The 72,089-nt window shown below is 43.7% G+C and overlaps 2 protein-coding genes across 5 annotated transcripts in view; one reads left to right on the forward strand and one right to left on the reverse strand.

The window, feature by feature from the left end:
- Nucleotides 1-27,381: 27,381 nt before the first annotated feature.
- On the forward strand, nucleotides 27,382-58,804 carry LOC147367745 (uncharacterized). The gene is made up of 4 exons (XM_086414129.1): nucleotides 27,382-27,459; nucleotides 55,745-56,539; nucleotides 57,177-57,295; nucleotides 58,014-58,804. Exons 1-4 carry the CDS (start codon nucleotides 27,382-27,384, stop codon nucleotides 58,069-58,071), a joined length of 1,050 nt encoding a protein of 349 aa, XP_086270255.1. The 3' UTR covers nucleotides 58,072-58,804.
- Nucleotides 58,805-68,639: 9,835 nt separating this feature from the next.
- KLF4 (KLF transcription factor 4) overlaps nucleotides 68,640-72,089 on the reverse strand; it is a 4,813-nt gene continuing 1,363 nt past the window's right edge. For 2 of the 4 annotated variants that reach the window (XM_086414536.1, XM_086414535.1), the window contains exons 3-5: nucleotides 70,948-71,941; nucleotides 70,684-70,848; nucleotides 68,640-69,725 (exon numbers count right to left, since the gene is read on the reverse strand). In XM_086414536.1, the coding sequence (XP_086270662.1) occupies nucleotides 69,550-69,725; nucleotides 70,684-70,848; nucleotides 70,948-71,941 (1,335 nt within the window). In that variant the 3' untranslated portion in view covers nucleotides 68,640-69,549. Of the gene's footprint in view, nucleotides 69,726-70,683; nucleotides 71,942-72,089 lie in introns of all 4 variants that reach the window. The other 2 variants (XM_086414533.1, XM_086414534.1) reach the window with 1 other exon arrangement.

The following is a 72,089-nucleotide window of genomic DNA, read 5'->3' on the forward strand; positions in this document are numbered from 1 at the left end:
GTTTTTGTTTGTGCGTGTATGTGAAATTTCCATTTTTAAGTGCTGGCAGTGGAACAAATTTGAAACATGGGTGGGCCAAAGCAAACAGATGTGCTGACTGGATTTAGCCCTTGGGCCACCCACCACTAACTTCTAATCTGGGCCAACTGGCCACCCTTTAGAACTACCTGGGGGAAGGTTTCAGAAATCTCAATGCTCAGGCCTTATCCTGAACCAATTAAATCGGCATTTCTGAGAGTGAGACTCAGCATGTATATAAATGAAAACTGGCCAGGTGATTCCAGTGTTCAGCCAAGTTTAATAACCAGTGCTTACAAGCCTTGCTACTTAAAATCTAATCCTTGCCTTAAAAGCTATAGGACTGATAAAAGAAACTGAAGTAGATATAAATAAATGGAAAGATATCTCCTGTTTATGGACGAAAATAATTAATGTTGTTAAAATGTCCATACTACCCAAATCTATAGATTAGACTCAGTCCTTATCAAAATTCCAATGACATTTGTTTTCACAAAAGTAGAATAAACAACCCCAAAATTAGTGTGGAAGTACAAAAGACCCTGAATAGCCAAAGCGTTCTGGAGAAAGGAGAATAAAGCTGGAAGCATCATACTTTCTGATTACAAACTATACCATAAAGCTATAGGAATCAAAATACTAGGACTTCTCTGGTCCCAGTGGTTAAGAGTCCTTCTGCGAAAGCAGGGGACACAGGTTTGATCCCTGATCCGAGAACCCAGATCCCACATGTCACAGGGCAACTAAATGCATGCACCACAGCTGCTGAGCCTGAGCTCAAGAGCCCATGAGCCACAGCCACTGAAGCCTGCACGCCCTAGAGCCTGTGCTCTACAAGAGAAGCCTTTGCAATGAGAAGCTCATGTACTGCAACTACAGAGTATCCCTTGCTCGCTGCAACTAGAGAAAGCCTGTGCACAGCAAGGAAGAGCCCGTGCACTGCATCAGAGACCCAGTGCAGCCACAAGTAAATAAATAAATACTATGGCTTATGAAACACTATGGAACTGCCTTAGAAATACACACATAGACCAGTGGTACAGAATCAAGAGCCCAGAAATAAACCCACACATATATGCAAAGAAATAGAGGAAAACAACAGAATGGGAAAGACTAGAGATCTCTTCAAGAAAATCAGAGATACCAAAGGAATATTTCATGCAAAGATGGGCTCAATAAAGGACAGAAATGGACGGACCTAACAGAAGCAGAAGATATTAAGAAGAGATGGCAAGAATACACAGAACTGTACAAAAAAGATCTTCACGACCCAGATAATCACGATGGTGTGATCACTCACCTAGAGCCAGACATCCTGGAATGTGAAGTCAAGTGGGCCTTAGAAAGCATCACTACGAACAAAGCTAGTGGAGGTGATGGAATTCCAGTTGAGCTATTCCAAATCCTGGAAGATGATGCTGTGAAAGTGCTGCCCTCAATATGCCAGCAAATTTGGAAAACTCAGCAGTGGCCACAGGACTGGAAAAGGTCAGTTTTCATTCCAATCCCAAAGAAAGGCAATGCCAAAGAGTGCTCAGACTACCACACAATTGCACTCATCTCACACACTAGTAAAGTCATGCTTAAAATTCTCCAAGCCAGGCTTGAGCAATATGTGAACCGTGAACTTCCTGATGTTCAAGCTGGTTTTAGAAAAGGAAGAAGAACCAGAGATCAAATTGCCAACATCCACTGGATCATGGAAAAAGCAAGAGAGTTCCAGAAAAACATCTATTTCTGTTTATTGACTATGCCAAAGCCTTTGACTGTGTGGATCACAATAAACTGTGGAAAATTCTGAAATAGATGGGAATACCAGACCACCTGACCTGCCTCTTGAGAAATCTGTATGCAGGTCAGGAAGCAACAGTTAGAACTGGACATGGAACAACAGACTGGTTCCAAATAGGAAAAGGAGCTCGTCAAGGCTGTATATTGTCACCCTGTTTTTTTAACTTCTATGCAGAGTACATCATGAGAAATGCTGGGCTGGAAGAAGCACAAGCTGGAATCAAGATTGCTGGGAGAAATATCAATAACCTCAGATATGCAGATGACACCACCCTTATGGCAGAAAGTGAAGAGGAACTCAAAAGCCTCTTGATGAAAGTGGAAGTGGAGAGTGAAAAAGTTGGCTTAAAGCTCAACATTCAGAAAACGAAGATCATGGCATCTGGTCCCATCACTTCATGGGAAATAGATGGGGAAACAGTGGAAACAGTGTCAGACTTTATTTTGGGGGGCTCCAAAATCACTGCAGATGGTGACTGCAGCCATGAAATTAAAAGACACTTACTCCTTGGAAGGAAAGTTATGACCAACCTAGATAGCATATTCCCAAGCAGAGACATTACTTTGCCAACAAAGGTCCATCTAGTCAAGGCTATGGTTTTTCCTGTGGTCATGTATGGATGTGAGAGTTGGACTGTGAAGAAGGCTGAGCGCCGAAGAATTGATGCTTTTGAACTGTGGTGTTGGAGAAGACTCTTGAGAGTCCCTTGGACTGCAAGGAGATCCAACCAGTCCATTCTGAAGGAGATCAGCCCTGGGATTTCTTTGGAAGGAATGATGCTGAAGCTGAAACTCCAGTACTTTGGCCACCTCATGCGAAGAGTTGACTCATTGAAAAGACTCTGATGCTGGGAGGGATTGGAGGCAGGAGGAGAAGGGGAAGACAGAGGATGAGATGGCTGGATAGCATCACTGACTTGATGGACGTGAGTCTGAGTGAACTCTGGGAGTTGGTGATGGACAGGGACGCCTGGTGTGCTGCGATTCATGGAGTCGCAAGGAGTCGGACATGACTGAGCTACTGATCTGATCTGATCTGATATACAGTCAACTAATGCTCAACAAGGGAGCCAAGAATACTCAACGAGGATAGTCTCTTCAATAGATAGTATTGGAAATGCTGTATATCCACATGGAGAATGAAACCAGACCCCTATCTTACATCATTTACAAGTCTTAACTCAAAATGGGTTAAAGACTTAAAGATAAGACCTGAAACCATAAAACTCCCAAAAGAAAACACATGGCAAAAGTTCCTTGATGTGGGTCTCAGCAATAATTTTCTGGGTGTGACAACAAAAGCAGGAGCAACAAAAGCACAAATACACACCTGGGACTACATCAAACAGCAAACAACTGTCAACAAAATGAAAAGGTAACCTGAGGGATGAGAGAATGTACTTACAAACAGAACACTGTATAAAGGGTTCATATCCAAAATTTATACAGAACTCATTTAATTGAATAGCAGAAAAATCAAATAATCTGATTTTAAAATGGGAAAAGGACCTGAATAGATTTTTTTTTTCTAAAGAAGATATACAAATGGCTAACAGTTACATTCTCAACATCACTAATCATCAGGGAAATGCAAATCAAAGCCACAGTGAGATATCACCTCACACCTGTTACAGTGGCTCTGATCAAAAAGACAAGAGATAACAGATGTGGGGGAAAGAAAACCTTTGTGCACTGTTGGTGGGAATGTAAATTGATATAGCCACAATGGAACAGTATGGAGGTTCTTCAGAGAATTAAAACAACTAACGTATGATTCAGAGATCCCACTTCTGGGTATTGATCCAAAATAAATGAAATTATTTTCATTTATTTTGGAGGTGCAGAGAGATATCTACACCTCCATGTTCATGACATCATTATTTATAATAGCCAAGAACTGGAAATAACCTAAATGTTCATTAATGGATGGATGGATGGATATAGAAACTATGAAAATGCACACACTCACACATATATAAACAACATAGAACACTGCTGCTGCTGCTAAGTCGCTTCAGTCGTGTCCGACTCTGTGCGACCCCATAGACGGCAGCCCACCAGGCTCCCCCGTCCCTGGGATTCTCCAGGCAAGAACAGTGGAGTGGGTTGCCATTTCCTTCTCCAATGCATGAAAGTGAAAAGTGAAAGTGAAGTTGCTCAGTTGTGTCTGACTCGTCGCGATCCCATGGACTGCAGCCTTCCAGGCTCCTCCGTCCATGGGATTTTCCAGGCAAGAGTACTGGAGTGGGGTGCCATCGCCTTCTCCGAAATAGAACATTACTCAGCCACAAAAAGGAAAAGCTTACATTTTGCAACAATGTGCACTTCAAGGGCATTATGCTAAGTGAAATAAGTCAGACAGGGAAAGAAAAATATTGTATGATCCCATTTATATATGGAATCTTAATAAAAAACCCAAACTCATAGAGACAAAGAACAGATTGGTGATTTCAGAGACAGCGGGTGGGGTGGTGGGGCTGGGCAGGCAGCAGGGGAGGTGGGGAGGAGGGTGGGAATTGGTAAAGGTGATCAAATAAGATGAATAAATCATGAGGGTCTAATGTGGCTATAGTTAACAATACTGTATTGTATACTTGAACATTTCTCTGTTTTTAACATTTTAATTTGTTTGTTTTTAATTGAAGGATAATTGCTTTACAGTATTGTGTTGGTTTCTGCTCATCAACATGAATCAGCCATAGGTATACATACATATGTTCCCTCCCTCTTGAACCTTCCTCCCACCTCCCACCCCATCCCAGAAAATGTCTAATAGAGAGCAGACCTTAAAAGTCAAAATATAACTATGTGAGGTGATGGATAATCTTATTATGGTAATCATTTCACAATATATACATATATCAAATCATCACATCAAGAGGGAGAGGGGCTAAGATAGCATAATGCTAAGTGAAATAAGTCAGGCAGAGAAAGACAAATATAAGATTTCACTTCTGTGTGGATCTAAAGAACAAAATAAATGAACAAACACAGCAAAACAGAAACAGACTCATAGATACAGAGAATAAATAGGCGGTCACCAAAGGGGAGGGGAGTGGGTGTGAGTGGAATCGGTGAGGGAGATGAAGAAGTACAAACTTCTAGCCGTGAAATAAATGAGTCACGGGAATGAAATGTACAGCATGGGGAATATAGTCAATAATACTGTAATAACTTTGTGTGAGGATAGATGGTAACTAGATTTATCATGGTGACATTTTGTAATGTATAGAAATATCAAATCATTAGGTTGTGCACCTGGAACTAACATTCAATTATACATCAATAAAAAATTTTTGAATAAATAAAAATTAAAAGTAATTACATCAAAATTTTAAATGAGCTTGACTAAACTCGTTCTTGTGGTGCACACGTGGCTGGTAATACAAAAAGCTACATCATGTCTTCCGCTGGGAAGCTCCTGACTCCAACCTGCCTGCACTGCACGGTAGCTCCTGGTAACTTTCTCTGCCACCTGGAAGGCTGTTCCTTTATGCTAGCTTCTGACAAGTTTCTTTGCCACCAGTAGGCTGCATAATCCTGTAACAACCACGTGCTCTCCAAAAAGGTTTGAATCTCTGCCTTGAAGGGGGAGTGAGGGGTGTCGGGGAAGAGGGGCCTTCCCAGGTGGCACTATTGGTAAAGAACCTACCTGCCAAAGCCAGAGATGAAAGAGACTCGGGTTTGATCCCTGTGTTGGGAAGATCCCCTGAAGGAGGAAATGGCAACCCACTCCAGTATTCCTGCCTGGGAAATCCCATGGACAGAGGAGCCTGGCAGGTTATTGTCCATAGAGTTGAAAAAGAGTCAGACATTACTGAGGCGACCACGCATGCACTTGAAGAAGGCAGGGCTGGTGGGAAGAAGAGTTCTTCTGAGTTCTGGATTCTTTCCTTGTCCACTATCTTTTGCAGCTTTAATGGTAGCAACTTCTCTCTGTGTTTGCTGCTTCTGTAGTCTTTAGAGTTGCATTTTATCCTTCTCAATAATTATATTTTGCTAGTTAAGATCCTTTATAATTATATAGATATCTAGAGCAGTCAAATCCATAGAGACAGAAAGGAGAATGGTGATGGCCAGGGGCTGGAAGGGGAGAAGAAAGGGGAGAGATTGATTAATGGGTAGGTTTCTATTTGGGAAGATGAAAACATTCTGGAGCTGGATGCTGCTGATGGTGACACAGCCGTGTGAATGCACTTGGTGCCACTGGACTGGACACTTAGAGTCCACATCAAATTCTATAAGTTACCACAATTTTGAAAAAAGTTCTTTATGTTAAATTTGCAAATTATAGATGTAGTTTGTCTCCTGGTTGGAACTTGGCTGATATACCAAGCTACCGCAGAAGCCTATTCAATGGCCTCTCCTCCTTCTGGCCTCTCACATGAATACATCGTTCACTCTGCAACACAGTCCATGTCCCGGGCTTCCCTGGTGGTCCAGTGGTTAAGAATCCACCTTGCAATGCAGGGGACACCAGTTCAATCCCTGGTCTGAGAAATTCCCACATGCCGCAGAGCAGCCTGTACGCTGGAGCCTGTGGTCTGCAACAAGAGAAGCCACTGCAATGAGAAGCCCGCACCAGAGGATAGCCCCTGTGCAGCAACAAAGACCTGGTGAAGCTATCAATAAATACATAAGAGTCCATGTCCTTTTGTGGATCTCTGGCCTACCAGTCTCCCACTCCAAACCCTCCACTTCCCTTCCCTCCGCTGAGTGAGTGAGGCTGTAATCGCTGAGCCAGGCAGTCAAGATCTCAGCAATCTAATGCCATCTTGCCTTGCAAACCTCAGTTCTTGTTACTCCCTATCACTTCCTCTTATTTACGCAGCCAGATGATACCACCTGCTCTCCTCTCTGCTCACCCTGGCCTTTGCTTTGACTTCTCTACACTTGCTGAGAGGAAACGGCTTTAGCAGTTACGGTCAAGGTCACAAAAAGGGACCCCAGATAAGATGTGCCCCCTATAATCTTGACCTACACTGCTGATAGTCTTGCTAAAAGAATTAAACCCAACCCCTTGTCTGGATCTGGAAATACAAAGGATTTCATGAAAAACATGAAGTACTACACCAAGAGGATGCAATAAGCAAAACTCTGTGAAATTCTATGGATCAGAAAGCTCGGGTTCATCAACTGATGTGTGTGTGTGTTAGTCGCTCAGTCATGTCTGACTCTTTTCGACCCTGTGGACTGTAGCCTGCCAGGCTTCTCTGTCCATGGAGTTTTCCAGGCAACAATACTGGAGTGGGTTGCCATTTCCTTTTTAAGTTGTAATAAAATGAAGGAGATGGAGGAGAAACATAACGATGGAAAAACATTTAAGAGACACATCTCATTTATTAAATGGTTCAGCTAAACTAAATTTTGGGATGCACATGTGGGTGGTAAAACACTATTCTAAAAAGTACCTGGGAGTGATATAAACAATGCACAAATTTTTTTATGGGGAGAGGAAGGGGATTGCAACCAAGTTCTTTTTTCTTGACCCAGACAGGGCTTCTTTTTATATACATATATAATTAATTAGACAGTAATTTGATTTATGTGGTTCCCTGAATCTGTGCTTTACGTTGTAATGTGTGCTGAGTTGTTTGGTCATGGCTGACTCTTTGCAACCCCATGAACTGTAGCCCACCAGGCTCTTCCCTCCATTGGATTCTCCGGGCAAGAATACTGGAGTGGGTTGCCATTTCCTCCTCCAGGGGATCTTTCCGACCTAGAGATCAAACCCATGTCTCCTGAGTCTCCTGCATTGGCAGGCAGATTCTTTACCACTGAACCACCTGGGAAGCCTATGCTTTGTAATAAATAAATAAATATATATATTTAAAAAATCCAGAAAGCGGAGAGGGAACTTGTTTCAGAGAGGACCTGATGTGGGTGAGAGAACACTGGACTGGATTGGGAGTCATGATTTGGAATGCCATTGCCACTGCCACCAGAAAAAGCTCTCAGTTTCTCTGAGCCTCTGCTCTGCAACCCATGATAATGGACCAGAAGGATAGGTCCAGAAGTCCTAATCCCGCCATATTCTGTGGATTCTGTAGCTTTTGGCAGATTGAGCCCATGAATTGCCTCAGTTTCAAACTGATATTTCCCTGGATTATTGCTGAATTTCAAAAAATATTTTAGAAACAGATGCTTATAATCTGGGGGAAAAAACACATTCAAACATGGCAGATGCTGCTAGAGGCCTTCTAATATCCATCTAGTCTCCCAGTCTCCTGACTAATGAAACCCTAACTATTAGGAGCAGCAACATACCCAGCAAAAACACACTGGATTTCCCAGATACTTATGCACAAAGGCTGGCCAGTGAGGCCAATGAGTGGGACTTCCAGGGAATCGATTGTTTACTTTTCTGATAAAAATTACAGGCTCAACTGGCTTATGCTTTTTGCATTTTGATCCTCCCCCACTGCTGGCCTGAAACTAAGACGAAGGCCTGGAAATGCCACAGGGTCCTTGAGCCTGAGAAGGAGGGCTGGGTGCTAGGTATGGCACAGCAGGCTGAATTCCCGATGGCATCACGGGCTTACTGCTCCATCTCAGGCTGCTGTTTCTAGATTTCCTAATACGCTAAGGACATGAGACATCCTGGTTGTTAAACTTCTGTGATTATATTTCTGTTTTGCTAAGTTGCTTCAATCTGGTCTCTTTGCAACCCTATGAACTATAGCCCTCTAGGCTCCTCTGTCCATGGGATTCTCCAGGCAAGAATACTGGAGTGGGTTGCCATGCCCTCCTCCAGGGAATCTTCCCAATCCAGAGATTGAACTTGAACCTCTTCAGTCTCCTGCATTGACAGGTGGATTCTTTACCTCTAGTGTCATCTGGGAAGCCCATATCTGTGACCTGTAGCTAAATACCCTTTGAGAGAATTGAATACGTCTGCCTGGAGAAATAAAATGCTTTCAAAATGAAGGCAGACGTTTCCCTGAAAGCTAGAAATTAACACGTGACTGTCACCTTTATACTTCAAGGGCAAATAAATAAGTAAAATTGTATCCATGTATGATGATGGATTTATCTGGACTAGTGTCAATCGTGTCCATGTCACAATGTAAGCAAATATCAAATCATTATGTTGCACACCTGAAATTTATACTATGCTATATTATATTGAAATTTTTTGGAGATTCATTAAAAACCTAAAAATAGAATTACCAAATGACCCAACAATCCCAATACTGGGCATTGAAAAAAAACATAATTCAAAAAGATACATGTACCCCAATGTTCATTGCAGCACTATTTACAATAGTCAGGACATGGAAGCAACCTAAATGTCCATTGACAAATGAATGGATAAAGAAGATGTGATACATATATAATGGAATATTGTTGTTGTTGTTGTTTAGTCGCTAAGTTGTGTCTGACTCTTTTGCAATCCCATGGACTGTAGCCCGCCAGGCTCCTCTGTCCTCGGGATTTCCCAGGCAAGAATACTGGAGTGTTACTTAGCCATAAAAAGGAATGAAATTGAACCATTTGTAGTGATGTGGTTGAATCTAGAGCCTGTCATACAGAGTGAAGTAAGTGAGAAAGAGAAAACAAATATAGCATATTAACATGGAATACAGAAGCATGGTGCTGATGAGCCTATTTGCAGGGTGGAAATAGAGATGCAGACAGAGACAGCGGATCTGTGGACACCAGAGGAGGGAGAGGGTGGGACAAATTGACAGAGTGACCCTGACACGACACACTACCATGTGTAAAATAGGCAGCAGGGAAGCTGCTGTGTGGCACCAGGAGCTCGGGTGCTCTGTGATGGCCTGGGCGGGGGCGGGCTGGGGGGATATATGTATACGTATATCTGATTCACCTTGTTGTATAGCAGAAATTAATACAACATTGTAAAATAATTATATTCAAATTAAAAAAAATTTTAAGGAAAAAAATTCTTTAAAAAGGAAAAAGAAAAAAATTGGGATCTATGCTGCAAGAGAATTTGAGAATCAATTTTTAGACCATCTTTGCTCTGGCCCAGAAGTATAAATGGCACCAGTGTAGGGTTAGGGTTAGACTCTCCTGGTTTTTCTGACTGATAGTCTGGAACAAAAGTTTCAGGAGAACAGAGATGCAGGTGGGTGAGTCTGAGGATTTCAACAGTGTTCCTCAGGAACACACAACAGTGAATGTAGAAGGGCTTTGTAAGCAACAGAGCACTGGGCCCTTGGATGGCTGGTTATTGTGGTTTTAAACTTTGCCAACAAAGGTTCGTCTTGTCAAGGCTATGCTTTTTCCAGTAGTCATGTATGGATGTGAGAGTTGGACTATAAAGAAAGCTGAGTGCTGAAGAACTGATGCTTTTGAACTGTGGTGTTGCAGAAGACTCTTGAGAGTCCCTTGGACTGCAAGGAGATCCAACCAGTCCATTCTGAAGGAGATCAGCCCTGGGATTTCTTTGGAGGGAATGATGCTGAAGCTGAAAGTCCAGTACTTTGGCCACCTCATGCGAAGAGTTGACTCATTGGAAAAGACTCTGATGCTGGGAGGGATTGGGGGCAGGAGGAGAAGGGGACGACAGAGGATGAAATGGCTGGATGGCATCACCAACTCGATGGACGTGAGTTTGAGTGAACTCCGGGAGTTGGTGATGGACAGGGAGGCCTGGCGTGCTGCAATTCATGGGGTTGCAAAGAGTCAGACACGACTGAGCGACTGAACTGAACTGAACATGGTAAAAGTTGAATAGAGAGCCATGTGGAAAGAGCACTTAGTCCTGAGCCAGAAGGACCACTGTGGGAGCCCTGGCCAGGGGACCTTGGACAAGTCTCTTAGATTCTAAGTCTTATTGTTTTTCGTCAGCAAGAAAGAGGAGGTTAATGTCAGGCTGGGCTTCCCAAGGGGCTCAGTGGGAAAGGAACCCACCTGCAATCTAGGAGAGTCAGGAGACACAGGTTCAATCCCTGGGTTGGGAAGATCCCCTGGAGGAAGGCATGGCAACCCACTCCAGTATTCTTGCCTGGAGAATCTCATGCAGGGAAGAGCCTGGGGGGCTACAGTCCATGCGCTGGTGAAGAGTTGGACACCTGAAGGGACTGAGCATACATGTACCAATGCTGGCCTCGAAGGATTGTGGGAGGCCTGGACTCAGCGGTGTCTGTGAAGGGCCAGGACAGCCTCGTGGCACTGACAGGACGCTCTACAAACGTAAGACCCTGTCTCTTCCTCTCACCCACAGTAAGGCCTCAGTCAGCAACTCTCTAAATGGTGGTCTCAAGACCAAAGAGAACTTTAATCGTCCTCTGGTCCAGCCCCCATCTCAGCCAGAATCATCCGCAATATCCCTTTGAATGGACCGCCAGCCTGTCTTTGCCCTCTCTCCAGAGGGGACATTCTTTATGCCCCGAAGCACCTCTTGAGGCTCTAGACATCTGTCTGTTGCTGCAGTATTTTTCTGAGCTGAGTTGAAATCTGGTCCTGATAACTTCCTCCCCAGTCTGTGGTGTTTTCTGAACGGCTTGAGCGCAGTTCCCCTGACCTCTGAGCCCTGTGCAGAGCTCTACTCCTCCCTGGCTCCCTGAAGGGGAGTCACTCTCTGCCAAGGCTAAGGCACCCAGGGATCCATCCCCATTGGTCAAAACTGGGTCCAGAGAAGCCATTCCCCACGGGACCCTAGGGGTCAGATGCAGGCAGTAAACCCACAGACCACTGAATCTGGTCTGCAGACATGGGTTGTTGGTTTTATGTTCTATTTTTGCCTTCACAGTGCTTTTTTTTTTTAATGGAATTGGTGAGAACATTTTAAAACCTGAAGATTTTATATTGAAAAAATCCAGGTTCAGGAATTCCCTAGCAGTCCAGTGGTTAGAATTCTACACTCTCATTGCTGAGGACCTGGGTTCAATTTCTGGTTGAGGAACTGAAATCTCACAAGCCAGCCTGTGGGCTCTGGAGCATGGATTTAGTAGTCCTGGCACATGTGGACTTAGTCACCCGGTGGCATGTGGATCCTCTCGGACCAGGGATTGAACCCCCAGTCCCCGCATTGGTAGGCGGATTCTTAACCACTGGATCACCAGGGATGTCCCTTCCTGACTGTCTTACACTCAGCTCGCTTACCTCATTTATATTTAATGCCTGATTCCTATAGGTTTACTACTAATTTTGTCTAGCAGGGCCCCCATTGTATGTAAACGGTTCATTTGCAGGCAAGATCAAGGTAACCACACTCCCAAAAGGCAACTTGAAAATTGTCTAGAAAATTCCTTCATCATATTTGGATAATTCCTTTAAACATTCATGTTAAAGAAACACTTTCACATGTGCTCTACATGAAGAAGAAAAACATGGGTCTCCTGCATTGCAGGTGGATTCTTTACCATTTGAGCTACCAGGGAAGCCCGGGTTCTATGTAGCTTAATTAAGCATTTCATCGCAACATTGCTTACAATAATGAATAGCTAGGCATAACTTAAATGCGTTGCCACTGGAGAGTGACTAAGTCCACCACAGTATCTCCAGGTCACAGAGTAATATGTAGCCATAAAATACAATAAGAAGAAGATACTAAATTAAATAAGAAATAATAAGTGAATAGTAAGAAATCAGTGTATGTTCAAACTTTGGAAAATCTGTAGTATATATTAACTGAAAATAATAAGTCACTGTGTGTGCTCATTCGTGTCCGATTCTTTGTGACCCGTTGGACTGTGGCCCGCCAGGCTCCTCTATTCATGAGATTCTCCAGGCAAGAATACTGGAGTGTGTTGCCATTTCCTCCTCTAGGGGATCTTCCCGACCCAGGAATCGAACCTGTCTCTGCATTGCAGGCAGATTCTCTACTGCTGAGCCATCGGGGAGGGTAATAAAAATATGATGCCATTTATGTTTTTAAAAACAGCATATTTACAAATATATATATGTATTTACATAATAGATAGAAAGGCTGTAGAAGGCAATGCCTCAAGTGTATGTTGAAATTGGGCTAGAATTGGGGACAATAGTCAAGAAAGAGTTTGGCTTTCTTAGTATTTTGATTTTTTGTGCGTAAGTGAGAGTTGATTTATATATTCTTTGGGTTGTTGCAATACAATTAAAAAGGCAATTTGTGCTCTGTACAGAAGCTCATTCCTAAGCTCAAGTCTGTGACCATGGGGAAATCAACCACCGTGAATCACATTCTGTCTGTGAACTTGGTGTGTTATGCATTCCTAGGGAAGTCATACCTCTGAGCAGTTTTGGTCAAGTTCCAATTTCAAATATGCTGTGTCCTCATAAACACACTCCTTCTCGCCAGTTTGGAAAATGCAGTCACTGTATACCTTCTACAAATTGCTGTTTCTAAGCAACTACATATCAAAGATACATCAAATTTACCGAAAATATACCCTGGAAGTTTCTGTGTGCCCAAACAGGACTCTTTATATATGGATCACTTCTGACCAATATAAATTCTCGTGGGCTCAGAGCATGGGGGAAATTCGTCCAAGTTTTCCATCTCAGCTCCAAATGGCATAATGACAGCCCAGTTGGAAACAGTACTCAGAGGGCAGTGCCCTGTGGAGCTGTGCTGCCTGCTGGTCCTCACGTTCCTTCAGAAGCTGAGCCCTGAAAGCTTGGCTGCTGCCAGCCCTCCTCCACCTCTAGACTGACGTCTGGATCCATGTGAGACAAGTCCAGGGAAAGGCTGGTCGGGTATTCCGACATCTGGCAGGAGGCTCGGATCCAAGCTGTCCGAGAGAAGACTGGGATTTGGTGTCTGGCGTTGACCTGCAGAGGACAGATGTGCTGCTCATAAAATCATGGATTCTTTGGGCTAGACATGGCCTTCAGGGTAGCCTGACACCTAAAGAAGGCCTGGGTCCCTAGCAGGTCAAGACAAGCCCCATGGGCAGGCTCCCCCCAGAGAAGAGGCTCAGGCAAAGGAGTGGGATCAAATTTTGATTGGGTGAAGAGGGGTGGCACGAATGCCAATAAAATCCACAAGGTGATACGATTTCACACCCACTAGAATGGCAATTACAAAACAAGACAAAAGCAAACAAAACATTGAGAAGTAGTGATCGCTGGCAAGGACGTGGAGAAATCGGAACCCTTATGCATTGTTAGTGGGAATGTAGAACGGTGCAGCTGCTGTGAAAGCAGTATGAATGTTCCTCAGAATTTAAACATAGAGTTTAAACATCAGTTCAGTTCAGTTCAGTCGCTCAGTCATGTCCGACTCTTTCCGACCCCATGGACTGCAGCACACCAGGCCTCCCTGTCCATCACCAACTCCTGGAGTCTACCCAAACCCGTGTCCATTGAGTCGGTGATGCCATCCAACCATCTCATCCTCTGTCATCCCCTTCTTCTCCTGCCTTCAATCTTTCCCAGCATCAGGGTCTTTTCAAATGAATCAGCTCTTTGCATCAGGTGGCCAAAGTATTGGAGTTTCAGCTTCAACATCAGTCCTTCCAGTGAACACTCAGGACTGATCTCCTTTAGGATGGACTGGCTGGATCTCCTTGCCGTCCTAGGGATTCTCAAGAGTCTTGTCCAACACCACAGTTCAAAAGCATCAGTTCTTTGGCACTCAGCTTTCTTTATAGTCCAACTCTCACAGCCATACACGACTACTGGAAAAACCATAACCTTGACTAGACAGACCTTTGTTGACAAAGTAATGTCTCTGCTTTTTAATATGCTGTCTAGGTTTTAAATATGCTCTGTCTAGGTCGTAACTTTCCTGCCAATGAGTAAGTGTCTTTTAATTTCATGGCTGCAGTCACCATCTGCTGTGATTTTGGAGCCCAAAAAAATAAAGTCTGCCACTGTTTCCACTATTTCCACAATTATTTGCCATGAAGTGATGGGATTGGATGCTATGATCTTAGTTTTCTGAATGTTGAGCTTTCAGCCAGCTTTTTCACTCTCCTCTTTCACTTTCATCAAGAGGCTCTTTAGTTCTTCTTCACTTTCTGCCATAAGAGTGGTATCATCTGCATATCTGAGGTTATTGGTATTTCTCCCAGCAATCTTGATTCCAGCTTGTGCTTCTTCCAGCCCAGCGTTTCTCATGCTGTACTCTGCATATAAGTTAAATAAGCAGGGTGACAATATACAGCCTTGACATACTCCTTTTCCTATCTGGAACCAGTCTGTTGTTCCATGTCCAGTTCTAACTGTTGCTTCCTGACCTGCATATAGGTTTCTCAAGAGGCAGGTCAGGTGGTCTGGTACTCCATCTCTTTCAGACCCAGAAATTCCACTTCTGGGTATACACCTAAAAGAATTGAAAGCATATATATTTAAAATGAATAACTAGCCAAGTCCTACTGTATAGCACAGGGAACTGTACTCAATGTTATGTGATAGCCTGGATGGGAGAGGAGTTTTGGGAAGAATGGATACATGTGTATGTATGATTGAGTCCCTTTGCTGTCCATCTGAAACTGTCAAAACATTGTTACTTGACTATACTCCAACACAAAATAAAAAGTTAACAAAAGAATTGAAAACAGAGACTTGAACAGATATATATCTATATACCAATGTTCGTAGCAGTAATGAAAAGGTGAAAGCAACAAAAATGTTCATGGTCAGATGAATGGATTAACAAAATATAGTATATCCTTACAATACGATATTATTAAACCTTAAAAAGTGATGAAATTCTGATGCATGCTACAACATGGGAGAAACTTGAAGACATTTTGCTAAATAAAATATGCAAGACATATTATACGATTTCACTTATATGAGATACTTAGGATAGTCAAATTTATAGAGCTAGAAAGTACAATAGTAAGTACCAGGGAATGTAGGGAGGAAGTCAGGAGGAGTTATTGCTTAATAAGTACTGAGTGTGGGAAGTTGAGAAGATGAAAAAGTTTGGTGACGGATAGATGTGATAGTTGCACAACAAAGTGGATGTCCTTAATGTCACTGAACTGTATGCTTAGAAGTCCTAAAATGGTAAATTCCACATTAAAAATATTTTATTACACACACACACACACACACACACACACACAGAAAAAAAAGACATGAAAAAAGGAAGAGGGGTAATACCCAGGGCAGAGAAGTCCACTGTGTGGCCAAGTGGTGTGGCAGAGGAAACCAGAGTCATCCCAGAAGGCCCTGGGCTTTCATCTGCTGCTGTTCAGCCTTCAGCCTCCTTTTGATGGACAGGGTCATGTGAACAAAGTTTTACAGCAGGCATTAAAGCTGGTTCCATGCTGCTCTGGACCAAATGTCATCATAAATTCAGAGGCAGTAAAAGCATCATAAGCTTTAGTCAAGTTGAGTGCAGCTATTGTTCTTGCTTTGGAGACTGTCGGGAGGGTAGGAATTCACATTCAACTTGACAGGTATATGCTGTGCTCATTTTCCTTAAAAGGTTGTGCTTTTCTCCTTTGCTTTTTTTCCACCTCGCCTTAAGGGTTAGCCATATGTTAAACCCACATGCCTGTGTTAATACAAAGGTGGAACTGCATATGGTGGCATGACCACAGCACAGGGGTGAGCAAGGCCCGCTGAGTGGGAGGGACATGAGAACCAAGGCCCTTGGGTGGCTTTGAGGGATGGGGTGAGTTGCAGAGGCTGTTGTATGGCTCTGTGCGATGGGGGCATGTGAGCTGAGACAGCCATGTGTCTAAGAGGGATATAACCACTGCTGAAGTGGTGGGGAGGTGGTACTGCATGTTTGTAAGAGCACCAATCCAGAAATTCTCACACCAACCCTGGGAGGTGGGTGTGACAATAACTAACTCCATAAGTCAGATAAGAAAGTGAGGCTTAGAGAGGAAGGAACTCATGCAAGTTGCTGCAGTGGAGCTGGGGCCAGAACCATGCTTTGTTGGCCCAGGTCTAAGGTACTTAGTACCTGTTCCCAGATACAATAACAATTGAGGGTCCCAAGTAGCTTACATTGTTATTGCCAGTATAATCTCACTCCTTGAGTTGGGTAGGACCTGTGATCTGTTTCCAACCAATCGAATATGGTAAAGGTGATAAGATAGCATTCCTGTGATTATATTATGTTATATGGAAAAGGTGTGAGATTTTGAAGATGTAATTAAGGTCCCTAATCAGTTGACTTTGAGTGAAACAAAAAGAAGAATGCCTTGTGTGGGCCTGACCCAGACACTCCAAGCAGTAAAGCCTTTCCCAATATCAATCTCTCACTCTCTTGCTTTGTTTCTCTCCCTCTCCTTCTCTTTTTCTATTGCTGGCTTTGAAGAAGCAGGTTGCTATGAATTCTGTAGTCACAAGGAAGTGGATGCTGTTAACCACCTGAGGGATTTTAGAAACAGATCCTCCCTTAGTCTAGCCATTAAATAAGAGTGCAAGTAAGACAATACCTTGATTTTAGCCTGTGAGACCTTGAAAAAATAAGACTTGAAAAGAAGTTCCATGCCTGGACTCCTGGCCTAGGGAAACCATGGAATAATATGGGTGTTATTTTAAGCTGTGACATATGTGATAATTTGTTATGGGGCAATAGAAAGGTGGTGTCAGAACCCAGGTATTTCTTATCCAGTTCAGCTCCCCTTAATTTTATATAAAGCTGTGAAGTCCAAGAGCACTTTGGCACATAGGATTTCTTTCAGTCTTCATGAAACCCCTGCAATGTATATATTTAAAATATACTCATGTCACAAGTGAGGAAACTAAGACTTGGGCTCAGAAAGTAGTTTTTTTTTTTTAATATAAATTTATTTATTTTAATTGGAGGCTAATTACCTTACAATATTATATTGGTTTTGCCATAGAAAGTAGTTCTTTTAAACACATTTATTAATCATGTTCTCCCTAACAGGTACTATCCTAGGTACTAATGATTTATCAATGAAAAGAACAAACAAAAGGAGCTTAGTATATGTAGTGGTGCTTAGAGCAGAGATTAAATGATATATCTAGAAATTAAAAGACCCATTCATGGTATCTGGGTGAGCAAGGGGAAAAGTGAAAATTAGAACCCAGTCTGTCTAGCTTCAAAGTCTATGCTTTTTGCACTATAAAAATATTTCATTTTGATTCACTGCTCTGGTATAAAAACTTTTTTTAATGTGTATACACACATGTATATTCCTTGATTCAATACCTTACATTTGGAATGAAGTCACTATACACAGCCCACACTTAAGGAATGGGAGTTATGTTCCCCCTCCTGCAGTGTGGAGCATCTACGAAATTTATTTGGAATTCTTCTGCACAGGATATTTGTCTCTTCTCTCCTATTTGTTTATTCAGTCATTTATTTATATCAGTATGGATTCAGACTTTTATTTTAGACTTTATGGGGGCTATTCTCTAGCTGCAGTGCTCAGACTTCTCATTATAGTGGTTTCTCTTGTGTGTGGAGCACAGGCTCTAGGGAGCACAAGCTTCAGTAGCTGTGGCGCATGGACTCAATTGCTCCTCAGCATGTCCGGGATCTTCCCAGACCAGATCTTCTAGACCAAGTATTGAAGCCATGTCCCTGCATTGGCGGGTGAATTCTCAACCAATGAACCAGCAGGGAAGTCCCCACTGCTACTTTATTTCTTGCTCAGATTGTTCCAGCTTTGCCTGTGGGAGCTCTTTCAGTTGTCTCTTCCTATGTCCCCTTGACACTCCCATTGAGGTAGCAGTGCTGCTGGTGATTATTGTTATTTGAGCACTTCCTTACTTTCTGGCACTACATGATATCCAGGCTCATCTGGTACAGCTTTGCCCCAGTCCTATAACCAACATTTCTCCAAGGAGCTCTGATTCCTATTCTTGGAGCGTGGCATTCAAAACCAAGATCTGGGTCCCAGGTGCACTACTTACTTCCTGGACCCTTTTACTTTGTATTTTCAGATTGAAAATTTCTGGTCCAGTTTCAATAGTCATGATTAAGCCTGCCATATTTTGTGTATAGGTTGATTCTAAAAGTTAAAAGAAATCAAAGAGCAAAAGAATGAATTTGGACCCCTGACTCACACCATATACAAAAATTAACCCAGAATGAACCAAAGACCTAATTATAAGAGCTAAAATTAGAAGAGAGCATAGGTACAAATCTTTGTGACCTGGGATTAAGTGATAATTTCTTAGATATGACACGAGGAGCAGAAACAACCAGAGGAAAAAATAAGTTGGACTTCATCAAAATTTAAAGCTTTTGTACTTCAAAGGACAAAAGACGTGTAGATTATATATCTAGTAAGAGACTATTATCCAGAATATATAAACAACTCTTACAACTCAGTCAGATCAGATCAGATCAGTCGCTCAGTTGTGTCCGACTCTTTGTGACCCCATGAATCGCAGCACGCCAGGCCTCTCTGTCCATCACCAACTCCCGGAGTTCACTGAGACTCACATCCATCGAGTCAGTGATGCCATCCAGCCATCTCATCCTCTGTTGTCCCCTTCTCCTCTTGCCCCCAATCCCTCCCAGCATCAGAGTCTTTTCCAATGAGTCAACTCTTCACATGAGGTGGCCAAAGTTCCGGAGTTTCAGCTTTAGCATCATTCCTTCCAAAGAAATCCCAGGGCTGATCTCCTTCAGAATGGACTGGTTGGATCTCCTTGCAGTCCAAGGGACTCTCAAGAGTCTTCTCCAACACCACAGTTCAAAAGCATCAATTCTTTGGCACTCAGCCTTCTTCACAGTCCAACTCTCACATCCATACAGGACCACAGGAAAAACCATAGCCTTGACTAGACGAACCTTTGTTGGCAAAGTAATGTCTCTGCTTTTGAATATGCTATCTAGGTTGGTCATAACTTTCCTTCCAAGGAGTAAGCATCTTTTAATTTCATGGCTGCAATCACCATCTGCAGTGATTTTGGAGCCCCCCAAAATAAAGTCTGACACTGTTTCCACTGTTTCCCCATCTATTTCCCATGAAGTGATGGGACCGGATGCCATGATCTTCGTTTTCTGAATGTTGAGCTTTAAGCCAACTTTTTCACTCTCCACTTCCACTTTCATCAAGAGGCTTTTGAGTTCCTCTTCACTTTCTGCCATAAGGGTGGTGTCATCTGCATATCTGAGGTTATTGAGATTTCTCCCGGCAATCTTGATTCTAGCTTGTGTTCCTTCCAGTCCAGCGTTTCTCCCAGTCCAGCGTTTCTCATGATGTACTCTGCATATAAGTTAAATAAACAGGGTGACAATATACAGCCTTGATGGGCTCCTTTTCCTATTTGGAACCAGTCTGTTGTTCCACGTCCAGTTCTAACTGTTGCATCCTGACCTGCATACAGATTTCTCAAGAGGCAGGTCAGGTGGTCTGGTATTCCCATCTATTTCAGAATTTTCCACAGTTTATTGTGATCCACACAGTCAAAGGCTTTGGCATAGTCAATAAAGCAGAAATAGATGTTTTTCTGGAACTCTCTTGCTTTTTCCATGATCCAGCAGATGTTGGCAATTTGATCTCTGGTTCCTGTGCGTTTTCTAAAACCAGCTTGAACATCAGGAAGTTCACAGTTCACGTATTGCTGAAGCCTGGCTTGGAGAATTTTAAGCATTACTTTACTAGCGTGTGAAATGAGTGCAATTGTGCGGTAGTTTGAGCATTCTTTGGCATTGCCTTTCTTTGTGATTGGAATGAAAACTGACCTTTTCCAGTCCTGTGGCCACTGCTGAGTTATGCTTGCTGCTGCTGCTGCTGCTGCTAAGTCGATTCAGTCGTGTCTGACTCTGTGCAACCCCATAGACGTCTGGCAGCCCACCAGGCTCCCCTGTCCCTGGGATTCTCCAGGCAAGAACACTGGAGTGGGTTGCCATTTCCTTCTCCAGTGCATGAAAGTGAAAAGTGAAAGTGAAGTTGCTCAGTCGTGTCTGACTCTCAGCGACCCCATGGACTGCAGCCTACCAGGCTCCTCCATCCATGGGATTTTCCAGGCAAGAGTACTGGAGTGGGGTGCCATTGCCTTCTCCGGAGTTATGCTTACATTATGTATATTACTAAAATTAGCCCTTTGTTGATTTATGTGTCCAAATAATTTTTCCAATAAAACAATTTCAATTGTTTTAAATTTGTTATGGTACTTTTTGCCATGCAGAGGAAAAAAATTAGTTTTCATATAGTTGAATCTATGAAGCCCAATTTAAAATAAATGATTTTTGGTTTTGTGAACTTGTACATTTCCAACTCTAAGATTTAGCTCCCCAGAATTATCTCATATTTTATTCTATAACATTTGCAATTTTTTTTTCTGCTTAACTTTTAATTAATCATTTCTTACACTCTTTGCAAGAAACACAACATCACATTTTTCCAACCTCTATGTAATGAGGCCTGGAAGAGGACATGGCAACCTACTCCAGTTTTCTTGCCTGGAGAGTCCGGTGGACGGAGGAGCCTGGCGGGCTACAGTCTATGGGGTCGCAGAGAGTCGGACACGACTGAGCTACCCAACAACAAGCACAGTGTAATGCAGTGTTCCTTCAAGTGTTTTTCAAACTCCTCTCTTGAGACTTCTCATTCTCTTGCTCCAATCTCGCCTTGCCTCCCCAGGCCTCTTGTTACCTGGGAATATCCTTCCCTTTTCCTAGGTTGATGGCACCGTTCATGGACCGCAGATCTCTTGTTTGTTTCCTCCCTCGTTTTACTGTTGCATTTCCTTTTTCTCACCCTACTTCCCTGGTAGATCTTGGACACTTTTGAGTGTTATGATTTGGGGCAAGTATGTGACCTCCCTGACTCTCAGCTTTCTTGCCTGGGAGGAAAATGCCTTCTCTGCAGGATGAATTGAGATGAGGAAATGGAGAAGGCCTAGGACAGTGGCTGGCATGATGCAGGGGGTCAAAATGGCAGCCAGTCCAGAGCTAAACACTGAGGTAGATAATAGAGTGATTGGCACCCATCCTTCCTTTCTGCTCCTCTCCCACCACGCCCAGGGCTTTTTTTTTTTTTTAAGAACTTTATTTAGTTATTTTTTTTGGGGCTATGCTGGATCTTCATTGCTGTATGAGCTTTTCTCTAGTTGCAGTGAGCAGGCTTCTCAATCTAGAGGCTTCTCTCGTGGAGCACAGGCCGTAAGGCATGAAGGCTTCAGAAGTTGTGGCTCTCAGGCTTAGTTGCTCTGAGGCATGTGGGATCTTCCTGGCCCAGGGATTGAACCCATGTCTCCAGCATTGGCAGACGAATTCTTTATCACTGAGCCACCAGGGAAGCCCATGCCCAGGACTTTGACTCTTTCCATCTCTCACCCTCAAAGAAGGGTTTTATAGGCACTTACACCAAAGCATTCAAGGTATCTCCAGGAATGAGACTAGTTCAAGAAACTAAAAAAAAAATTTATTATGGAAAATCTCAAACACATACAAAACTAGAAACTCAATATAATAAGCCTCCATGGACCCAGCTACTGCATGTATCAATTCAAAGGCAAATTTATTTCATCTATACTTCATATATTTCCCATCCCCACTCTCCCTACATATAGATCTTTTGAACCAAATTTCAAATGATTTCATGTATGTTTCAGTGGATATCTCCAAAAGATAAGAAACACACACACACATACAAAGTACCATAACTGCACCTAAAAATTTAAAAATAATTTCTTAGTATTTCAGTGTTTTCAGTATCTCAGTGTTTCAGTATCTCAGTGTTTACGTTTTCAATCACATCATTATCTTTTAAAAAATAGTTGGTTTGTTCCAATCAACATGCAAATGAAATCCATGTATAGCATTTGGTTGCTATGTCTTTTCTGGATTTTTCTGCCTAAAATTTCCTTCTCTGCCTTTTTTATCTTCCTCTTGCAATTTGCTTGTTGTTGTTTTTCCTGCAAGTACTGTCCTATTATCTAGAGTTGGCCACATTCTGAGATCACTGACTGCAGCCCCAGGATGTCATTAAGCTTGGACGCTGGTTGTTCTGGTACTTTTGGTCCAGGGTAGAGAGCCAGTGCTCGGGCAGGACAGGGCAATCAGCTCAAGGAAATGCCTGTGTTGTTGCTTTTTCTGTCCCTTGTTACATCAGCGCCCTGGCCCTCCTTAGTGTCCAAGACTCCAGAGCGGTCAGTGAGCCAGTGGAATATGAGAAAGAAAGTTTTAGATCAACTTGAGGAAGGAGCTTCTTTTAGCTGCCGAATGGAATTTGAACCAAAGCGATGTCGAGTGACAAAACTGACCCTCCAATTTATGTAAGTCATCTTATTTAACCCCATGTGATCCTATGGCCTAGGTGTTATGAGACTATTTTACAGATGAAAAGGCAAGCTTAGAGGGGGAAATCTACATGGCCAAAATCACAGACTAAGTCAGTAGACATCTGACTAAGAGTCAGATGTTTACTGCCCTTTGAAGACATCCAGCAGAGCATAAACTGTCAGTTGGCAGGGGCACCCAGGAAGAAATTCAGACACCAGATGATGGATCTCCTTTCCTGTTCTACAGTGCTCGAACTTTCCATGTATCCACCTATCCACCCATCCCATCCACCCATTTATCCATCCATCCATCCATCAACCCATCTATCCATCCATCTATCCATTCATCACTCTTTTCCCTGGCCATCCACCAGCCATTCAATGAGAGGAATGACTCAGACACTGAACCAAGTGCTGGGGACACAGGAGTGAATCAGACCCAGTTTGGGTCCTCAGTGTAGTCAAAGTGAAAGTGAAGTCGCTCCGTCGTGTCTGACTCTTTGTGACCCTGTGGACTGTAGCCCACCAGGCTCCTCTGTCCATGGGATTCTCCAGGCAAGAATACTGAAGTGGGTTGCCAATTCTTTCTCCAGGGGATCTTCCCTGCCCAGGGATCAAACCCAGGTCTCCCGCATTGCAGGTAGATGCTTTAACCTCTGAGCTACCAGGGAAGCCCAATGTGGTTAGGGTCAATGTAAATACAAGTGGGGTGGCAAAAGATATTGGTATTGGGCCTTCCTACCATGATCTTTTCCCCACAGACATGAACGAAAGGAAGTTTGCAGCAGGGGTTTCTGACTGGGTATCAGAAAGCTTCTCAGAGGAAATGGCTCCCGAGAGTCTATTGGGGGAGTCATGGGAATCAGCCAGTCACGGTGGAGAGGGTGTTCCAAACAAAAGAACTGCCGGGGCAAAGGCCTGGAATCCAGGGAAAGTGAGCTCACGGGAGGAACAGCAAATGTTCCAGAATGGCTACAGCAGAGGGTGTGAAGGACAGGGATGTGTTAGGCCTTGGAGGCCCCAGGCAGCGTTCTTTTCCAAGGCCCCACCCTCACACCATATCGTGCATATTAAAATTCACCCACATTGCATATTAAATATGAGTTATATATAGTTATAGGGCCAGCTGCAAAGACAGTTGATTTAAGGTTACATTGAGACATTTAATTACACATGTATTAAACTTGGCAGCCTTCTTGTTTTATCATTTTTGGAGAATGTACCTATATATAGAAAAAGAGGCTCTGGAAGTAAATCTTTCTGTAGCTGTACTCACACTACCTAATTGATAAATCCGTCCTGGAGAGTGGATCGCTGTGGAAGTGAGTCTGCGGGTGTGGGGAGCTGCCATCCCCATAGGGTCATGGGCGTCCTGGGGGAGCTTCACACCAGAAGCCTTGGTGGCCTAGGACATCAGTGGGGAAGTCTGGAGGCAGGAAGCCCAGAGAGGAGGCCCACGCTGGGCCTGAGATGCGGGAGTAGAAAGAACAGACCACCTACCTCTCCCGGAGCTGGCATGTGTTTGCTGGCTCGATGCTTTTTTCTTATTTCTGCAGCCTGAACCTGGGTCCCATCCCTGGGCACCCCCCTCCACCCCAAGGCTGAATGCTTGACAGCAAAGGAAAGGGAGCCCTGCTTCCTCCAGAGGGCATCACAGGACTGCTTTTCGGGGGTGGGGGCCGCCGTGGAGCGGCTGTGCAAACACACGGTCAGGTTGACAACAGCAGTTAGGCTGGGCTGGACGCCAGCACCTGGGGAGGTCCCTGGAAGGAGCTGGCCGTCCAGGAGAGGAGGTGCTTGGCCTTCCAGAACAGGGATTAAGACTTAAGTTTGACTGAAATAAAGACCCCTGGGCATCCAGAGCCGGGCTGCTTCTAGCACCTGCGTGAAAAACACAGATTAATCAGATGCCTTATCTCACCTAAGAGGAAACTGAGGCCAGGGAGTGGTGCGGCTTGTCCCAGAGGGTTTCAGAGGCAGGTCAGGATTGTGGGGGCAGCTCTGTCCTGGCACTGGCCCTCCCTTAGTGTGGGGCTCAGTGCCCTGCAGTGTTCAGAGACCCTGCCAACCATAATACTAGATATTGAGCACTCGATATATGGCAGACACTTTGCTAAGCACTTTATATGCATCTTCTTTCATCCTTACCATGCCCCCGGAAGCTGGGTAATATGACCCCTATTCTCCCCACAAGAAAACAAATGCCCTGGAGATGAAGGCCATTCCTTGCCTTAAGTTACACAGCTGTGCTTAACTGACCTGGGGCCCCCAAAGATGTCTCTGACTTACTCCCAGTATTTAGTTTTAAATTTGAGAGGGAAACAGCAACGCCTCCTTAATACTTTCTAAGAATGTGTCATTGTATTTGATGAAGTAACTTTCTAGAGCTGGAAAAGGAATTCGCATACTATTCACATTTTCAATAAGGATGCTTTTGTTAGTTGATCCCTAGCCAGGAAGTCAAATTAACCAGGACACCTTCAGTTGGTTAATGGAGACGGCAGTACCAGCAAAGTGGCTTTGGAATGCAGGACACAGGGAAGTGCCCTTAGCAGAGCCCTAAATCCAAACGCCCAAATCCTCACGTTTGGGCAGGAAGGACCCTTAGAGATCAGCCCTTAGGGGTCCCTGGGGCTCTGAGAGAGACAGTGACCCAGCCAGGATCACAGAGCTGAGGAGCAGAACCCAAACTAGTACAAAAGCCTGAACTCTTAACCCTGAAGCTCAACCGTAAGCCAACAAAGGAAAGCACTGTGACAGTAATGCAAATTCAAATTTGCTTTTCCATTTCCCAGGACAAGTAAGCAGAAAAGGTGAAACAAAGGAGCCATGAGAACGTCCGTTTAAGGCACACAGACTAGAATTTTGGCTCTGGCCATCTTGAAGGCAAACAAAGGCACTTGAAGGATATCCCCCTCAGAGGAGCCTCTCAACATTCACTCAACAAATATTTACTCTGGGCACCGAGGAGACCACAGTGACCAGGATGTTCAAGGTCTCAGATCTCAAGGAGCTTATGTTCGAAGGATGAAGAGAGACTGGGTTGGTTTTTGGGTTTTTTTTTTTTTTAGAGGGATGCTGGGAGGGGGGCCAGTAAACACTGTATAAAAACTCTTTATACATATATATAACACTTTATATATATAAAGTGCTATGAAGACAATACAACTGAATAATATGATGAAGGGAAGATGGAGGGGGACGGTTTAGCAGTCAAGCAAGACAACTCTGAACTGAGATCTGAATACAGAGAAGGAGGAGTGTCCTGCTGGAAGCAAAGCATTCCAGTCAGAGAGAAGAGCAAGACAAGCTTGGAAATGTTGGCATGTTGGGTGTAACAATAGAAATACAACATGAGCCATGAGTGTAATTTTCAATTTTCTAGTAGCCACATTTTTTAGTGGAAAAAAAAGTTAAATTAATTTAAATATATTTAGCTCAGTATACAAACTTTTTTTTTTTTGGTGGGGGGCCGGGGGACTTCCCTGATGGCTCAGACCTTAAAGAATCCATCTACAATGTGGAGACCTGGGTTCCACACCTGGGTTGGGAAGATTCTCTGGAGAAGGGCATGGCTACCCACTCCAGTATTCTGGCCTGGAGAATGCCATGGACAGAGGAGCCTGGCAGGCTACAGTCCACGGGATCACAAAGAGTCCGACACGACTGAGCGACTTTCACTTTCAGAAACGTTTTTAGTAGTAAAATAATTACTTTTTCATACTGATTCTCTGAAAACTGATGAATTAGGAGTACATTTCAAGTACTCGACAGCCACAGCCTCCTCGTGGCTAGTACTGGGCAGGTCAGTAGTCGGTGATGGGTTCTAATGATTCTAAATATCTCACACAGATACTAAGAATCCCGGCAGAAGCCCCACTTAGGCTCTTTGGAGCTGCCGCCTCCCAGAGCAGGAGGCTGCACACAGAGGGGAAAGCTTCCAGGCTCTCCTCTCTCTCCGGGAGACGTCTTCCCTCCCTGGAGTCTAGCTTTAGAGAAGCCAGCGTCTGCACACATGGGAAAGCGGCGTGGCTGGCCCTGGGTCTGAAGCCACCTCCTGGGCCCTTCTCCCAGGCCTCGTTCCAGACATCCGTGTCCGCCCAAGTGAGATGGGGCCTCTCCGCCAGCAACCCGGCCACGCCCCTTGGACTTGGTTTTGGTTTTCGGGTGCAGACAGGTCTACATTCCTCCGAAGAGGCCAACTCCGGCATCATCAAAGCTGGTGAAATCAACAATAACAATCAGCCTGGACCTCGGCCTGCAGTTCCTGAGGCCGCCACGAGGGGCGCAAGCAGCAGCTGAGGCAGGTGCTGGCTGCCACCCAGCCCCTTGGCAGCCTCTCCTTCCCCACTTCTGTTATCCCAGGCTGGCTAGCTCGACTCAGGCCCCACCTCCCACCAACACGATGTTCCCTGCACCAGCCTCACCCAGCAGGGCTATGTCCCCAGCGGTTGCTAGGTTCCTTCATTTTCTAGGCCTTGGGCCTCTGCCAAAATGGCGGCAAAGGTGCCAGCTGTGAACCAGCCAGAAACACAGGAAGAAGAGTGGATGTGCCCCAGGAGGCCCTTCTTGGTGTGGTGTTAGGTGGAGACGGACAACGGTGCGTCCGAAGTCTGCACGGAATGATCTGGAGCCAGGAACAAAAAAGATTCCACTGTTCGGATGTTTTCATCTCGGAGGCTGAAATAACAACAGAGGCCTGACTACCCACGTGGTGTCTGTGGCCAGAACAGGACCCACATAATGATGGCTTAGATCAGGGAAGAGCCTTTTCCATCCCATGGGGGCAGTATCGTCATCCAGGCAACAACATCACTCTACAAACTGACGTAGGTCCACAACGGAGGCCTTGCGTCTGTCCTCGCCACGTTTCCATGTACTCCGCAGGCATCCCCTGCCTGGTGTGGTCATACCCTGACTGTTGGCAAGTGCTGGACTCTGAAGGGACCTAGAGTTAGCCTATCCCTAGAAGACCAAGAGATTAGCCCAGCTGGCTCATCAGTTCTTGGTTCACCCTCCTGCAACCATTTTTAAAAAGTTATATCGGTTTATTCTTGGCTGTAATGGGGGATCATTGCTGCATCTGGATGAGCAGTTGTGGAGAGGAGGGGCTACTCTTAGGCTCCGCGGTGGGGGGACGGGGGAGTGGGGGGGGGGGGTTGGGCTTCTCACTGCGGTGACTTCTCTTGTTGCCGAGCAGGGGCTCTTGAGTAGGTGGGCTTCACAGACTTAGTTACCCAACATCATGTAGGATTCTCCCTGACTGGGGATCGAACCCATGTCCTCTGCATTGGCAGGTGAATTCTTAACCACTGCCCACCAGGGAAGTCCCTCTCTCAACCATTTATCAGCAAAAGAGGGCTGTTTGGGGTTTCTGGTGGGAGAGTGATCCTATTCATCTTTCTAGAAAAATGTAGCTTCCACGTGACCATGCTTTTGCAAGAAAGCACCCAATTTAGGAATAGCTTACCTCCAACAGCCCTAAATGATGCCACAGGCCAGCTGACTGGAGGAGGTACAAGCTGACATTTTTAAGCTGAAGGGTGAGATCAGAGGAGTGCTTTCCTGGAGAGATTTTGGTTAGGAGGCTATGAAGAAAGCAAGTCTTGGTCTGGGAGGAGCACCGTGAGGAAGTGGGTCATGAACAGGAAAGTCAAAGAAGACAGTTTGGAAGGAGCTGAGGGAAAATGTAGGACTTGGAAAAGGGAAGAAGAAGTGAAGAGTTGCGTTTTGGTAAGTATCTTCAGGTCCCCCAGTGGTATCTGTTCCTCCTCTCCAAAGGATCTGCCTGTTCTTTGAGTGTATGTAGTCCTTGAGGTCACCTTCTGAGACAGGTTCTAATCCATAATCTCCATTCCAAATCCCAGAATGCTTAACAAATGCAAAAACACTTTTGTAACTTCTTCAGTGGTCAAATTCTAACTTGAAATATGAGTCCTTATCCCACTCAGTGTGACTATTTAGACTTTTGCTGCAAAAACTGTACAGTGTTTGATTTGGGAATACTGCTGCCGACTCCCGAGGGACGTTACGTAATCCTCAGTAGGTAGGCTTGTTACCTTTCTAAAATCTGAAACACGCTGAGCTCTGAGGCGCAGCTGGCCTGGAGGGTTTTAGGTAAGAGATGGTGATGCTAGATCATTCCCAGTTTACAAGGGAAAGAGCTGAGGCTTAGCAGGAGAAGCAACGTGTGTTAGGCCACAGAGGTGCCAAGTGGCAGATGGAGAATTTCAGCTCTGGTCCAGTTTCAGGTAAGGGATTATGCTTCCATGAGGCTAAGCAAAGGCTCAATCTGAATGGCAGGGAAATGGCCTGACTGGAGAGAAGATTGCATGGATCATTCATGGTCCACAGATGCAAAGACCGACTAGCTGACAATGAAGCAAGGGACTTGCTCTACTCTGGAGGGACTCTGGGATTTCTACAAGGCCAGCCTAGGATTTGGGCAGTGCCAGAGACACAGGTCTGAATCCAGAGAGCCACAGCTCATTTGCAGAATCACTCTTTCTCTCTCTGTATTAACTTCTTCTGTAATGTGAAGATGATATAATATTTGCCCCCTAGATTTGGTGTAACTATTACATGAGATGTTTGAAAGCAATTAGCATGGTGGCTGGAGCTTACTAAACATTCAATAAATGTTATCTGTGACTAATATTCTCAAAATGGAGTGTGCACACCTCTCAGAGAGTTCCAAATCTCACTGTGGATGTGAGAATATCCTTAGATTACCAGTTTTGTTTGTTTCCTAATAGTTTAAATCATTACTTTTTCCCCATTTAAACTATGTCAGAGTGAATATACTCAACAGTATATTCACTGAACAGTATATTCAACTGAACTGCACACTTTGAAATGGTTAAGATGGTAAGTTTTATGTGTATTTCACCACAATTAAACATTAAAAGAAAACTAACGTGCCACAAGTATATGAGGAAATTGAAGGCACAAGTATGTGAATAAAATATGGGAGTGACTTTCTGGCTATGTGCAGGGTGAAGAGGGGAGATAGGGACTGAATGTCCGGAGGGAGAGGCAAAGTTCATGAATCATAGATTGATGAGTATTAGAAACCCTTGTCGTCCCATGCTCCTGAACTTGGGCCAGATTATGGAGTTTGATGTGCTTTGTAAACGTAGGCAAATCTAAGTTCTACAGTGAAGATCCTCAGGATATGAAGGTTTGTAGCCACATCCATCGCATGTTTCGGGCCCTCTGCTGGGCCCTGGGGCAGACACAGGCTTCAGTGTGACCAGGTCCCCCGTCTCAAGGCTCTCCTGGCTAATGCAGGACATGAATGTGAAGAGAGAACACTTGCAGCCACTAGATGTGATCAGCAGCGCTGGGAGGTGTGTCCAGAGTTCAAGGAACACTTTGAACAGCTTTGGAGAAGGAAGCATTCTCTTTGTAAAGGGTGGCAGGGAGTTGGAAGAACATCCTTAAAAAGCAATAACTACACTTCCCTGGTGGTCCAATGGTTGAGAATCCGGCCTGACAGTTGAACACAGGTTCAATTCCTGGTCCTGGAAGATTCCGCATGCTGTGGAGCAACTAAGCCTGTCTGCTACAACTACTGAAGCCCATGCGCCTGTGTTCAGCAGCAAAAGAAGCCGCTACAATGAGAAGCCTGCACACCACAGTGAAGGGTAGCCCCCGTTCCCTGAAACTAGAGAAAGCCTGTGCACAGCAACGGAAACCCAGTTCAGCCAAACAACAACAACACATGAGCTTGGAGAAGTATGTTTCCACAAGTCGTGTGTGCATGCTAAGTCGCTTCAGTCACGTCTGATTCTTTGCAACCATATGGACTGTAGCCCGCCAGGCTCCTCTGTCCATGGGATTCTCTAAGCAAGAATGCTGGCGTGGGTTGCCATGCCCTCCTCCATAGGATCTTTCTGACCCAGGGATTGAACCTGTGTCTCATGTCTCCTGCATTGGCAGGTGGGTTCTTTACCACTTGTGCCACCTGGGAAGCCCACGTAAAGTATGTTTTCACTAGTTAGCGGTTCTCAAACTGAAGCATGCGTCAGAATCCCCAGGAGGACTTCCTGAACCCCACATTGCTGGCCCCCATGCTCTGATTCAGTAGATCAAGGGTGGGGCCCAAGAATTTGCATCTCTGACAAGTTCCCTGATGATGTGGTTGTCCCTGAGGTCCAAGGACCACACTTTGAGAACCACGAGGCTAGATCAAGAGGAGTGGACCAGGAGGCAGGGGAAGTTTGTGCAAAGACACGGCAGGGTAAAAAAGCAACAATTGTTTAGAGAGCGATGAGCAAATTTGTGAGACTTGAGCATGGTGGGTTGCCAGGTGCAGCTGATGGTGGACTTGTGTCCAAGCTTCAGAGTTTGGACTTGATCCTGGAAATGAAGGGCAGCTGAAGGAGTTTCTTGTGCAAGGAGGAACATGAACAGATTGGCCCTTCAGTGAGATCCTTGGGAGGGCAGGTGGAGTGGGGGGTGGGGGTGGGAGAGGGAATAGAGGCAGAGGGACTAGGCAGGAGGCTGGCACAGTGAGCCTGTCAGATCCCATTAGCCTTGGTCTTCTTGGCCCCCAAAGTCCAAACTGTGAATAATCATAAACCTAGACAAGCAGCAGTTCATATAAAAACAGCAGCATGGATGACCACTCATCAGTAGTAGGCCCCAGACCCAGCATTTTCGTTGCATCATCTCATCAGATCCTCCTAGCACCCCGTGTTCAGATGCTGAAATGGAAGCTCCGAGAAGTTCAAGACCCCACCCAGGGTTAGGACAGAGCTGGAATCAAATGCAGGAGTGAAGCGCATTCTCTCTCCCCCTCCACATGTCCGTACGTCTGGACTCCTCAGGGGCTTGGCGTGTTCCTCCGGGGGCTTTGTGTCTGTGTGTGCTGTAAGGGCTCAGTGTGTGGTGTGGTTTGTGCTGGATGCTGTGATGTGCTTGCCCCCCTCCCCTCCCACCTGTCACGAGGTAAAGGGTTTCCGTGGATGTCTTCACGGGGATGGAGAGAGCCAGGGAGAAAAGATTTTCCTGGGCATTCTACTCCCCCCCAACCCTGGTTCAATAAGTCAGGTGCTGGGGGAGAAGGGTGTCACCCTGCCTGTCAACTCCACAGACATAACTTGGAATAATTCTCAGACACTCCCAGGTCAGTGGAAGAGAGCATAAAGCCCACCCTGCCAAGATCCCAGGGATGGTGAGAACAGTAAGGAGGGTTCATTGGCAGGTAGAAAGGACTTTTTTTTTTTCCCTCATGCACTCAAACAACTCAGTGAGGAAGCAGGCAAAGAGAGAGATGCAGAAGAATGAAAGAAAGGATGGCAGAGAAGGAAGGACTTGTGGACTGGGAATGAGGAAAGCTGAACTCAGATATCTTAGCTGGCTGTTGACTCTGGGCAAGTCCCTTCCCCTCTCTGGGCTTCCATTTCTTCAACCAGGACAATTGGGTAGATAGATGAAATTATCCCTAAGCTCCCTTCCCGCTTTGACATTCTATGCTTTTCCTCTACAAACCACTTGAGTGTGACTTTTCCAGGAAAACGTCAAACATTTCAAAGGGCAAGCTGCTCTGTTTGCCAGGCATCTTTTGTCACTCTTCAGCTGGTCTTGTCTACTTTCATGTCCAGGGGATTTACTATGATGTATAGATTTTCTTATTTCTCCATCAATATTTCCTTGTTTGCATTGGTTGACTGTTGCAGAAACAGGGCGCTGTTTTTCTAAGCAAATATGCAGTCCCATGCCAACAGGAATATCCTGTTTACAAGAGCCTCCTTTTACAAGGTACCAGCTGTTTGAAAACATTTGTGTATTGCCACATCAGAATAATCTCCTGATAAGCAACTATTTTTTTTTCAAGTAACATAATTTTCTTGAATGTGATCATTACAGTGCTATAGATCCTCCTTAAACAAGAAATATCCTATGTAATGATCATGATAACCTGTTGCTTCCTCTCTTTCTATGTTAGTTTGCCTGAGCTGCCATGTAAAATGGGTTTCCCAGGTGGTAAAGAACCCACCTGCCAATGCAGGAGACACGGGTTTAATCCCTGATCCGGGAAGTTCCCACATGCAGCAGAGCAACTAAGCCCATGCACCACAACTGTTGAGCCTGTGCTCTGGAGCCCATGAGCCACGACTGCTGAAGCTGTAGCACCCTGGAGCCCAGTTCCCCAATAAGAGAAGCCACCGCAATGAGAAGCCCGCACACTGTGACTCGAGAGCAGCCCCCTGCACTTCAAAACTAGAGGAAAACCAGCGTGCAGCAACAGAGACCCAGCACAGCCATAAATAAATATATAAAATGATACATTTTATGTGTATTTTATCACGATTTAAAATAACATACATACAATAAAATCCTTGCCTCTTAGGGCAGAGTTGAAAGAACACCGAATCCTGTTAACAAGAGCTTGGGGTACCTGTGTAAATGGGTCAGAGAAACACAGAGCAGGGCGTTTGTTCTTTAAAAACTGAACGGTCTGAAGGTTTCTGGTAACTCGTTTACCACTTTAAAACCTGAAGTTTAATCTTTTCATTGACAGGATGGTCCTCGTTCCTACCTCATTTCAGGGAGCTTTATGACTCACCAGACAGATGGTGGTGAAATTGAAAAACATGTTTACAGTTTAGGTTTATTACTTCATAAAACTGAGGATTTTTAGGTGAGAGAAAGACAGAGAGAGGCAATAGTTCCTAGCAAGGAGATTCCCCCTGAATGAACCATCTCGATCGTTTTTAAACACCTCCTTTTGCCCCAGCTATTCCAGGAAAGTACCAGATGCAAAAATGGCCAGTCTTTTGCATCTGAAAGTTTTTATCATCAGAGAGAGAAAAACAGAGATTCAGACAGAAGTCAAAGTGATTTGGCCAAATATCCAACAGGTGATATTAATATTTGTTTTGGGGCTCGCATCTCCAAACTGCAATTAGGGGCTTGGGCTTCTTGTTAGAGTTCAAATCTTAACTGACCATATGCCTTAAGGGGACAAGCTGTATAATCTCTGTGTCTTGGTGTCCTTATCTGTGAATTGGGAACAGGGACTTTCCTGACGCTCCAGTGGTTAAGATTCTGCGCTTCCACTGAAAGGGGCATAGGGTCAGTCCCTGGCCAGGGAACTAAGATCCCGCACGCCGTATTGTGACCAATAAATAATAAATGAAAATAGTGACTCCTTCGTAGGGGTGTGATTGTTAACAATGGTTAGAAATTACTTCACATTTTTGATGTGCCAGGCATTGTGCTAAGTCTTTTATATACATTGACTCATTTAATCTTCAAGCCCACAATGATCTCATTCCAAAGCGTATGATCCTAACCACAGCCATTGTATTAACTGCGGCGTGACTGTACATCATGTAAGCCTGGCACCAGTAAACACGCAGGAGTGGTAGCATTTCCCTTCGGCTTTAGGGATGCGGATCTGAGGACCACATAGATGAAAAAAATATTTTTAAATCACAAGGCCAGGAGACAGCAGAGCTGGAGCTTAGCACTGACTATTTCCTCCCCAAATCCAAAATATGCAGAGGAGACTGGTCGTCAGCCTGAGAGGTGGAGCTCTGAGCTGGACTTCAAAGAGAAGAGAGGAGATGGAAGAGGGGAAGATAGGTATTCCAGGTTTGATCTAAGTCCTAAAGACAGGAAGTAATGGCAAGTCATTGTTCTGGAAATGGAGCACAGAGGGATGGACTTCATAGGAGTTATAGGGGCAAGAGTTGAGAGTATTCTGGGCCAAGTCAGAACCTTACAACTGAGCAATCCACTTCTTGGTATATATACCCTAGATGAAGCCTGCTTGTGTACACCAGAAAATTTCCACACAGTGTTCATAGCAGCATTGGAAATAAGGGTCAACAACTGGAACAAGCATAATGTCCACTCACAAGTGAATGAATAACAATGATCATATATTAACACAAGGGGCATGAATGAGTTGTTGTTCTGTTGCTCAGTCACGTCCAACTATTTGTAACCCCATGGACTGCAGCACACCAGGCTTCCCTGTCCTTTACCAAGTCCATGTCCACTGAGTTTGCCATCCAACCATCCAACCATCTCATCCTCTGTTGCCCCCTTTTCCTCTTGCCTTCAATCTTTCCCAGTATCAGGGTCTTTTCCAATGAGTCAGTTCTTTGCATCAGGTGGCCAAAGTATTGGAGTCTCAGCTTCAGCATCAGTCCTTCCAAAAAATATTCAGGATTGATTTCCTTTAGGATTGACAGGTTTGATCTCCTTGCAGCCTAAGGGACTCTCAAGAGTCTTCACCAACACCACAGTTCAAAGGCATCAATCCTTCAGCACTCAACCTTCTTCATGGTCCAACTCTCACATCCATATATGACTACTGGAGTAAAGAAAGCACGCTGTGTAAAATTTGATGGAGTAGGACACCTTCTCATGAAAAGCAAACCAAAGAAAACAAAATAAACTAAGTAACAGACTATTTCTTATTCATTTGAAGTGAAGACATTAAAAAAACAAAGAGAATAAGAAATACAAAATTCAGTAGAAAGGCCATGAGAAGTCTGACGGTCTGCAAGACGGCACTAGGAAAGACTCACCCAGGGGGACACAGCAGCAGTAGAAATGCTCTGTTCTTGACTTGGGTATTCATTTTCAAACTGTATTTCATAATTTACATATATGGTGGATACATCTTTTGTATGCATTATATATTTTCTCCAAATACTAATCATAATTTTAATAAGAGCATACAGAAGTGCCTAACAGAAATGCTCAAATAATGAGATCTAAATTAGAGCCATACATAACTTTTGAGATGCAGGGTTTAAGGTATGTGGTCTTCTATGAGTATGGAATAGTCTTCTAATCTTTCATTCAACAACAGTATTCTGAGTCCCTACATTGTGCCAGGCATTTGGACATACAGAGTAACTGGTTCTTGGTCTAGAGTTGCTTAAAGACGTGGGAGAGTGTGAACCGTAGGGACCCACAGTCCTAGAATCAGGCCCTGGCTCTCCTGCGGCTCTGTTGATGGCCCCAAGGATGTGCTTCAGAGGAGGTCATGGCTGGGGGGGACGGAGCTGGTCCCATCATGGGCCTGGATGGCCTCCTCGGTGCAGGTCTCCCTTGGGCTCCCAGCCCAGGCAGAGGCCATCCCAGCATCAGGCATCATCACGGTCTGCCTTCCTGACTCTTCGCTGCATACAGGCTCTCACCCTCCTCCAACCCCAGGCCCAGGCTAGCACCTGGCCGGCAGTGTTTCCTGGCTGTTGGACTGTGCTCATGTTGACCCTGCATTTGCTGGTAGCTTAGATCATTGTGCAGAACACTTTGCTCCACCTGGGGTGATGCTGGAAAGCACCAGACGCAGCTCTAGCCTTAAGGTGGGTGCATGATTTAGCTGTGCCTTTCACTGCCAAGACTTCCCAGGTGGCGCACTAATAAAGAATCCACCTGCCAATGCAGGAGATGCAAGAGACGCAGGTTTGATCCCTGGGTCGGGAAGATCCCCTGGAGTAGGCAAAGGCTACCCACTTCAGTATTTCTGTCTGGAAAATTCCATGGACAGAGAAGCCTCTCGGGCTACCATCCATGGGGTCGCAAACAGCTGGACATGATTGAGCAACCGAGCACAGCACAATTGTTCACTGCTAATCTGCTGTTCTCCCCAAACCCTTAGGCTGTTCAAAATGCCTCTGGAAAATAAAAGACATTCTGTATTTTTTGTGAACCTTGTAAAAGATGATTAGTAAGGTAGTACTTCATTTGTTTCATCTTAAAACAATCTCTTTCTCATCTGCCTTGTAGGGAGCTCTGGCACCCCAGGATTTGCGGACTATATCTGGGAATCCTGGTGGTCCCCCAGGTGCAGTGAATCTACTGCCATCGCTGGGCATGGAATGGCTTATTCACAGCAGGTCCTCGCTGCTGGAAGAGATGCTCACTGAGGCCAGAGACCCATCCTGTGTCTCCCTGTTGCCAGGGCCTGGCTCACAAGAGCTGCTCAAGCAAGTGAAGTCGACTCTGTAGGGAAGAATCTCTTTCTGGATCTTGATCATGTGTCTCTCCTCTCAGACTTTCCCCTCCCAAGCTGTAGGATCATAGTCATCCTTTGTGAGCTCCTGGCTATATGCTGGATCTCAGAGAGACCTCAAAGCCGCCTTTGGTAATCAGGGTGTGTGCGTGTGTGCACGCATGTAGGTACCGATGCAGGAACGTGCAATCCGGTTCTTCTAGTTACACAGCATCATACTGAAAACCCCAGAGCACTGGCTGTCCTCATTTATGAGTTTAAAAATAACAACCCTTTCCATTCATTCAAAAGCCTTTTACGGATTCCAAAGTACTTCTGCAGCTGTTCACTCAGGGCGAAACTCCCAGTCACCTTGGGAAGTGGGTTTTACTCCCCGCTCCCACTTTACAGATGGGGACACTGAAGCTCAGAGAGGAAACTGATTTGGCCAAACGCAATAGATCCGGGCCTCCCAGCACCGAGTTCAGAGACTTCCGGGCACATAGTGACGGCCTGGAGACACCAGGTCCGGCTCCAGCGCCTCACGGCAGTGGTGCCCGTGCAGGGTGGATGTGCAGCTGAAGTCGAATTGCTCTCAAGTCCTGGCTTGTTACTAAAGTTTTGTTTTGGTCTGGAGCTCATTTCTCAGGACAGGCTAAACCCCAGACAGGAGCCTCACGGTAAAAAGAAGTGCTTTGTGCCTGCGGTTCAACGACTACGACTCCTTAGAGCCTCCGCTCCAGCCCGCGCCGCGCCAGGCAGTTTTACTCCAGAGTTCACCGAGCTGGGTGTCCCACCTCCTGGAATTCACAGAGGAAATGCTTGACCCAGCTTAGACTCGAGGAGTGGGTGGGGGTGAGAGAAGTTCCTGCAGGAGTGAAAGCCTGAGCTGTGTTTTCAAGGAGGGGTCCGCGTCAGCTGGGCAAGGGATGCCAAGGAAGAGGAGACAGGGAGGCCAGCTGGGGAGACGGGAGGGTCAGGCAGGAAAAAAGCATGAAGACAGAGAAAGGGCAAAAACATATTTCAGGTCAGTGTACATCACTTTCATGAATGGTACTTCCTCTGACTGCCACCTATACAATATTTAGATAATATTTTAATTGACTATTTCTTTGAATGCATTTGTTTTAAAGGGGTACACCACACTGACAGATGAATGAATAAAGAAGGTGTGGCATATACACACACATCACATACACACACACTGGAATATTACTCAGTCATAAAAAAGAATGAGTCTTCTTAATCTGTCCTAATAAAGAACTGTCCTGTATTTTTCCAGAATATAAAAAAGAAAAGAATGAGTCTTGCCATTTGTAGCAACACGGATTGACCTGGAGGGTATCATGCTAAGTGAAATAAGTCAAACAGAGAAAGACAAATACTGTATGTTTTCACTTATATGTGGAACCTAAAAAAACAAACCACAAATGAAACAGACTGATAGATACAGAAAACCAACTACTGGCTGCTGGGGACGGGAGGTGGGCTGGGGTGGGGTGAATGGTGGGGGATGGATGGAGTAGGTGAAGGGGATTGAGAGGTACAACTTACCAGATATAAAATAAATAAGTCACAGGGATGTCATATACAGCACAGGGTATATAGTCAATAATATTATAATAACTTTGTGTGGTGTATTGAGTCACCGTGTTGCACACTTGAAACTAATATAATATTGTAAGTCAAGTATGTATGTGTGCTAAGTTGCGTCAGTTGTGTCCGACTCTTTGCCACCTATGGACTGTAGCCTGCCAGGCTCTTTCATCCGTGGGACTCTCTGGGCAAGAATACTGGAATGGGTTGCCATGCCCTCCTTCAGGGGTTCTCCCCACCAAAGGATAGAACTTGCGTCTCCTACAGTGGTTCTTTACCAGGCAGGTTCTTTACTGCTAGCGCCACCTGGAAAGCCCAAGTCACCGTACCTCAATTTAAAAATGTAAACAATAAAAAAAAAAAAAGGATACACACTATTGTGGGGTTGCTTTTTAGGTTCTTTTTTTCTAATATACATTAAAATGAAAATCTAATGTTCAGGTGAAAAATGGTCATTCTCTTATCCTCCTGAAATCATCTGGCAGAATGAGTACCTACCACAATTGGCAAACGTGAACAAAGGCATGGCCGTAACAATGTGGGGTGTGGAGGAAACTCTGAAAGAGTGAGCCCAAGGCGGGAGGACTGTGATGTGAGATTGGAGGGCTGAACGGGGCCTGGATGTCAGAGGGCTTGTATGCTTGGCCAAGGAGCAGGACTGATTCTCAGAGTCAAGAATGGGCAACCACTGAAAGTCTGGGCTATGAGCAACTCACAAAACAGGGGGAAACCATCGCCCCCTTTTTGTGGCTCACCTTGTTCTTTGAAAGTCTTATTTTAAAGGGTTCCCACAAACCCCAATTATCAGGACGTTCTGAGATAGGTCTTTAAACACAGAATGAACCTTAGTGTCTGAAAACCATTTGGGGCAAGTCCTATAACCTCTCATTGGGTCTTCCCTGGTGGCTCAGATGGTAAAGAATCTGCCTGCAATGCAAGAGACCTGGGTTCCATCCCTGGGTTGGAAAGATCCCCTGGAGAAGAAAATGGCAACCCACTCCAGTATTCTTGCCTGGAAAATTCCATGGACAAAGGAGCTTGTCAAGCAACAGTCCATGGGGCCACAAAGAGTCAGATATGACTGAGCAACTAACACTTTCACTTTCACTATAACCTCTCATAGCCTCAAGCATTCTGTCTATACAATGGGTACATGCCAGGGTGCTCAGGCAGGCCCTAAAGGTTGCAGATCACAGACCCCTTGCCCATCTCCCTCTAGATCAGGTTTCTCAACCTTGGCCCTATTGACACTTTGGACCCAATAATTCTTTGCTATGAGGAGCTGTGAAATGTTCTGTCTCCCTAGTCTCTTCCCACTAGCTGCTGGTAGCCTCTTCTCAATTATGACAACAGCAACAGAAATCTCCAGACACTTCCAAATATCCCCTGGAGTAGGAGGATGTCACCCAGGTGACATCCTGGGTGTCAGGATGGTGGGCAGGTGCTGGTGGTCTCAGCAGTGTTGGCTGAAGATGGAGCCTGGCGAGCAGGAGGCTTCCTGTTGATAAGCCCACACTTCCTAGGTGGGGAAAGTCAAGTTTTTGCCATTGACCTTGTCACTGACAGAGTGACTCATGAATTTCCTACATCATATCTCCAGGGAAGGACACCCCAGGGGTCAGATGCTCCCAGGTGTGACCCCGGTTTCCCTGTGTGGGTCTGTCCTCCTGAGTCAGGCAGAGCACAGGAGGAAAATAGACCACTGGGCTTAGAGCAAGTGTGAGAACAATTAGAATGACGACCCAGCATGGCAATGGACTGACACAAACTTCCCAGGCCCTAGAACCTTGACATCCTCTTCTTTGACTCATAGGAATAGTTTTAGTAATAGCATCACTTGAGCATCTACTGTATACTACTGCACACACATCTAATCCTCACAATACTTTATCCCTATTTGATACACAAGGAAATTGAAACTCCTTGGGATTGGGGAATTTACACAACAGTGGGGCTATAAAGTAGAAGGCAACAAGTAAAAAGTGCAGACAGCAGGCCTAGCCTAAGTCCATCTCATTTCAAATCTCTTATTATTCCTCCTGTGTTGGGCTACAAGGGCTCCTTCCTGGTGATGCTGAGTGAAAAGATGGCACCTGTGAAATGGTGAAGGTTTGAAGGATCACAGTCATCAACTCCTTGACTGTTGCTTTGGGTACCAAAGCTTGAAGCCTCTTGCAGATAAACTGTAGAGTGCTGCCTCTGATATTTTTAGCTGTAAAAGAAAGCTCAGCAACAGTGAACCACACAAACTTATAACTTAGTGAATTATTTTAAAGCTGTGCATCTTTCAAAACTTCACCTGAATCAAAAAGAAGAACTTGGCCAGGAACCCCAGTTGCCTTCCACGAGCCTCATCCCATTCATCGCCCCAGGCCTCCCTCCAAAGTAACCACAATTCTTGATTTCTAGAGTGGTTACTTCCAGGAATTCCTTGACAGTCCAGTGGTTAAGACTCGTGTGCTCTTGCTGCCGAGGCTCCTGGTCAGGGAACAAACATCTCACAGGCTGGCCAAAAAACAAGAAAAAGATGTTATGATCCATACATGAGTTACTTCCTTGAATTTGTCATCCACTTAGGCATATCTAAACATTATAGAAGTTCTTTCTTAAAACTTGCTATATCTCTGAAGTCTATTTAATCTATGGGTTTCCCCTTCATCCTTTCCTTTCCATGCACTTTGTACATTGAAGATCGTGACAGGTTAACATGTAAAGTTTCTCCATCTGGATTTCGTTGGTTGCATGCTCTGGATGCAGCTCAGCATTTCTCTCTGTCGCCTAAATTCCCTGCAAAGTGACAATTGGACTCAAAGTCTTGATCAGCCACTGAGGTGATCCTTCTGGCAAGCCTATGGGTGTCACTGCATTCTTTCATCAGAGAACACACAATGTCTCATTTCCATTCCTTTTTAAAATTTAAATTTTACCTTATTATATATTGGAGTATAGTTTATTTGCAATGTTGAGTTAGTATCAGGTGTACAGCAAAGTGATTGTTTTATATATACACACACACACATATATATATCTCCTTTTTATTTCCAAGTTCTTTTCCCACATGGGTTGTTACAAGATATTGAGCAGAGTTCTCTATTCTTTTTTTGATGTTAGTAGACATTGATGCTAATGCCTAGATGTATTAATTCACTGGGGGTGGCAAAATGCTGATATTCTAATTCCAGCCTTTTGTTCTCCTATGTTAGTTGGCAGATCATAGAAGGAGACACTTTCCCTCATCTGTTATCTGGCTGCGCAGTGGTAGACTCATCTATTACATCTGATTATGGAGGGGGAGTAAGTGCCTTTTGATACAAGAGACGGATTTCTCTCAGCCTGTCTACAGATCTTCCTTGACTCACGATGGGGTTACGCCCCAACAAACCCACTATAAGTTGAAAATATCATAAGTTGAAAATGCATTTAATACTCTTAAACATCATAGATTTGCCTAGCCTACCTTAAACGTGCTAAGAACACTTCCACTACCCTACAGTTGGGCAAAATCACCTAACACAAAGCCTATTTTATAACAAAGTGTTGAATATATTATGTAATTTATTAAATGCTGTTGTTGTTTAGTCATTAAGTCATGTCTGACTCTTTTGCAACCCCATGGACTATACTCCACCAGGCTCCTCTGTCCATGGGATTTCCCAGGCAAGAGTACTGGAGTGGGTTGCCATGCCCTCCTCCAGGGAATCTTCTGGTTCCAGGGATCAAACCAGGGTCTCTTATGTCTCCTGCATTGGCAGGAGAGTTCTTTACTACTAGTGCTACCTGGAAAGATAGGATAGAAAATAGTAAATGTGGAAATAAACACTAGCCTACCCCTTTCCTCATATTTATGTGGTTTTCAAATATACCACTAATCCAACATCTAGGGGTTTCCTTTCAATTGCAGATTATCTGTGGAGTTCCTGCTAAAAGTTCACAAAGCCTGTTTTGTGGCTGAACTGGATTCCATGTGAATCCTTCTGTAGTGATGCCCTTATTGTATAGCTGTTTCTGCAGCCTCATACACGATCTTTTAAAACATATTTATTTATATATTTACTTGGCTGCATGTGGTCTTAGTTGTGGCCTGTGGGATCTAGTTCCCTGACCAGGGATCAAGCATGGGCCCCCAGCCATATGGAGCGTCGAGTCTTAGCCACGAGACCACCAAGGAAGCCTCCTTACACATCATTTAGATGCAAGATCTTCTCACGTTGGTGTGTACTGTGCCCTGGAAACACTAATTCCCACAGGGCTGGCCCATGCTGGCTCATGGTGGGAGAAGGGAGAAGAAAAGAGAAATGGATCATGAGACATGTGTCTCCAGACTCAAAGCCAGGGTCACTGACTGGGTGATATTGAACAAGCCATTTATTGTGTGAGCCCCTAGAGGTTCATTAAACCATACCTGAAGTACTTGTGACAGAAATAGAAGATATTACATAAACGCCCATCTGGTGATTGGCTTGAATAGTATTTGCATACTCCTCAAACCTCAGTATTTTATAATGAATTTGTATTTTCTGGGAAATCTTTACCCCAGAACCTCACCTATTTGCTTCAGAGCACTTGGGTTAGTTGGGAAAAGATTAACAAAATCTTCAGGTGTTCCTTGTCCCCTTACTAGATTTTGTTTGCTTTTGTTTTTCTTCCAGTTTTATTGAGATATAATTGACATACAGCACTGTATGTTTAAGTTGTACAGCATGATTTGACTTACATCATGAAATGATTATCACAATGAGTTTAGTGAACAATCATCCTCTTATACAGATACAAAAATAAATTTTTTCATATAAGTACAAATTTGAAGAAATAGAAAAAAATTTTTCTTCTTGTGTTGAGAACTCAAGATTTACTCTAACAACTTTCATAAATAACACACATATGTACCATGTTGTATCCCCTTTATTAGGTTTTTATTTTTTAATTTTTATCTGGAAATAATTTCCAACTTACAAAAGTTGTACACAAAAAAAGTACCAGTCAGCCTCATATACCCTTTACCCAGATTCATCTATTGTTAAGATTTTATTGTTTCAGATTAGGTTCCAAGCACGATGGCCTTTTACCCCTAAGTACTTCAGTGCATATTTCCTAAGACTAGGGACATCCAGCTCCATTCAGCTTCAGTGATCAAGTTCATATATTTACATACAGGACTGTGTCTGCTATACTGTACATATTTCAAGTTTTGTCGGTCAATTTATATTATATTTGGACTGTACTACTCGTCTCAAGGTGCCAGATTTGGTCTTTGGAAGTTGCAACTTGTCATAGTAAGGTTAATTTGGATTCTTTTCCACTTTCCGGGCAAGGAATTGGAATAGGATAGGAGAGAAACAAAGAATTTTTTGATGAGGTCCTTCCAACTGTAGCAGAGAACATGCTCAGCATGGTTAGAGACTTAGGCTGGTTCCTTTAATGATGTGTTTTGGGGTGGTCAGTGGGGCACTGAGGGCTAAAGATGAGGAGGGCTTGCCTTAGACTCTGAGGTCACAGGACCAGAGAGTACATGAGCTAGAGCCAGAAACCATCAAACGTCAGAGGCCTGAAGCATTTAACTCCAGCAATCTCTTCTTAGAGATGGCTTTACCAGCATTATTTAGTAACGGAACCTCAGCTTGCATTCATTCTCCCAACACCCAGGAAATTTGACCCAATTAATAACAATGATTAAGATAGCCAGCACTCATGGAATGCATGCTATGAGACAGACACTGCATTATCCCATTTAATTCTTATTAACAATCTTACGTTAATAAGCCCTATTGTCTTCCCCTTTTTACAGACGATGAAACTAAGGCTCAGCCAGGTTAAGTAACCCAACCAAGGCCCCATCCTCAGCCAGTAAATATGTCAGCACTTGAGTCTGTGCTTCCAGTGTTGAATTTCTTTAACCATGAGGAAGAGAGTGAGCACCGTGGGCTTTTGAAGGCCAATGTTTTGGAGGAGTTGCAGAGGGTCAGGTAGGGCTTCTCAAATATGCTCCTAAGTGCACTTCACAACAGCTGGGTGTGCACCAACACTCCCCACTGGTTGTCTCCTTTTTTTCCCTCTTCCTGCCCATATAGAAAAGCATGAACATAAGATTCAAAGTGCTTCGGTGACCACAGGTTCTATGGCTATTCTAAGAGGAGATTTGACCCAGGCCTGCCTTTTCCTCCCCCAAACTTCAAACTTTTTACTTTGTTTTGGGGTATAGCGGATTAACAACACTGTGGTGGTTTCAGGTGAATAGTGAAGGGACTCAGCCCTACGTGTATCTGTTTTCTCCCAAACGCCCCTCCCATCCAGGCTGGCACACGACAGTGAGCAGAGTCCCGTGTGCTGTACAGTAGGTCCTTGTTTTGCCACCTCTCTTTTTCATTCTGCTACCCAAGCAGGCAGACAATATGTGACCAGGCATAAAGGGACATCTTTACGATAATCAGCCTGCTTGGCGTTTTGCAAAGAAAGCCCAAACAACTACGTTGCCTGGACAAACCTGAAAGCCATGTGCCGGTTTCAACAGTATTTCTTAAATGGCAGAACAGGACGATGGTCCCTGCTGCAAACCCTGAAGTTTTCATATTATCTCACGTGTATCAGATCCCCTTTCTATTCAGTAGCTGCCTCCATCAGCAATAGTCAGCAGTGGGGGGCTAATTTTAGGAAGGAACACCCTTCTAGGTGTGGCCTAGGGTGTGGCACAGTAGCGAGAGGACTTGATTTGATCAGCGTGACAACGCGCTGAATCACCTTTCTCCTACACTGATGTCCTTAGTCATTCACCCATTCTTTCCAAATATGTACTAAGCACCCATTACATGTCAGGCACTGTTCTAGACGCTGATACAGCAATGAATCCAGGTAAGTCAAGTTTCTCTTGTGTTTGGGTTTGTGAAATGCCAGATTCACACGGTTGCAAAAGACAAATAGAGGTAAGAATGGTCGTGTCTCTAATTCTCCCATCTTCTCCATTCTAACATCAATAATTGAAGGATAGTGGAATAGAATCTGAGCCACAGTAACTGGAATGACTGGTGTAGGTTTGCCTACAGAATAGGAGAGCACATCCCACCTTCAGGAAAGTTCATGGTCTTTGGCACCAGGAAGTCCAGGGGTCCATATTTGCTTAAAATTCCCAGGGTGATTATGATATAAAGCAGAGACCAGAATCTCAGGCTTGTTAGGCTCCCTCAGCCTCAGTTTCCTGAGTTTTAGAACTGGAATAATACCTCCTTTCCAGGGACTTGTGAGAGTTAAATGATAGAAGACCTTCGATTTATATTAGTTTCTTTATTACTATTTTCCTCTGATAATGCTTTTTTAAACATTTTATTTTATTTTTGACATCCTGAGTCTTTATTGACGTGCTTGGGCTTTCTCTTGTTCCAGTGAGTGGGGCTACTCTCTAGTTGAGGTGCATGGGGCTTCTCACTGAGTGACTTCCCTGTTGTGGAGCACAGGCTCTGTAGCCCAAAGTTGGCAGATTATAAAAATTGGGAGATTATAAAAATTAGAGCAGAAATAAAGGGAACAGGGTATAAAAAAACAATAGAAGAGATCAACAAAACTAAGAGCTGATGTTTTGAAAAGATAAACAAAATTGACAAATCGACAAATCTTTAGCTAAACTAAGAAAAAAAAGAGAGAAGATTCAAAATTTTAAAAAATAGAAACAAAAAATAGACATAAAATAGACAATATTACATCTGATGACACAGAAATACAAAGGATCATGAGCAACTACTTGAACACGCCAATTAACTGGATAACCTGGAATAAATACACAAATTCCTTGAAACATACAGCCTACCAAGACTGACTCATGAAGAAATAGAAAATGTGAACAAATCAATAGTAACTAAGAAGACTGAAGCAGTAATCGAAAACCTCTTATAAAAGAAAAGCCCAGGACCAAATGGCTTCACTGGTGAATTCTACAAAATAGTAAAGGAATTAATGCCAATATTTCTCAAACACTTTCAAAAAAGTGAAAAAAAGGAGACACTCCCAAATTCATTGTTCAAGGCCAGGATTACTTTGATATCAAAGTCAGATAAGGACACAACAAGAAAAGAAAATTACAGGCCAGTATCCCTGACAAACATAGATGCAAAAATCCACACTGAAATAGTAGCAAACAAATCCAACAGCTTATTAAAAAGATCATACACTGTAATCAAGTGGAATTTATCCTTGGGATGTAAGAATGCTTCAATATATGCAAATCAATAAGTGTGATAAACCATATTAACAGAATGAGAGATTAAAGTATACAATCATTTTAACAGGTGTAAAAGCATTTAAAAAAATCAATACTTTTTCATGATAAAAATACTCAATAAACTACATATAGAAGGAATGTACCTCGACGTAACGAGAGACATATAAAACAAACCTACAGCTAACATCACACTTAACAGTGGAAAAACTGAAAGCTTTTCCTCCAAGATCAAAAGTAAGACAAGGATGCCCACTGTTTGTCATTTCTATTTAACATAGTACTTGGTGTCTTAATCAGAGCAATTAGGCAAAAAAGAAGAAACAAAAAAGGAATAAAAGTCATCCAAATATAAAAGGAAGAAGTAAAATGTCTCTTTGCAGATGACAGATTTCTATTCTATAAATAGAAATCCCTAAAAACTCCACTACAAAAACTGTTAGAGCTAATTAAGTAAGTTGCAGAGTAGAAAATCAACATACAAAAAAAGAAAAAAAGAAAATCAGCATACAAAAATCAACTGTGTTTTGTTCAGTAACAACAAACTATCTGAAAGAAAAATTAAGAAAACAATTTCCCTTACAATAGCATCAAAAAGAAAAAAAAACTAAAAATATTAAATTTTTAAAAAATACTTAAGAATTAATTTACAAAGAAGGTAAAAGACTTGTACACTGAAAACTATAAAACACTAATGAAAGAAGACAAAAAAGGAAAAAATGGAAAGAAATCCCATGTTTATAAATTGAAAGACTTCACTTCAGTCACTCGGTCATGTCCAACTCTTGGCAACCCCATGAACCACGCACACCAGGCCTCCCTGTCCATCACCAGCTCCCGGAGTCTGCCCAAACCCATGTCCATTGAGCCGGTGATGCCATCCAACCATCTCATCCTCTTTTGTCCCCCTCTCCTCCTGCCCTCAATCTTTCCCAGCATCAGGGTCTTTTCAAATGAGTCAGCTCTTTACATCAGGTGGCCAAAGTATTGGAGTATCAGCTTCAACATCAGTCCTTCCAGTGAACACCCAGGGCTGATCTCCTTTAGAATGGACTGGTTGGATCTCCTTGCAGTCCAAGGGACTCTCAAGAATCTTCTCCAACACCACAGTTCAAAAGCATCAATTCTTCGGTGCTCAGCTTTCTTTGTAGTCCAACTCTCACATCCATACATAACTACTGGAAAAACCATAGCCTTGACTAGACGGACCTTTGTTGACAAAGTAATGTCTCTGCTTTTTAATATGCTGTCTAGGTTGGTCATAACTTTCCTTCCAAGGAGTAAGCATCTTTTAATTTCATGGCTGCAGTCATCATCTGCAGTGACTTTGGAGGCCCCCCCCCAAAATAAAGTCAGCCACTGTTTCCCCTGTTTCCCCATCTATTTGCCAGGAAATAATGGGACTGGATGCCCTGATCTTAGTTTTCTGAATGTTGAGTTTTAAGCCAAATTTTCACTCTCTTCTTTCATTTTTATCAAGAGGCTCTTTAGTTCTTCTTCACTTTCTGCCATAAGGGTGGTGTCATCTGCATATCTGAGGTTATTGATATTTCTCCTAGCAATCTTGATTCCAGCTTGTGCTTCCTCCAGCCCAACGAATCTCATGATGTTCTCTGCATACAAATTAAATAAGCAGGGTGACAATATACAGCCTTGACATACTCCTTTTCCTATTTGGAGCTAGTCTGTTGTTCCATGTCCAGTTCTAACTGTTGCTTCCTGACCTGCATACAGATTTCTCAAGAGGCAGGTCAGGTGGTCCGGTATTCCCATCTCTTTCAGAATTTTCCACAGTTTATTGTGATCCACACAGTCAAAGGCTTTGGCATAGTCAATAAAGCAGAAATAGATGTTTTTCTGGAACTCTCGGTTTTTCCATGATCCAGCGTGGATGTTGGCAATTTGATCTCTGGTTCCTCTGCCTTTTCTAAAACCAGCTTGAACATTTAGAAGTTCACAGTTCACGTATTGCTGAAGCCTGGCTTGGGGAATTTTGAGCATTATTTTACTAGTGTGTGAGATGAGTGCAATTGTGCAGTAGTTTGAGCATTCTTTGGCATTGCTTTTCTTAGGGATTGGGATGAAAACTGACCTTTTCCAGTCCTGTGGACATTGAGTTTTCCAAATTAGCTGGCATATTGAGTGAAGCACTTTCACAGCATCATCTTTTAGCATTTGAAATAGCTCAACTGGAATTCCATCACCTCCACTAGCTTTTTTCATAGTGATGCTTCCTAAGGCCCACTTGACTTCACATTCCAGGATGTCTGGCTCTAGGTGAGTGATCACACCATCGTGATTATCTGGGTCGTGAAGATCTTTTTTGTACAGTTCTGTGTATTCTTGCCACCTCTTCTTAATATCTTCTGCTTCTGTTAGGTCCGTACCATTTCTGTCCTTTATCGAGCCCATCTTTGCATGAAATGTTCCCTTGGTATCTCTAATTTTCTTGAATAGATTTCTAGTCTTTCCCATTCTATTGTTGCCCTCTATTTCTTTGCATTGATCACTGAGGAAGGCTTTCTTATCTCTCTTTGCTATTCTTTGGAACTCTGCATTCAGATGTTTATATCTTTCCTTTTCTCTTTATATCTTTGCTTTTCACTTTCCTTCTTTTCACAGCTATTTGTAAGGCCTCCCCAGACAGCCATTTTGCTTTTTTGCATTTCTTTTTCTTGGGGATTGTCTTGATCCCTGTCTCTTGTACAAAGTCATGAACCTCCTTCCATAATTCATCAGGCACTCTATCAGATCTAGTCCCTTAAACCTATTTCTCACTTCCAGTGAATAATCATAAGGGATTTGATTTAGATCATACCTGAATGGTCCCACTTCATGGGAAATAGATGGGGAAACAGTGGAAACAGTGTCAGACTTTATTTTGGGGGCCTCCAAAATCACTGCAGATGGTGACTGCAGCCATGAAATTAAAAGATGCTTACTCCTTGGAAGGAAAGTTATGACCAACCTAGATAGTATATTCAAAAGCAGAGACATTACTTTGCCAACAAAGGTCCAGCTAGTCAAGGCTATGGTTTTTCCTGTGGTCATGTATGGATGTGAGAGTTGGACTGTGAAGAAAGCTGAGTGCCAAAGAATTGATGCTTTTGAACTGTGGTGTTGGAGAAGACTCTTGAGAGTCCCTTGGACTGCAAGGAGATCCAACCAGTCCATTCTGAAGGAGATCAGCCCTGGGATTTCTTTGGAGGGAATGATGCTGAAGCTGAAACTCCAGTACTTTGGCTACCTCATGCAAAGAGTTGACTCATTGAAAAGACTCTGATGCTGGGAGGGATTGGAGGCAAGAGAAGAAGGGGAAGACAGAGGATGAGATGGCTGGATGGCATCACTGACTTGATGGACGTGAGTCTCAGTGAACTCCGGGAGTTGGTGATGGACAGGGAGGCCTGGTGTGCTGCAATTCATGGAGTCGCAAAGAGTGGGACACTACTGAGTGACTGAACTGAACTGAACTGAATGGTCTAGTGGTTTTCCCCACTTTCTTCAATTTAAGTCTGAATTTGGCAATAAGGAGTTCATGATCTGAGCTACAGTATTGATTAAATTTCCATACTATTCAAAGTGATCTGCAGATTCAATGCTGTCCCCATCAAAATCCCAGTGGTGTTTTTAACAGAAATTTTTAAAAAATTCTAAAATTCAGTGGAACCACAAATACCCAGAATGGTAATCTTGAGAAAAACAGAGCTGGAGACATTATACCTTCTAATTTCAAAGTATAGTACAAAGGTATAATAACTAAAACTGTATGGAAGTGGCATTAAGGCAGACATATAGACCAACAGAATAAAACAGAGCCCAGAAATATATTTGTGCATATACAATTAGCTGATCTTCAACAAAGTTGCCAAGAATACACAATGGGGAAAGGACAGTTTTTTCAGCAAATGATGTTGGGAAAACTAATTTTGTGTTTTTGTTGTCATTGTTGTACAGTCACCAAGTTGTGTCTGAGTCTTTGTGACTCTGTGGACTGCAGCATGCCAGGCTTCCCTGTCCTTCGCTGTCTCCCAGAGTTTGCTCAAACTCCTGTCTATTGAGTAATAATGCCACCTGACCATCTCATCCTCTGTTGCCCCTTCTCCTCCTGCCCTCATTCTTTCCCAGCATCAGGCTCTTTTCCAGTGAGTCAGCTCTTCACATCGGGTGGCCAAAGAATTGGAGCTTCTGCTTCAGCATCAGTCCTTTTGCATATCAATATGCAAAATGAAACAGAGCCCCTATATTACACCATACACAAAAAATCAACTCAAAATGGACTAAAGACTTAAATGTAAGACCTGAAACCATAAACTCCTAGAAGAAAACATAGGGGGAAAGCTTCCTGACATTGGCCTTGGCAGTGATTTCTCGGGTATGACCTTAAAAGCTCAGGCAACAAGAGATACATGGTACTACATCATGATTACATCATTAAAAACTTCTGCACAATAAAGGAAATGGTCAACAGGGTGAAAAAGGAGAAAATATATTTATCTGATAAGGAGTAAACGTCCAAAATATACAAGGAACTCATAAAACCCAACAGCAAGAAAACCTAAATAGCCCAATTTTTTAAATGAGCAGAGGCCACTAGTTACATGAAAAAGCACTCAGCATCACTACTCAAACTTGATAAATACAAATGGGAATCACAATGAGGTATTACCTGACACTTGTTAGGATTGGCTATTATTTTTTAAAAAGATAATAAATGTTGGTAAGGATGTGAAGAAATCAGAACCCTTGTACATGATTGATGAGAATGTAAAATGGTACAATTAATAGGAAAACAGTACAGAGTTTCCTCAAAAAATTAAAAATAAAACTACCATATTAAAAAACAAACTACCATACGAGCCAAGCATCGCAGTTCTTGATATATATCTCAAAGAACTGAAATCAGGATTTTGAAGAGGTATCTACAGTCATGTTCACTGTAGCATTATTCACAGTGGTCAAGATATGGAAATAACCCCATGTCCATCAACAGGTGAATGGATAAAGAAAACATCAGTGGAATAATATTCAACCTTAAAAATAAAACGAAGGAAATCTCATCATTGGTGACAATATGGATGAACCTGGAGGACATTATGCTAAGTGAAGTAAGCCAGTCACAGGACAAGCACTACCTGATTCCACTTATATGAGGTGTCCAAATAGTCAAACTCATAGAAGCAGAAAACAGGGTGGTGGTTGCCAAGGGCTAGGGGAGGAGGAAAGAGGGAATCATTGCTCAGTGGGTATAAAATTTCAGTTATGCAAGATGAGTAAGTTCTAGAGATCTGTTATACAACACAGTGCCTATAATTAATAATACGGTGTCTCATACTTAAACATTTGTTAAGAGGGTAGATCTCATGTTTAGTGTTCTCATTACAACAACAAGCACACACACACGCACACACACACAAAGGGATACAAGGAAATCTCACGAGGTGGTGGATATGTTTCTTATTTTCACTGTGGAGGTGGAATCATGGGTGTATGCTTATGTCCAAACTCATCAAATTGTACACATTTAACAAATGCAGTTTTTCTGGTATACAAGTATGCCTCAATGAAGCTGAACAAGAAACAAACTCATAAAAAACTTGTTTTGTCCTCAAAGTACTTGAGATCCCTGATATACTTGTGGGCTAAACAAAATTCATCCTTTTGGAAGAGAGTGAAGGACGTCATTGCATATTAACTTTGAGATAAATACAAATAAAGACAGGAAGGCATAATTCTCCATGGAAAATGGAAATAGAGTGGAAGATGGGGGAATGCATTTGACATGATTGAGAAATCTCGTAAGCCAAAAAGCCAGTGAACACCTGGACAACCTTTAAGTTCCACTGTATACACAGACTGGTTAAAGTGAAGGCTCTTCAAAGGTTCTTTGAGGAGTTGCCCTGGGCTAGAAGGGAAATAACAAAGTTGCTTTGAATTAAATCTTTGAATTTGAATCATGGGTATGCTGTGAACCAGCAAACCTCTTCTCTTTTCAGAGCCTCGATTTCTTTGTCTAAAAATTTGACTAAAGCAACCTCTCTGGAAGAGCCTGCCTTGGGTTGAGGCGGGGGGAGGGGGGGGGGAGGGGGGGTGCGGTTCTCAGCAACTGCATCTCACCTGTGCTTCTCACCTGGCTGGCCTCATAAACCCAGGAATTAGCTATTGTGATTATGATAAGGTGACTATTGGATGCACTTCATATATGCATCCCTGCTACCCACCTGTGAAATACTGGATGCCAGAGACCACAGAATATCCTTTGAGTATGGCCAAACACAGAAATTGGCACACTGGAATTAGTCAGAAAATATTTCAATAGATTTAAAAAAAAAAAAACAAATATGACACAAACAAAATCTTCAATTTTGAACCGCCTAACACTTACCAGTTTGAAAAGTAAAGCCAGCTGCCCTGCTCCCAAGGATGACAAACCTTCTAATTTTTAGTTTGGTTTCTAAGTGTGACCATCACCTGATAGTAACTTATTTTTGCTTCCTGTGAGTCAGAAAGCAAAAGGCACTGTCCCCACACCACCGGGGTAACCTTTAAACAAATGGCCCCATAATGAATAGTTTTGGTAAAGTAACAGCTGTTGCATACCTTGTCATATTATGGGAAACTCTCTAATTTGGTTAGTGCTCTGTATTAATAAAACTCACATCCTAGCATTTCTAAAGAGTCTTTAACAACGCTTGTTCAGATGGCCAGTGAAAAAAGCCCCGTGTGTAATAGCCTGAGAGAGCAGTGTGGAGATGAGGCAGGACTCAGAGGCCAGTCTGTGGCATGGAAAGGAGCACTGAGTCAGCCATCTGCCTCAATGAGGCTCATCTGGAAAATGGGCTGTGGTGAGGATTACATGCATGTAGCGGACACACAAATGCCCCGAGACTGCCAAGGCCCGTTTAAGATTGGACGCTGTCTGTTTGTTTTCCCATTCAGAGTTTGTCCTAATCAAGAGCTAGAGAAGGGACAGGACCCCGAAGTTGCTGACATCCTATCACACACCCACAAAATCAACCACATATGAATTGCTGGCAGAAAATATGGTTACATAAATGCTCATTTAGGACTTTTAAATAATGTTCTACGCATCTCCCCCTATTGGGCTTCCCTGGTGACTCAGTGGTAAAGAACCTGCCTGCTAATGCAGGAGACACAGGACATACGGTTCAGTCTCTGAGGTGGGAAGATCCCCTGCAGAAGGAAATGGCAAACTGCTCCAATATCCTTGCTTGGAAAATCCCATGGACAGTGGAGTCTGGCAAGCTACAGTCCAAGGGGTAGAAAAAGAGTCAGTTATGACTTAGCGACTAGACAACAACAAACCCTCTGCCCTCAGATAAAAGACACACTGGTCATGAAAAACAAAACAAAAATATGAAGTCTCCATGTTGAATTTTATCTCGGCAAACTTTTGAAGTAAGTATCGCAGAACAGGTTTGAAAGAGGTAATACTAGGTTTTGAACTCTGGAGAGATCCATTACTCTTCCTATAAGCTAAGTACCAACTTCTAGAAAAAGGTCACCAGCAGCAAGTCACAGGACATGACATTTGACAAAGGCCAAGGACAGGGAGAAAGTTTGAATGGAAGCTTTCCCAAGTATAGAACTCAGCCAAGGGGAAAGCTCAGTTCAGTCCAACTAATATTCACTGGGCACCTGCCTTATGCTTGAAACAAATAAAAGTTAGTATTTACTAAATACTACTGTGTGCTTGGTGCTCTTATATACATGTATTCATAGACCCTCACACTCGTCACCCCAGAAGGTATTATTGCCTCAGTTTTAAAAGATAAGTTAACTGAGGTTCAGAGAGGTTGCGAGATAAAGACAGGAACTGGTAGAGCTGTTCTTGACAGCCAGGTTCTCTGACTATACATTCCATTACTTCAACATCAGGAGTGTGTGTTCTTACTATTTCCAACACTACTAATTTCCAGAAGGGATCCGAGGTGTCTGGGGGAGGGGACACCCCAGGGGAGGTGAAGTAGAAGGACCTCAGAGTTAAAGCCTCCTGCAGCCCAAGCTGTCCGGGTCAGACGGGGATAGAAGAGGTACAGAGTAAGGACTCAATAAATGGCACACTGACTGACAGCTAGGTGGGCGGGGCTTGCATTGAGCACCTCCCCTGTGTCAGGAGAGGGACCCTGGGCCTGCTGACTGCCAGTGTAAAGGGGAAAGGGGCTTGCTGCTGTGCCTGCTATGTGCTACCTATACAGGTGTTCTGGGACCTGCTGGCTGGGGGCCACATGGGTGGATGGGGACTTTCCTGAGCATCAACTATGTATCAGGAGCTCTGCATTTCTTGTCTTGCAACAACTCTGAGTTGGGGATGAGTATTCCTATTTTGCAATGAGAATATTAGTTCAAAGAGGGGATGGCTGAGTCCGCAGTTAGAGGTGGAGTCTAAGGCACAGGAAGGCAGGACTCCAGCTGGGTGCTTAGGTTCCTTTTCCACTTCAGAGGGGAGGCAGAAACCATCTCTCCCTGTCCTCCCCTCAGACCCACCATTGAAGAGCAGAGACTTCGGTGAGACCCCCTTCCAAAGCCTAGCCAGCTAATGATGATGGTGACGGTGGTGGTGGTGAGGGTCACCATTTAATGAGTACTTACTGTATACCCACATCCCATATACATATATTATACTATATAGTATATATATGGCTTCCCTAGTAGCTCAGCTGGTAAAAAATTCACCTGCAATGCAGAAGATCTGGGTTAGACTCCTGGGTCGGGAAGATCCGCTGAAGAAGGGATAGGCTACCCATTCCAGTATTCTTGGGCTTCCCTAGTGGCTCAGCTGGTAAAGAATCCGCCTGGGTTCGATCCCTGGGTTGGTAAGACCGCCTGGAGAAGGGAAAGGCTACCCATTCCAGTATTCTGGCCTGGAGAATGACAGAGGAGCCTGGCAGGCTACAGTCCATGGGGTCGCAGAGTCGGACATGACTGAGAGACTTTTACTTCACTTACTGTATACCGGGCACTTGACGGCGCATTCTCAACTATTTCATCAATTTGTCTGGGGTATTATACACATTAGCCAAAGGGAGGCAGACGTCCACAGCTCCAGGGGGCAAGAAGCCAGTAAGTGACAGAACCAGACTGAGAATCCGCCTCGAACTGACGGTAAATTTCGTAACACTGGGTCAACCTCCGCAGGGACGAAGAGGGACGCGTCTCGCACGCAGAGGTACGGCTCGGCACCCGTCCCTGAGGCCGCCAGCGGACCTCAGCCGAACCGGCCGGCTGGGGGCACTGCAGACCGCGCGCGGCACTGCGCCCGCCTCCAGCTCCCGGCGCCCCGGGGCCGCGGCACCCCGGTGCGCCGCTCTCGCCCCAGCCTTGGCCCCCGCTACCTCCCGGCCCCTAAGCACAGACCAACCTTCCCGCCGGGATGCAGAGAACGCCGATCCGGGCCCCAGAGACAACCCCCCGCGCCCTGCACGCTCTCACTTACACCTCCACTTCGGCACAGAAAAGTTTCAGGAACCGCGTCTTCCGGGGTAGACGCGGCAGGCTCGGCACGGGCCCCGCTGGGGTTCGGGGGATTTGGACTCCACTGGCTCCGATCATACGGAGGAGGGGAAACCCAGACCAAGAGCTGGGACTCCGGGAGTATCCCCGGCGCATTTGAATGTCGGGCCGCTGCTTCCCACCCCGCCCAAGCTGTCACCTTTCTCTCCCTCTGCCCTGAAGATTTCACTCCCCACCCAGCCTGCTCACCGAATTCTGACTTTGAACCGAAACGTGTTCAGGAGTATTTGAGGCCAGGCCACAGCCAGCAGGCGCTCTGGCCCTCGCCAAAGCAGCTGCAAGTGGGCATCACTGTACCTGGGCGAGGGAACCCCACAGAGGCGAGGTCATGTTTTCCAAAGTTATATCCAGGCGAGGTAAGAGGCATCCACTGACCTTGACCCTTCTCCGCGGTCACCTGGGATACGGGCATTTAAGGTGGGCAGTTTAACGAGGTGATAACTAAGTGAAAATGGCCTGGTAGCCTCTTGAATTTGAAGCACCAATTGAGGCTTTCTTTAGAAGGGGAATGTTATGAATAGGTTACTCTCAAGGAATTCTGTTACCAGTAATCACCCCTGAATTTAATTGGTCATTCTGCCTGTTAAAGGTCTTGCAGACCCCTCCAAGTTCTAAGAGGACAAGGAAAAGAATGTTTCTGAGATTTACAACTGGGAGGGAAATATCATGTTACTTTGCATTAGTTTATACATTAGCATACTTCTTGAATTGAATTTTCCACTTTCACTTTTTAATATCTTTCCAATTCCCAACTAGTCTCTGGAAATTTAAAAAAGGGTGGTGGGAGGGTTGGTGATGTGTATGCCACAGATGGAGATGGAAAAGCTGCCCAGAACATGTTGACATTTAAAAAAAAAAAAGTTAACATCCCCCCACACTTTAAAAGTATGATGTTAGGAATAGAGTTATGATAGGCAAAAGTTACTCGTAGAACATCTGTTCCTTCCAATGGGAGGATTTCTTTCCTGCCAACAATTTATGAATTTTATATAGGAGCTGGATTCTGTTTGGGGAAGGAGGAAGGAAGTGAGCCAAAGCAGCCCCCTCCTCTGCCCGGAATTCAGGGATACTGTGCTCCTGACTTGTCGATGGATCTTGAAGCTGCTGATGGGGTAAAAGTCCTCCTTCAGAAGAACAAGGCTGGGAATGGAAAAAAAGAAAAATTAAACAAATAACCACCGCTGGTTTTAAAGTGAATTGAACAGTACAAAAGAAGATCAAGGCCATGGGACTTGAAGACAAGACACTCCCTAATCCTTTTGAGAGGAGAAAGGAGAGTTTATTATTGGGATAAAACCTGCTCAACTCATATCAGCTCATTTCAGATGTTCCTTTCATTTTCTCGTTGTCCTGATAGGCAGTCTTCCATTCATCCCAAACACTTCAATCAGCCCCTTCCTCTGCAGTCTATTGTCCTTCCCTGTTGCTCAATTGAGCCTAGTGATTGGAAGGGTTATCTTTCTAAAACCACCAGAGGGATGCTCCTAGAAGTCATCAGGGTGAATAGGACACTAAATGGATTAGCAGTTGAAACATTAATGAGCCTTTTTTGACTCAAGGCAAGTTAACCTAAGTGGATTTCCAATGGTTTCCTCTTCTAGGAACTTTCTGTTCTTAAGGTGTATGTCCTGCATGGAGGAGATACTTTTGCATCTTCGAGTAAACCGATCTAGGTTCTTGTCCTTATGTGGAAACAGCTTCTTTATCTTTTAAAAAAAAATTATTTTTAATTGAAAGATAATTGCTTTATGATATTGTGTTGCTTTCTAACAAACATCAACATGAATCAGTCACAGAGATACATATGTTCTTTTCCTTTTTTCCTTATAGAATTTCGGAGGAAACATGGAAAAAAAAAAAAGAAAATCATCTAAGATCAAGAATCTAAATTAAAAAAAAAAAGAAGAAGAAGAAGAATATAAATTGTTTTTGTTTGACAGCAAGAGAGAGGGGAAAAAAAATCAACATTAAGGGTTTAGTACATTTGCTCCAGTCAACAAATATTTATTAAGCATTTACTGCATGCCAAGCAATTTGTTAGGCATTGTTACCCCCTCCTTCTACAGGGGAGCTAGACAATACATGTATCTAGTATATGATACACCTCAGCTAATGGTGCCCTGTGGAAAAATCCAGCACAATAAAAGATAAAAAATACCAGGGACAGAGTGGGAGGGTTCTCCCCTAGGCCAGGGAAGGTTGCTCCAAGGAATTGACATTTGAGTGGTCCTTCTAGAACTTTCCCAATGCAAATATATCCCAAAACACATAAATGTAGATATATTTTTATCAAGTTGGATTGTACTGTATAGGTGTCTCCCCCTCCAGCTAACTTCTCCTGAACATTCTTCTGTATCTAAAGAGCATATGGCTTGAGAACTTGGGACTGGGTGGAATCAAGTTTAATTCCAGCTTCACTCCTCACTGGTTTTGTGATTCTAGGCAAGTTCCCTAAACTTTCTTGGCCTCAGAGCCCTCATCCTTAAAATGAGATGAATAATTATGTCTGCCTAATAAGGGTTATTGAGGAGACCAAATGAGAAAAATACATGTCAAATACTGAGTATGAGGAGGGCATGTAGTAAACCTTAATAAATGTTTTTGTGTTGTTTAGTCACTAAGTTGTGTCTGCCTCTTTTGCGACCTCATGGACTGTAGCCCACCAGGCTACTCTGTTCATGAGATTTCCCAAGCAATAATACTGGAGTGAGTTGGCATTTCCTCCTCCAGAGGCTCTTCCCTACTAGCATCTCCTGCATTGGCAGGCGGATTCTTTACCCCGTACCACCCGGGAAGCCTAAGTTGCCCTAGGACTTCCTTAACCTACATTGTGCTGCTGGACAGAAAGATTTGGATGCAAATCTAGCTCAGATAATAAGAATGAGCTAAAGGAGAAAAATAAAACAAAACCAAACTCAACTGTAGGAAACGTGCCAAATCAGCCCGTTTTAAGTTTTTAAGAATTTTTAAAAATTTTGAAATATCTATTTGTTTATTTATTTATTTAGACTGTGCCGCATGTGAAATCTTACGGCATGTGAAATCTTAGTTCCCCAATCAGGGGTGGAACCTGTGCCTCCTTCAGTGGAAGCACGATATTAACCACTCGACCTCCAGGGAAGTTCCATCAGTACATTTTTTTAGGAGGGACTCTTTTTCTTTCTGCTGCTGCTAATGCTGAGTCATGCTCTCATATTAAAAATCTGCCCATTTGCCACCTACGCTTAAAGTTCAGGGACCTCTGGGTTTTGCCGAGCAGGTCAGTCGATGGCCTGATGTAGACTGAGGATGAGGGTCTAAACAGTCCTAGACGGGAATGAGATTCTACAGCAGCGTTAAATGTGGAAACTTGGGGGCCTTAGCTTCTTCAGGTGGGGGCTCCGCTTCTTCAGGTGACATGTTTCTTGGAACTCCCTCTGGCTCTGTCGGCCATGTGTTCCTTAAGTATTAACCAGCTCCCAGACTGTGCTCCCGTGCTCTGCAGAGCCTCCCCTGCTTCCGAGATCAGAAATGGCTCTATGAGTCATCCGTCCATGCCCCGAGGCACAGACCCAGATCTATTTTAGGTTGAGATCCCGGTTAGGGGAAAAGGGATTATCTTCAGATATTGGGAGCATTAGGAGAATGTTAGCAGAGCATTTTGGAAGATGGCGGTGAGAGTGTTTCCCATGGGACGTGGCTGAGAAATGTGGGCTCAAAGTACAACCCTCCAGCGTGCCACTCCTTTTGGCTGACTTCCTGTTGGGCATTCTCCATTCAGGGGGGGCCTTGGAGTGTATGATCTTCCGCACAAGACACTCTCTTAGGCTAGCCTCCAACTGGCCTAACTGTCAAATGCTAGTCTTTATTCTAACAGATTGAATACATGTGTCAAGTACTTTTGGAATCAGTGAATGAAATACCCAGGAAAAAAGCATGGCTTACTTACTTTTAATGATTTTATAGAAGCTGTGCGGGTGCTGCGATGCAGAAACGGACTGCCTTTTCTTGAGTCATTATCCAAACTGGAGCACAGAAGAATGTGGTGTATTTTTAATGGAATGACAGATAAGATTACTTGTGTCTATTAGAAAGAAGAGTAGATTAGGTTAGTCTTGTCCTTATAGCTTCCTGTACACCAAATTAACCCCTGTTTAGTTTTAAAAACTAACATATTCCACGGAGGTGAGGAACAGAAAAACCTCCAAGTGAAGTTAGCTTGAGTTTACCTGGGAGGTGGTGTGATGTGGCAGAAAAAGCCTCAGCTTAGGAATCAGGTAGATCTAACTTCCCATCACAGCTATGTGACCTTGGGTGAGTCACTTGCCTCCTCTGGGCCTTGGTCTTCTTTACTACAAAATGGGCATAATCATAAAACAGTAAACATCTAGCCAAGTCCTTGGCATACCATGGGTACTCCGTGAACGTGAATGCTTTCCATCTACCTCCAGCTCGCTCAACCAGCAACTCCAGGTTCCCAGGACCTTCCTCCAAACATGCAAGAAATGTTTTCTTGTGGTCAATGGCAAAGACCAAGGATGGAGAAACCAAAGAGTTAAAAAGAAAACAAACAAACAAATAAACCATGTCTCCTAAACCTAGCATCTAAGAAATTGTTCCTCCTCACGCAATTTCTGTTCCAAGTTCTGTGTGGCCAATCTGGGAACATTGTCAAAGCAAATGTTAGTTAAAAATTGTTTACCAAAGGACAGGTAGTTAAATATCACGTACAGCTGAGAATTTTGTTATCGCAAACCTACAATAATTTTTCTCAAACCTTTCTTTATAAAGGAGGACATTGGACGGAAGTGTTCAAATAGGTCCTGAGGTGGTCAGAGGATTTTTTTTTTCCTTTCTGTTCTTTTTGTAGATATACTGCCTCATCAGCCGTCTGTAGTGCTTTAGAAAGATTTTTAAAAAAAGCCCAGAGTGCCACACATTCTAATTAAGGAAATAATAAATGAAAATGTGTGCGTACCTATTCCTATGAGTTATTTATCAGTTGCTAAATAGATCACTGGCTCAGTATTGCTGGAGCCTGAGTAGACTCCACCATTCGTGGAGAAAACTGATCTGACTTAATCAGTGCAAACATTTGTCTGTGCCGTATTATCAGTTTTTTTCACAGGCAGTATTGATTGTATATCAGAACAAGAAAATGAAAATAAAAAACTCTAAACCTAGAAGAGGTCATGTGCTTCCAAATGCAAATTGAGATCCAAACATTAAACAATAGGGATCTTCTAATCCTTTTACAAAGACGCAAATTGCAAATCAGACTCCCATGCCAGGCTGGCTTTGCCTAACAAAGTCTTTAATGCAAAGAATCCCTTAGGCAAAGCCTCCCCTGTTTCTACGAGCTTTGGCACCAGGCACCAAAAGAACCTATGAAGTCAGTTATGCTGCATAATCATAAAATTCATTGTGCTTAGAGCAAAATCAGGTTGTTCCCCTGGTCTAGATACACAGTCTCCAAACTTTAGAGACAGAAGGTACCTGGATTTGCAGATGAAGCTCCACGTTGCTGGAATCATTCATTTCAACAGAAGTTTATGATATTTTGTTGAATAATGCCAAATCCTTCATGCTGAACCTGAATAACGCGTTTCAACATGCTTTAACATGTGCCTGATAAACAAGTTGGAGGTATCTAAAATAATAAGCAATCAAGAAAATTGTAGGGAGAAAATGGCTCATGTGGGTTGTAGTCAACGTAGTTAAGTCTTTCAAAGAACTAACTATCCAATCACTTTGCCAAGGAAGGTAAACAATTTTTACTGGGTTACATTGTGGATAGAGCAATTGCATTAGGAAAAAATATCTGTAGACATGCACATTTATATGTACTGATTCATTTTTGGTTCCATTGCTTTTTGCACGGTTGCTGGTAAGGTAGGTGTTGAACAGATTATATATGTTTGAAGTTGCATGGAAACAGAAAGCAGAACAAGTCAGAATTATATTTTTATACTTTTAGGAAATGGTTCCTATGTTCTCCAGTGAGGAGCATGGTGGTGAATGAATAGTCCCCATCTTAGCTGGTAACGCAACACTATAGAAGCACAAGAGAATAATGAAACAATTTTGGGACATCAGAGCACAATATCACATTGAATTTAGAACTTACCTTTTAAAAAAATGATGTATGTATTGTAAAAAAAAAAAAAAAAATCTGCATCCTCCTCTACTGTTCCCTTGGGTTCTCAGGCTGGAGCCATCAGCTCTTGGCTTTTTCAGTGAGACCTAGGTCCTCAACAGTGTTCAGATCCCCACTTGATGTGACCTTGGGCAAGTTCCAGTCTTTTATCCTGGCCTCAGTTCTCTCCTTGAGTTGAAGGGTCTTGAAGACCCTTTTGTGCTCAGACCGCCTGTGTAGTTTTATAGCTTTCAGTGCTTACAGTCTGTTATTCATTCCTCCGCGAGGTAGTAACAATGCCTCAAAGGCAGGGAGGAACATTTGTCAATTCTATGCACTGTTTTCTAGAGTCAGTTTTCTAGAACAGTTTAGACATGTTCAGAAGTAAGAAAATTACTGTCATCCAGGCAGCAAGGAGAGTCTCAAGCTTGAAGAACAACAAACTTGAAGAATAGGTGATCCTCCCTTATTTGGGCAGACTGGCCCATCCAGGATCCTAGAATGGAAAGTAGCTTCTTAAAGCTTTTAAAGTGTTTGCTTGTCGTTCACAGTTCACTTACTTATATTTTCACCCTTGAGAGGAGGCACAATGGGTATCCCAAGGGAAGAAAAAAATACTTCCTTTCCCCAAATTCTGGCTTCCTGAAGGCCATGCCCGATAGTCTCCTAACTACTTCCCGCGGGTCACCGGAACCCATCTGCCTCCCCTAATACACATTAACACCACCCCTCTCCCATCCAGCCATGAACAACATTCTTTACAGAATCAATACTCAAAAACACCCAGCAAGGAGGAGTCCTTTAAAAAGAAATGCCAGGATTTGGGGCTAAATAATCAATAAATGATTAGTTGTATTCAATGAAATCCAGTAACTACAGGTATTCAAGGGCACATAAGGAAAGCTTCCAGTGCCCTTCAGGAGCTCATGTCTGCTGGGGGAGCCAAGCCCATAAAATATTTTTTTTTTAAGTTTTTATTGAAATATAGATGATTTACAATGCTGTGTTAGTTTCAGATATACAACAAATGACTCATGACTCAAATATATATATATATATATAGTTTTTTTTCTTTTTATAGATTCTTTTCCGTTACAGGTTTTTATAAGATAGAAATAAAGAGTGATATAGAGAGGGTCTTGTTGGTTATCTATTTTATATTTAGTGGTATGTATAAAATTTTGTGACCTATAAGGAAATGATTTTAAGGAAAGATCTAGAGTGAAGGGGTGGGAGGGCTTTTTAAGAATTACCTATGAAGGATACACGAGTGCTTGTCAGGGGAATATGGGTCTTTTGAGAAGCAGCAGAGGCCAGGGTCTGCCAGCAAAGGCTCAAAGGCTGAAACATCATGCACTGAGGGGTCCAGAGTAGTTTTGCCTGGCTGGTACACTTACAGTATGATTGGACACTTAAGGAGATGAAGCTTGACAAGTAGTGGGGGGCCACAATTTAAATCTTTACCCACTAGGTCCTAGGGACATTGGGAAGGTAATGAGTAGAGAAGGGGCTTGACCAGATCTATTTGACTGGGAAAACTGTGTGCTGAGACAGACACAGGTGCTGTTCTTCCACCTCACACTAAAAGCGTAAATCATATTCGTGGCAGAGTGATCAGCTCCAGAAACTTCTGCAGGCAACTTCCCCATCTTGTCTACCTTGACAAAGGCAGTCTCATGTTAACTGGGAGACAGAAAGTCTGGGGCTTTTGACTCCCAAACAGGTTTACTGGAAGAAACGGGATGTTAGTAAATCCTTCTGAATTGGGGTGTATCCATTTTGCCTGTAGCCCTACCAGCCCAGCAGATTGAGGACAAAAGCATTAGAAGAGAAATGCTTTGAGCATGTCAGCAAGAATGAGAAACAAAAACAAAACACTAACCTGTAAAGGAAACCTTGGTTTCTTCGTCCATAAAATGGGGATGAGAGAGGGAAATCCCACCCCTACCTTTTGTTCTAAGGATTTTTTGAGGTGATGGAGCATGTAAATGCTTCAGACAACTCAGACAGTTGTGCAGAAATAAGAGGTGACTATATATATCAGCAAAAGTGACCAGGATCAGAAAAGGGGTATGCTTGTCTTTACTGAAAAATTCCTTCCATGTGTCATGACAAAGAGACTCTGCTTATGGTTTTCACAAATTCATGCTTCTTGTTGGCTTTCAGCAAGTGTATCTAGAGTTCCTTCAATTTCCCCGTAAAGTGGCTTATCCATTTTAGCTTTTTTAAGAGGTCATGCAGGTAGAGTTGGACTTCCCTGGTGGCTCAGTGGTAAAGAACACACCTGCCAATGCAGGAGATGCAAGTTCAATCCCCCTGGAGAGGGAAATGGCAACCCACTCCAGTATTCTTGCCTGAGAAATCCCATGGACAGAGGAACCCAGCGGGTAACAGTCCATGAGGCTGCAAAGAGTTGGACATGATTTAGTGACTAAACAACAACAATGCAGGTAGAGGGTGTGAGTGCATTTGCTTTGTGCCTTGATAATCTGGTCACCATTTAGTAATATGTTGATCGAGTACCCGGGAGTACAGATGCAAATATTATAGCTGCGACAGGTGTTGTAACCCCACTCAACCTCTCAGCCTCAGATACCTTGGACTGGACATCCTTGACTCTTCCCTATTTAATTTTAGATAATTGTCCAATCTCTACCTGCAGCTTCATCCACCCATCTATTGATCTGTCTCTCCATAAACAGCTTTTTCTCCTTTCTTTTTCTGTTTAGATGATTACATGTAACATACACGTGGAAAGGAAAAAAAAAAGATGGCACATGGCCCTCATACTTTGGAACACAATAATTATTGTGTTGTATCAATGAGAAATGTTCTAGTAGGCATACCCAAATGTCAGAGGGATTCTAGAAGTGTGAATTTATTTCCTGTCCTTGTTACTAAATTAGAATTCTATTTATTTCCTCCTTTTCCTTTAAGAACAAGTGGCGAATGACATTTGGGAGGACGCGTTGCAACATGCTGACTCATTTAGGGTGTTGAGAAGACTGAAACAATTCGAAAAAGTGATATTATAGCACAGGCATTGGGGAAAACAATTAGAAAGATGGGTTCCGGATGTTTGTGTTTCCAGAGAAGCAACTTGACTGATATTCCTACACCATGCCCTACCTCCCTCAAAACTAAGGCAGCTGCCTATGGTAGCTGAGAGGGCAGCCTGAAAGATTTTATGTGTTTATGCTAACATTTTAGCAGATGGTTTCCTTTGCATTTTGACTGTGACCAGGGCTTTGAACCCCTAGGTACTTCAGAAGGATTTAAGAATTTATTAGTTTTTTTAGGAGATGGTGAGAAATTTACTTAAAATTTATTTTTTTGGTCTAAGTTAAAGCTTTCCAAAGGGTGTCTGTTCTCAACTTGCGTTTTAGTTTCACTTAATGTGGGGGAAAATAAAGATATTATACAATCAAATGCAATCAAAAGCATTCCAATTCGAACAGTACTATCTTTGCATTTTCACGGAATATAGAACATTCCGTGATATATTCCACAGCATTCGTTATGTAGACAATTCTTGGTAGTTTTGTATGAAATATTACTGAGTGCTCTGCTTGTGAACAGTGAATGAGTTTCCTAAACTTTTAAGAAGCAGAAATAGTTTCAGCTTAGTGCTGTAAAAACATGTCACTATACAATAATGTGTAAAATGTGCTTAGGAAAGACGAGGAAATAAAACACATAAAAGGCTAATATATAATAATAAGTACAAGGACAAAATGATAAAATACACAAAAAAGGTTTGGGTAGGTCTGGATGGCGTCTGTGTGTTTTACAAGACAGGGAGAAAGGTGAAGGTGGGGAGAAAGAGAATAAGGACCATGAATTCACTTCTGAGTGTGCGGTATTATGCTGAATGGAGCTTCAGAAGCCAGAACATATAATAGAACAGGTGGCTACATAGGCTGCTAAATTTAGATATTCCCATAGATCAAAGTACAATGGGTCCCACTAATGCTTGTTTTAATATTTTCCCTGCAGACGCTTCCATGGCTTAAAGACTGTCTCGCTTCAACTTCCTCATATGTAAAAAAAAATTATATGTAAAAATTGTGACTCTCCAAATCTGAAACAACTTTGCTGATTTCTAAAAACCGGGGACAGTTTTTAAAGGAAAGGATTAATCCCCGATTGTCCTGCTTGAGATGGTGAGGTTTCCTGTTTTAACAAACCCAAACAAGATTGTAGGAGTCAAACAGGTTCTCAGATTCAAAGAATTATTTTGCTGGAAGAGGCATTTTGTTGGAAGGGAAGAGACTGAAAGTCTGTTGATGTGTAGGAAACACTATTGTTAATCCTGTGTGTGTGTGTGTGTGCGCGCACACACAAGTTAAAATCTAGGACATATAAAATTAAATGTCATGAGGAAAATGTAATAAGCAGGCATCTCAATTATTGGGTACTCTTTATTATACAGTATAAACGGCTCTGTAACGCAGTAATGACAGTACACCTAGGAGCTCGGAACTGAGAGGCACTAAAGTCAATAGTTTAGCTATTCGTGCATCTTGAATACTTTTATCCTGTTACATTTTCAGAAAATCTCACTTTAGATACCGAAGCTTTCTTCTTCAGGTTAGAAAAAGTTAATGCAGTATTTCCTCCCTTTGACATAAGAAAATTTAAACACATTTAATACGTCTTGGTATTTTATGGTGTTTCTTCTACCTGAGATGATAGGCTCTTAGTAAAAAGAAAATGGTAAAACAAGCTTTTGACAAACACTTTTCATACACAAACTACGTGCCAGAAACCTCTGTATAAGAGAGCGGTGGATTCCAAGAGCAGGAACCATAATTTAATACAAAGAAAAGGGTAACAGAATATAGACTTTCTGTTTAAATAACTTTAATTGCTCTTTTAAAAATAAAGCCTAAATAGTTGCACCTATACCCTTTTTTAAAAAGTTTCTCCATTTAAAATAGGTACTTATTTTGGAATAGCTGGAAACTAAAAAATTTAACCCAAGAAAACCAGTATTAGTATCTTGATGTTTCCCTCCGATCTTTACTCTTAATTTTGTTTCTTCTCCTTCAATGCACACATTTGAACTTACACAATTGGAATCATTGTTTATAGTCTTGTATCCTGCTTTTTCCACTTAACATACCGTGAGCATTTTTCCATGTCATTAAATATGCTTTGAATATGTTCTTGGCCACATAAAATTCCATCCTATTGATGCACCTGTTTTCTTTTAAGCTAAGACACATGCCACGTTTTCCAGCCATGCTGCACTCTTAAAAGCCAAGGAAAATACTTTGTGTTGATCCACCATGAGCCTCTTACGAATTTCTGTTTTTCATTCCATTTATAAAATGTACCCACAGTGCCAACACACCTCTGAACACCAGCTATAATGGACAGGTAATAAGCAGTCTAAAGAAAATGCCAGTCAGCTTCTGTCCGCTTGACAATGTTAATTAGTCACCCACATCACCATTACAAATACATAATGTCAACAGGAGTCACAAATGCTTTTTTCCATTCTGTGACAGCCACAAACGAACTTCAGATTCTTGGGTATCCACCGTAAAAAAAGCTTTAAGCTTTAATAATTCAAGAAATATGCTACCAACTTACAAAAACACGGTTTAAAACGTACTCAAATTTACATTACCCTTGGTTTTGTGACTGAGTCGTTTTTGCCTCTTTTGTTTCAATGGACTGAAACAATGGGGCTGGCTTATCTGAGGACTGATGAAGTTTTAAAAATTTGCTAGAAACTTTGGTTCTATCCTCTTTTGGTGCTCTGAAAGTAATATATCTGTTACACACAAAACCTAAGTGAATCCTTTAATCCTCATGAGGGCACTGTGGAACTGTTCTTGATATTGTCCGCTGTGGGGAGGTTCTTTTGTTATACAGATTGTTCTGAGCGCAAGGCCTGGCCTGGGAGAGACTTAAATTTTCATTTGATTTTAAAGACCAAACCATAAAGATCTTCAAAAATGTGAAACTGAAACATGTATGTTTAATGACTACTCTCATAGTAAACTGAGCAAGCTGAATGACTGAGCTGTTTCTACCTGAAGTTCAGTCAGGTAGGGAAACTGCTTTCCTGTATCTTTTAACGAACATTTGAAAGAGAAACCTGAACTAGGTAAGTTTAATTCTATGATCATAAATCCTCAGAGCTTTCACCCCACAACATTAGACAGTACTCATTGTAAAGCTAAGTAGTCTTTTAAAAGTCTTCTTTTAATCTGTTGAGATAAAGTCGGCTTTTTGGGGGTGCTTTTCCTGTACCTTACCCACTGGGTTTAAACTGAAGTTTCTGTTATGTGCTTTTCCCAGGGAAAAACAACGCAAAACAAAAACAATGCTCAGATAAAATATTATAGGTTTATTTAAAACTTAATTCTCACCTTGAGTATGCAAAATACAAACTCCACAAAATGTTCATTTTTTTACTTTGTAGTTTACAAATATACAAAATAGAAGTTTGCTTAAATTTATATTACATATTTATTAAGGCAAGGAACTATATAGAAAAAAACATTTGTTCTGCTTAAGGCATACTTGGGAATAAACCATTGTACAAATTATTGCACATCTGAAACCACAGTGCATAACAGACTGTCTGCATAAAAAGATTAAAGTAAACCAGGTGTATTTACCTGACTTAGGTCATAAATGTAGATCGGAAGACAAAAATAGATTTTCCTTGTCAAAGTATGCAGCAGTTTGAGAACTTTGGCCTCATTTGGTACCTTTAGAACCAAGACTTACCAAGCACCATCGTTTAGGCTATTAAACACCATTTTCTGTACCTGAATTTCTTCCTCTTCTTCTAAGATCGTCATAATGGCTTTTAGAAGGCAAACAGAATACAAGGTGATCTTTAGGCTTATATTGCATCAAAACAATTCTCAAGGGGTTCTGGTCTTCCCTCCCCCGCAACTCTCAGATCTAATTTATACCCTGATATCCACAACTTCCAGTCACCCCCTTGGCGTTTTGTAAGTCCAGGAATATATATATTCAAGTTGGATTTAGAATTGGAATGATAGAAGATCCAGTCACAGACCCCATCTGTTTGTTTTTTTCCTTGAGTTTGTCTTTTGGTTTCCTTGTGTCTCCTGATTATCCATTCACAAGTTGACTTGTTGGGAACTTGACCATGATTGTAGTGCTTTCCAGCTGGGTTCCTCCCCTCACCGGGAAGAGAGTGTGAAAGGTAAAGAATACTGAATTCTCTTCTGGCAGTGTGGGTCACATCCACTGTTTGGGGGTTTAAAAGTGCCTCTTCATGTGTAAGGCGAGGTGGTCCGACCTCGAGAATGCCCGGTCGCACTTCTGGCACTGGAAGGGGCGGTGCCCGGTGTGTTTGCGGTAGTGCCTGGTCAGTTCATCTGAGCGGGCAAACTTCCACCCACAACCATCCCAGTCACAGTGGTAAGGTTTCTCACCTAGAAAAGGAAAATAAACTTGTTGGAAGCTATTCCTGAAGGATGAAATTTTAAGAACTTGGAGGGCAGACATCAAACCAACTCAAGTACCCCATTCCGAAAGGATCCAGGAAATGTCTTTATACCTTCTCAACGCTGTATTACATTTCAGATCATAAACAGGAATTTTACGGGGTTTTTTTTTTTTTTTTTTTGCTCTTTTTTTTAAGAGAAATTAGATAATCGCAGAAAACACAAAAACCACTTAAAACTATACTTCTGTTGGACTAACGTTTTCATTCTTTTGAGCAAAGATGGGGCAGGAAACAAATTTAGAAATTATGACTGTTAGTGTGTCTCTCCTAACCCAAACCAAGCAATAATATCCTATCCCACTACAACTGGTTCTAAAAAGTGACAGGAGACTACTACTTTTCCTGTACCAATATTATTAACGAAAGCTATACTTTAGTGACCTTCTGTGCCTACTTACACAGATTCTCTGTGGTGACAATCTTAAATCAGAATCTCAGCAAGCCTAACCATTAAGTCCTTGAGATTTGAATAAAACCTAATTGTTAGAACTAGAGAGGGGGAGGGGTGAACCCCGGGAAGGGAACAACCAATAAAAATAGTGGAGAATACAGAACTGCTTAAAAAACTTATCATGACTTTGCACAGCAAGGCATAATTTCTTGATTACAAGGGCAATACTTTGCTCAAGCTAGAAGAGGCCCACCTGCAGCCTGGAATCTCCCTGCCTTTCAAAGGCCTAACAAAACTGCACTTTCAAGCACTGATACCATCCGCCCAGCAAAAGGCTCCTGGGCAAAATAGTAGGCGCCAGTTTGCTGTTCTCTCCTGTGATCCAGGAGATGGAGGAGATAGACTGCACCCCACATCCCAAGGGAGGCCCTGAGGAGTGTTGAGGCTGGACACCAGCCGCTCCCCCCACCTCCACGGCTTCCCGTCCTCCTACCTGTGTGGGTGCGCAGGTGTGCCTTGAGATGAGAACTCTTCGTGTAGGTTTTGCCGCAGCCTGCATAATCACAAGTGTGAGTGGCCGTCCTTTTCCGGGGCCACGACCGTCTTCCCCTCTTTGGTTTGGGCTCCTCCGGCATGCAGGAACCGGGTGGCATGAGCTCTAGGGGTGAAGAAGGTGGGGTCAGCGTCATCCTGTGTGCCCCGGACGGTGGGCACACGCAGGGCTCCCCAGCCCCAGCTATGAATCCCCGGGACTGACCTTGGTAATGGAGCGGTGGGACCTGCGGCTGCATCTGGTCGGGCAGGAAGGGAGGGTAGTTGGGCCCGGGGTGGGGATGGAAGCCCGGGGGGAGCGGCAGGGCAGGATGACAGTCCCGGCTGCTCAGCAGTTCCTCGGCACCCAGGGTCGGGGTAGTCCTGCTGGGGAGCTGCCGCCCCAAGGGAAAGTCGTGAGCAGGCGGCCGGTGGCCATTGCTGAGAGGAGGTCCAGTGCCCAAGTGGGCCTCTAGGGGCCGACCGACGGTGCACGAGGAGACAGCCTCCTGCTTGATCTTGGGGCACATGCGTGGCGGCCCGCCGCTATAGGGCGCCACCACCACCGGGTGGCTGCCGTCCGGGCTGCCTTTGCTAACACTGATGACCGATGGGCTGCCGTACTCGCTGCCAGGGGCACTCAGCGACGCCTTCAACACGAACTTGCCCATCAGCCCGCCACCTGGCGGCTGCGGCTGCTGCGGCGGAATGTACACTGGGTCCAATTCAGGCCGCAGGAGCTCGGCCACGAAGCCGCCGGAGGGGCTCACATCGTTGATGTCCGCCAGGTTGAAGGGAGCCGTCGGAGGCGGTGCAGACTCCCGGCCGTACAGGAGGCCGCCGCCCGCGCCGCCCGGCGCCGCCACGCCCGGGTCGCCCCCGGCCCGGATTGGATAGCTGAAGCTGCAGGTGGAGGGCGCACTGGCTGGACCGCTGCTCGACGGGGAGGACGAGGATGAGGCTGATGCCGACGAGGACACCGTGGCGGCCACGGACTCCTGATGGGACAGCGAGTTGGAGAGGATAAAGTCCAGGTCCAGGAGATCATTGAACTCCTCCGTCTCCCTCCGGGGCAGGAGAGCCGGGTTGCTGCTGCCGCAAGCCGCGCCGACTCCTCCACTCTCCAGGTCGGTGGCCACGGTCGCCGCCGCCAGGTCGTAGGGGCGGCCGGGAAGCACCGGGGGAAGTCGCTTCATGTGGGAGAGCTCCTCCCGCCAGCGCTGTGGGGACAGGACGCGAGAGAGACAGTCAGTGTTGTCCCTAACTGCCACTCGATGTTAGTGGTGGGCCCGCCGTGCCTACACCGCCTAGACATGGGGACCGGATGGGCAGGAAGGGCCCCGGGGTCTGTGGGTGCCAGTGCTGCAA

Source organism: Bos grunniens, chromosome 8 (genome assembly GCF_055505025.1).
Source record: "Bos grunniens cultivar Pamir isolate PY7600 chromosome 8, Bosgru_T2T1.0, whole genome shotgun sequence".
Classification (NCBI taxonomy): Eukaryota; Metazoa; Chordata; class Mammalia; order Artiodactyla; family Bovidae; genus Bos; species Bos grunniens.

Coding starts and splice junctions, on each gene's coding strand:
- LOC147367745 (XM_086414129.1), top strand. CDS start 27,382: ATGGCGGCAAAGGTGCCAGCTGTGAACCAGCCAGAAACACAGGAAGAA. Junction 27,460..55,744: donor GCCCCAGGAGGCCCTTCTTG/GTGTGGTGTTAG, acceptor AGTAAGTGACAG/AACCAGACTGAGAATCCGCC. Junction 57,296..58,013: donor ATCTTGAAGCTGCTGATGGG/GTAAAAGTCCTC, acceptor TTTTCCTTATAG/AATTTCGGAGGAAACATGGA.